Source organism: Metopolophium dirhodum, chromosome 1 (assembly GCF_019925205.1).
Source record: "Metopolophium dirhodum isolate CAU chromosome 1, ASM1992520v1, whole genome shotgun sequence".
Taxonomy (NCBI): domain Eukaryota; kingdom Metazoa; phylum Arthropoda; class Insecta; order Hemiptera; family Aphididae; genus Metopolophium; species Metopolophium dirhodum.
The window spans coordinates 97,486,229-97,558,317 of record NC_083560.1 but is presented as its reverse complement, the minus strand read 5'-3'; the positions used below and the strand labels follow the sequence as shown (position 1 = coordinate 97,558,317).

At 27.9% G+C, this 72,089-nt stretch overlaps 6 protein-coding genes across 7 annotated transcripts in view; 1 reads left to right on the top strand and 5 right to left on the bottom strand.

The window, feature by feature from the left end:
* LOC132947691 (protein FAM200A-like) overlaps nt 1-89 on the bottom strand; it is a 309-nt gene extending 220 nt beyond the window's left edge. Inside the window, exon 1 of the mRNA XM_061017952.1 lies at nt 1-89. This exon is cut by the window's left edge and continues 220 nt beyond it. Within this exon, the coding sequence (XP_060873935.1) occupies nt 1-89 (89 nt within the window).
* A 12,627-nt stretch (nt 90-12,716) lies between these two features.
* Nucleotides 12,717-32,849, top strand: LOC132936934 (serine palmitoyltransferase 1-like). Its single transcript, XM_061003747.1, has 6 exons — nt 12,717-12,778; nt 23,906-24,038; nt 24,120-24,240; nt 27,662-27,853; nt 29,270-29,381; nt 30,137-32,849. The coding sequence occupies exons 2-6, from the start codon at nt 23,944-23,946 to the stop codon at nt 30,427-30,429; spliced, it is 813 nt and encodes a 270-aa protein (XP_060859730.1). The 5' UTR covers nt 12,717-12,778; nt 23,906-23,943; the 3' UTR covers nt 30,430-32,849.
* LOC132947680 (zinc finger BED domain-containing protein 5-like) lies at nt 16,308-18,202 on the bottom strand. Its single transcript, XM_061017946.1, has 2 exons — nt 17,929-18,202; nt 16,308-17,794 (listed from the first exon to the last, which is right to left on the bottom strand). Exons 1-2 carry the CDS (start codon nt 18,200-18,202, stop codon nt 16,308-16,310), a joined length of 1,761 nt encoding a protein of 586 aa, XP_060873929.1.
* LOC132947514 (uncharacterized) lies at nt 18,480-19,434 on the bottom strand. Its single transcript, XM_061017824.1, has 2 exons — nt 18,671-19,434; nt 18,480-18,593 (listed from the first exon to the last, which is right to left on the bottom strand). Exon 1 carries the CDS (start codon nt 19,425-19,427, stop codon nt 18,672-18,674), a length of 756 nt encoding a protein of 251 aa, XP_060873807.1. The 5' UTR covers nt 19,428-19,434; the 3' UTR covers nt 18,480-18,593; nt 18,671.
* A 1,884-nt stretch (nt 32,850-34,733) lies between the features above and the next one.
* LOC132947669 (zinc finger MYM-type protein 1-like) lies at nt 34,734-36,437 on the bottom strand. Its single transcript, XM_061017941.1, has one exon. The coding sequence runs from the start codon at nt 36,435-36,437 to the stop codon at nt 34,734-34,736; it is 1,704 nt and encodes a 567-aa protein (XP_060873924.1).
* Nucleotides 36,438-38,880: 2,443 nt separating this feature from the next.
* Nucleotides 38,881-64,825, bottom strand: LOC132936041 (serine palmitoyltransferase 1). Of its 2 annotated transcripts, XM_061002703.1 has the most exons (10): nt 64,204-64,823; nt 55,332-55,445; nt 53,971-54,072; nt 53,431-53,593; nt 49,172-49,304; nt 48,970-49,090; nt 45,357-45,548; nt 43,829-43,940; nt 42,811-43,073; nt 38,881-39,292 (listed from the first exon to the last, which is right to left on the bottom strand). In XM_061002703.1, exons 1-10 carry the CDS (start codon nt 64,234-64,236, stop codon nt 39,125-39,127), a joined length of 1,401 nt encoding a protein of 466 aa, XP_060858686.1. In that variant the 5' UTR covers nt 64,237-64,823; the 3' UTR covers nt 38,881-39,124. The 2 variants fall into 2 exon arrangements, with proteins under 2 accessions (XP_060858686.1, XP_060858687.1); XM_061002704.1 differs by lacking the exon at nt 55,332-55,445 and having other exon boundaries at nt 64,204-64,825.
* Nucleotides 64,826-72,089: the final 7,264 nt, after the last annotated feature.

Here is a 72,089-nt window from a genome sequence, read left to right as displayed (position 1 = left end):
TCTTTAAGCTTGATCCAGGCAAGCTCGTAACCGACCTGCTTAAAAACAAGTTGTGCCTCACAGTCGTGTTTAAGATCGATAAATTCCATTTGTAAATGAGGTTCGAGATAATAGACTCTATGCCATTTTAAATTATTATTAATATTTCTTTAAAGTTTAAATGTTGTTGTATATTTTATTTTTTATACGTGTGTGTATCAAATTAGCACTAGGACCATTCCACACGGTAATGTTATCGGGTTTTCCGGTGACGACCGGATGCGTTTTACCCGAACCCGCATTTGTCGCGATGTTAATCAATTGAATAATCAAATGAAAAAATCAATGAATTCGGTGAGTTACATTTGAGTGGGTTAAAGCCATAGTGGTGTAAGTTACATTTTTCTTAATTAGAGAAACAAAAGGCTTAATTACGAACTCTAAAATAAATTCCCAAATTGAATTATAACATGGAGGCTCCTACCAAACAGTTGTTATGTGTATGAGGCTTGTTAAGAGAAAAAAAAATTGGGGTAGTTTCCCTCTGGGTAGGACTGTTGAGGGTTAAAATGACTTACACCACTATGCATTTCAACAATTATAATATTTCATGACTAATATTGATACTTAATCAATGACTTACCACTGAAATTATAGTTTAATAATCATGATAATATTATTTTAATGACGACTTGAGAATATGTAATGATAAGAAAATAAAAAACTTCATGTTAATTATATTTTATTTTTTATACTGTAAAAAGAAAAATGCAAATATTACAAAATAATTTTTTCTTATTTTTATTTTAATTTTATTAATCTTCAGTTTCAATGTATGGTAAAGGGCCAATGTCTTCATCGTTGCTTACAGAAAGATTTTGAAAAAAATCATGGTAAATCGGTGGAATGTAGGGAAGGAGATCAAACATATCTTTTTGTTTGGCGTGAGTAACTGGCCTAGGTCGTTGATACAGATTGGGTGTAGAAACAAGTCCAAGAGAAGGTGGTCTTCCTACTTTAGAAGGCTTCAAGTTCAGAGCTGAGAACGGAAAATCTTCTTGAAGTGTCTCTTTGTAATAAAGGATATATGGCTCTTCTTTAACTACCCTTATCCACTGCATTTTCAACCACGAAACTGGTTGATTATCTGTATTTTTTTTTCTTTTCGTAATCGTATTTTGTAAGTTTTTAGTTGATTTGAAATCCTGTTGACACATTTTTGAAACGTGAAATGGTTTGTTCCTTCTACATTTTAAAATTATTTTATACCAATCGTCAGGTACGTAAATGTGTTTATTTTTTGCGTAAATTTCAATTGAACCAAAATCTGAATCGTTTGGTAAAAACGAATGTCCACTTACCATAAACTTATGGTCGATAATGTTTATATTATTTGAATCACTCCCGACCAACTTCAAGAGCATTAATGCAAAATTCATGTTTCGATTTTGACCAGTACACGTATCACTATAGAGTACGACATGTCTTAACGTTAAAGCCCTTGTACCTAAGTGACGTATGACACAGGATGCAATCTCTTGTGAGCCACGAGAAGCTATAGTCTCATCCCAAACGTACATGAACCCAATTCCGCTGCTCATCTCATGACACCCAAGGTTGTAAACATACATGTTCCTTTTATAATACGCCACAGAAGTCGTAATTATAGGAAACGGTAATGCCTTCTCCAAATCAAATGTCATCACGTAATAAGTCTCATCTTGTTTAGATTTTTCCGTGTCATTTCTTAGGGAATTTCGTGCAGCCTCAGCTTTTCGAAGATGTAACTCATGTTGCACTGTCAGCTGCGATTTTTCATCCTCATTGCCTTGTAAGGCAGATATTTTTAATTTAAAACAATCACACTTAGCACAGGTATCAGACGAAGGAGAATGAAAATGTAAATTGAAATTGTTATTAAAAGTCCTTCGATATATGGGTTCATTAACAGGAGTCACGTCAATTTCCTGACAGTGTTCTGTGTACAATCTGTACATGAGACGAATATTTAAGTGAGAGGAAAGATATTTTCTGTTTGGGTTTTGTGATCTTGTGTAATGTGACTCATAAGAAGGAAAAGAAGAAATATGATCTCGCACTATGCTCATTCTTTCTTCTTCTATTTTATTCCCCGGTACGTGATGCCCCCTATTGTCAGACCCAGGTTGTTCTCCTGTTGCATTTTTTTTAGAGCTCTCATTAATCGCCCGTCAGAAATTTGTAAAGTTTTCAAAAAATAAGATTTACAAACTCTTACGCTATTGCCTTCAACTTGAAAACGATAATGGTTGGTTGTAGATTTTTTTTTCCTAGATGAATCTCTAGGGCGTCTTGTAACCGGGGTGGTTTGGGAAACTAATCCACAAATGTAAATGTTTTGGGAAGAAAATGATCCTAAATTCCAAAACGTCTCAAACAGCCGTTTTCTTGATGCTTCGGGTATTTTTTCAATGCATTTTTTATTACATTTACAGTCAACATTCTCAAACTTCTTTCCGTCTACTTTTTTATTTTTGGAAGTCGTATATGATTTACCTGAATTACGGCACCTTTTACGATTTTCCGCTTTACTGACATACTTCTGTCGTTTTTTTGGCGAACGACGTCCAACATCAGTTTCAGGTCCATCGTGGCTATCTGCAAAATTGTCGTTTTACTACAATTTTACTACTTAATGGTTTTATACAGAGCTACAAAACGTTATATATGTTAAAACGGAAAAAAAATAAATCAACTAAACCAAAAAACGAAAAAATTGAATTACATTATACATAATTATCATTAATTATAATAATTAATAATTAGAAATTATCAATAAACGTATACGTAATGTAAAAAAAAAGTTGCAAATAACGTTATTCAAAAAAAACTAATAGGATAAACTGCATTGCAATCATTTTAAATTTCTATAAAAATATATTATAATAAATCAAAACTTTTATTAATCAGGTATACTTCAATACTTGTAGAGACAAATTAATAACAAATAATAAAACCGAAATTATTTTATTAATATTATTAATATAGGCAATATCTATTCTCTTTATTTATTAAAACTATAATGTACATAACGAATTATGCGAGGGGTAAACACCTTGGGGGAAATCAGTGTACAAGGTGGTGGTAATCATGGGTAATCATAGGTAATCATAAGTAATCATAGGTAATCTTTGTAGTAAATCATGGGTAATCATAGGTATAATCATTGAAATCAGTAATCTGGTGTACAAAATTTCTGTCAGGTATTTACCCCTCGGAATTATGTATTCAAAATATTTAGGTGACTTACCTGAATTTTCTGAAAACGGCTCGTCATTGTCAGGAACATAATCGTCACTACTGTCACCATCAAAATCTACTGAATCACTAAGTTCAAAATCGTCAGAATTATTTGCCATCGCAATAATTATATTATATCACAATATTATACAAAACCGTGAAACTTAAACTTTTAAAGACACTAACAACTTCGAAAAAAAACAGTATCAAAATATTATCCTTGAAGCAGATATTTACCGAAACTGTATCATCACAGCCACAGCTTCAGTCTTCAGAAAATTTATTAAAATTTTGGAAATTAGTACCAAAAGAAGACTTTCCTGCAACGTGTGATCTTGCCTTGCAGATTTCAAGCAGATTTGGATCAACATATATTTGCGAAAGGCTTTTTCTACTCCAACCTATGTCAAAAATAGATATCGTAGATCGTTAACTGCGCCTCATATTTCAGATTTGATGTTATCAACATCAGATTTATCACCAGATATTGAAAAATTATTAGCTAATAAGTCTCTTCATAGGTCTCACTGATGTTTTTTTTTAAATATTATTAAAAATTAAAATTAAAACATGTGGAATTTAAAATGTTTAATTTAAATACCTATCTGTCCTATCTAATTAAGTATCAATTGAAAATAGAATTTTAGATGAATTATAAGTGTAAGAAAGTTTAGTTCATAACATGGCCCGCCAGCTAAATGTAATTGCAATTATAGCCCGCTTCCAAAATAAATTGGGCACCCTTGTATTATGGCATTGAAGTCCATTTTGTTTACTAGTTCAGTTACAACTGTAAATAAACTTAATGAATTTAGTTTATCCCCTTCCATACTTGCTCTCAAATAATTTTTTTTAACGTTGAAATTAATATAATAGCTTAGAAAAGGGTCAAATTTAGATATTAATTCTAAACACATCATAAAATTACCATTATTTTGGCTTCCAAATTTTTTCCACGGAACCTCTAAATAATAACGACTTCCCAGTTTTTTTATAACAGCAATAACCCGTTTTAACACCTTTTTCTAATAATCTATTTCATTATTTATTTGAACACAGAGATCATCTATTCTCCCAATATTATTATTACTCCTACGTAAAAATACTATTTGACAATTAGTATGTTCGTTAGAGACTTCATGTTGCTTTACAGCCTTAATAACATTTATCCAGTCTATTAAACCTTATGTAGTAAGTTTAGTAGAACCTCCAAACATTCGACAGTGCATATAAAATAATGCGTTTTTACTACAGGAATAAATTAAAATTTTTCGAAGCTGTTGTTCTCCATTTAAAAGTCCGAAAAAATACACTTTTTTTAAGTATCACGTTTTATCCCCAAACTAATTTTGTTGACAATAAATCATGGTCAATATTTTGTTTTATTTCTTTTAGTATTAAACGATCAACTGTCAAATTATTAATTGCCCATTCTGCAGGATCCTTGCTGATTAAATAGACTATTGGTACATCATCTTTTTCTATAGTATATTTGAACAACTTGCTGAGGATGTGACGTTTACGGACTCCGTAGTACTAGTACCAGAGTTTGAACAACTAGCGAGCGTTTTTTGTGTAGTTTCAACTTCATTTAAAATAATGGTTGGCAGTGGCGGCTCGTGTGTATGTGCACAAGTGCACGTGCACTACCTACCCAAACTCAAGAAAAATTGAAGGGGTCCGTGCAAGAACGAGATAACTCTATTTTTCAAAACTTTTCAGGAAACGATAATGTTATTTTAAAAATATTTAAATAAAGATAAATATAATTTGGAAATTAATTTAGATACATTAGACCACGATAAAAAAGATGCCGTAGTAATTGATTTGATTTTCTTAATTTCTTTGAGATGATAGCTAATATAAAGCTAACTTACATTTTTGGAGTTATCTTGTTTTTTGACCAGAACCATGTATTTATTATCTATTCATAATTTGTTTTAATACAAAAAAAATATTATTCATTCTATGTTTTAGAAATTTGTTTTATTCATTGAAGTATGATTTTATGAATCATTTTCAGACAAAAAAAAACAAATTCTACTTAAATATTTAACTATACATATCATTTTTGGAGTTATCTTGGTTTTTGAACAGAACTTTTTATTTATCCATTTTTCATCAATTTGTTTAAAACGAATAAAATAGTATTATTCATTCTAATTATATATAAAAATTTGTTTAATTTAGTTAAATATAATCGTATGTATCATTTTTCAGACAAAAAAATAACATTCATAATACAAAACAAAATAAATTGCACCCTGCAAAAAGTTAATAAAAGGAACATAGTTATATAACATCAGTCTATTAAAATATGTAATGGTATATAATGAAATCACGTTAGCTTATAAATTGGTAATATTACATATATAGGTAGTTATAATTTAATAGTATGATATAACAATAATAATAATTAACAAAACAAAATAAATTGCACCCTGCAAAACTTCAATAAAAGTAACATAGTTATATAACATCAGTCTATTAAAATAATATGTAATGGTATAGAATGAAATCATGTTAGTTTATCAATTGCTAATATTACATGTATAGGTAGTTAAAATTAAATAGCATGATATTATAATATTAATTAACAAAACAAAATAAATTACCTAATATAGTTATATAACCGTAAGTTCAGTTCATTAATAAAACAAAATTAATAACACAACATTAAAATATGTTTAAAAAAAATTAAAAGATTATAATATAAAAATGGATTAATCTTCATTGTCTGACCTATTACCAATCCCATTGGAAGATTCTTCTTCAACTAGTGTTCTATAAAACCATATATATTCAGGAGGAACATATTTTGATGCCAAGGTCTGGACATCTTGAAATTTTGCTGACTTAATGAATAACAGTCCATTATATAAATGTAGCATATTTTCTGGTAGCTTTACTTCCACCCCTTTCTTTTCGAGTAAGAATTTCTCTTTACCCGTAGAGTTTCCAGATATACTACAAAACAATCCTTCAGAGTTATACTCCATATACCTATAAGCCATTATACTACATTTTGATATTTTGTCAACTCCCACAACAGTCTTTTTATACATAGATCTCATACTTTCTGAAAAATTAAATAATATATCTTGTGTGACTTTTACGACTTGGAATTTTTTAGATGTTTTGGTAACAATTTCTTGGTAAGTTTCCGGTATATACACTCGTTCTATTTTTCTTCTTATTTTTTCTATACGTCCAAAGCCTCGGTCACAGGGTAAAAAACTGTGCCCTGGCTCTCGATATCTATGAATAATATTATTTATGCCATAACGTTTTGATTTTACTACACAATATAAATACTGAAACAATACATTATTTTGGTTTTATGCGCTGTAATTGTTAGAAAACAAGTATATTTTTTTAACAACTGATGTTAGGAAATTTTCCGGCCCTGTACATCAGTAGTAAATATAATAAGTAATAAGAATTCTTATTTGTATGCATTTATGTAAATATTGTTATAAGAATATAAATTTATTTTAATTTTCAATTATTATTATACATTTAAATTTTTAGGTAGTGTATCTTAAAGTTATTTGTTAAAAAAAATGATTTTGTCTATCTATATCTACATAAATTCATTTTCAGACATTGGTTTTATTCTCTAATTTAGTAACCTAAATTGCATTTATTTGTTTTTACATAGATATTTATTAGGGTGGTCCTTAGTAATAGAGGTATAATTTTTTTCTTAAAATTTTTGAAACGAGATCCCCAAAATCTGATCTTCTGCATATAAAAATAATATGTGTATAATTTGGTCAAGATTGATTGACTCTAAGACGTGCCCCAAGAGGGTTGATTATTTCGATTTAGGGTAGTTTTTCAGTTTTTCCTAATTATCTCAAAAACTATTCTACTTACTAAAAAAAATAATAGAACTTTTTTTATAAATAATCTTATTTTCTATAAAAATGTTTTAATGAATAATATTTCTGCTACATATTGATTTTACCGTATCTCCGTAGATCGATTAAAAATACGAATAAAAAGTCTGTTTTTGAATTGACGAATTAATGATATTTTTTGTTCGTTATCATTGTAATGTATACACTATACATAATATTATTCGTTGCATATTGATCATCAACTAATTTACGTCTAGGTTAAAAATAGAATTATCTCAAGAAAAAAAACATTCACAATAGTCTTATCGCGCTGTATCACAGTATTTATGAGATTAAAAATATTGTAGCTATTAGTTGTCGCAGTAATATTATCGCAGTTGACATTTTGATGATCAGTGACTTTTAATCGTTTATTCATATTAGAATTATTGGTTTAAAATGTTGCAAAAACAAGTGTTTTTGGTTGGGATTATGAAAAATAAAATAACCGGTGGAAAATTATCCTCAAAAAGAGACATTTTAAGTGTACTTTTTTATAATATGCATGTTGTTAATCTTAGTTTACAAGAAAGTGCGTCATTAGTTATTGACGAGTGTCTTATTTATTGGAAAAAAGCTCGCATACCAACACATCATCGTTCGGATTGTATTACTAAATGCAAAAAATTGTACAGTGATTTACGAAACCTTGAAAATCATAAAGCTCTTACCAGTGAACTAAATAAAAATAAACAAAAAGAATTTGAAGACAGCTTAAAAGATTTGTTCGACATAGCACACGCTGACGCTCTATCTATGATAAAAATTGACGAACAATTTTTAATTGCACAGCGAATAAAAGGACGCCAATGGTGTATGCTTGAAGTTGATACCAAACAAACAAAAATTGAAAAAAAAAATAGCTCAAAAACAAAAATTGAAATTGCTTAAAGAGAAACAACAGTCAATTCTTGACCAAGGTAGGTATGTGATTTATGAAATATTTAAATTTTTTTATAGTTAAGTATTAAGCCGTGAATATTTATATATATATATATATTGTTTCAGTACCAACATAACTGATTTCTATACATTTTATTTAAATTATATTAACAAGTTAATCAATTAAGTTAACAAGTTTTTTTTTTTTAATTTTTAGTACACTATTCCGAAACTGAATCATTTTTGTTTGATTCCTCAAACTCTATAGTTGTAGTATCAATATGCAAGAATCACCAAATCGTTTTATTCCTAGTACATCAGAAATCCAAGATAACATTTTACCTGAGTCTGGGCCAACAAAAACCAAAAGAGCTAGAAAATAAATAATATCTCCACGATTAGCAGCTGTTTTTGATAAGTGTAAGATAAGTGACAGAGATTGTGTCCATATATTAACTGCAGTTTTAGATGCAATATAAGTAGATCCAAATGAATATATTATTAACAGAACATAAATAAAATCTTGACAGCATATTTTTAAAGAAATGAAATATAGATTTGATAATTTTAATTTTAATTCATACGTACTACATTGGGATTCTTAATTATTACCAGATATAACTGGACATTTTAAAGTTGATCGACTCCCAGTAATTGTTACAGCACAGAATGTAGAGCAGTTGTTAGGAGTTCCAAAACTTGATTCGGGTACGGGATATGAAACAAGTTCTGCTATATATGACACTCTAGAGGAATGGTCTTTATTAGACAAAATACAGGCTTTTGTATTTGATACAACTGCTAGTAACACAGGTAGATTAAACGGCGCATGTCATTTATTAGAGCAAAAACTTGACAGTGATATTTTATACTTGTCATGTAGACATCATGTGTATGAAATAGTTCTACAAGGTGTATTTACTGAGGTAAAATTAGCAACAAGTACAGGGCCAGATATTTTATTATTCAAAAAATTCAGAAAAGAATGGAACACTATAAATACAAATTCATATTCAATATGGTCTACCGATGAGAATGTGTAAGATATTTTAAAAGACGTTGCTGATGAAATAATACAATTTTGTATAAATAAAATTAAAGAAGATTTGCCTAGAGATGACTATATAGAATTTCTTGAAATAATAATAATATTTTTAGGAGGTATACCACCAAGGGGGATACGTTTTAAAGCTCCAGGCGCTTATTATCTTGCACGATGGATGGCAAAAGCGTTGTATTGTCTAAAAATATTTTTATTTCGAACACAATTCAAAATTACGCAACGTGAAGAAAAAGTGTTAAAAAGATTATGTTGTTTTATTATCAAATGCTATGCAGTTTCATGGTTTTTAACTCCAAACGTCATTACAGCTGCATTGAATGATATAATGTTTCTAAAAAAATTGGAATTCTATAAAATAAGCAATAAAGAAGTAGCAGAAAAAGCAATAATGAAATTCATAAATCATTTGTGGTATTTGAGTGAAGAGTGTTCTGCTTTTTCAATATTTGATGAAAGATTAAGTATTGACACACGATTAAAAATGGCTGAAAAAATTTTGCAAGAACAACCTGAAAGAGAACCACAAAAAAAGTACATTATTAAGTTTGAAGATGTACAACACATTCTCGACAAAGATTTACCAATGGATTAATTAGGTGCAAATTACAAAAATGTATTCAAAAGATTACCAAGATTCCTGAAGATTTTTTAAAAGTACAACCAGAAAAATGGCATAATTTATAAGGGTACCAGAAAGGAAAAAGCATATTAAATTCAATAAAGATGGTCAATGATACGGCAGAACGAGGAGTCAAACTTATGTAGGAATATAACGACAAGTTTACTACAAATGAAGATCAAAAACAATTTGTTTTACAGGTAAAAAAAAATTATATATTTCAATATTAATAAATAAATAATATTATGTTAATATTTTTAGGTAGTTCAAGATTACAGAAAACAATATCCTATTTACTCGGGATAATCTTAAGAGGGTGGACTGTGTTTGCGCCTAAATGCCGTATTTGCGCCTATACGCAAAAACCTCGATTGCGCTTAAAATACGTTAAAACACTTGTTTGCGCCCATTACGTTACAAATAAATAAATTTGGCAACACCGTTTTCCCAACTATTTTCATTTTTGAACCACTGTGAAATATTGGGAAATTTAATTTCTATATCAGTCGTGACTCGATATACCTTCATAGGATACTTATCTTTAATGTTATCTAACTTTTTATCTTTGCTATAGATAATTTTTATTACCTACATAGTCGATACTCGATATACGGCGGTATTTCTAAAATCTCGATCGTAGATAGTCAGTCGTCGCTGTACTTCACTTAATTACACATTTCAGTTTGGTGTATTTTTGTTTCAAAAATGACAGAAAATAAAATTATATTAGCTAAAGGTGCGAGTAACAATTTTAAAGATTTACTTATAATCGACAGTTTTAAATTCAGAAAAGTTTATGAAAGTATATCTGGTAATGTAACTTGGCGTTGTACAATGAAATCGTGTTTAGCAGGACTAATTAAAAATGGAAATGTAACTGTAAGTAGCAATTTAAATCATAAAAATAATACTGATGAAAAAAAATTAAATCGTCAAATTATTCGAAGTGCGTGTAAAAAAAGAGCCAAAGACATGACTGATCGTCCAATTTAAATTTTACGTTCTGAAATTACAAAGAATAATTTTGACACGTTAGATTACGGTGACGTTAAATTAATTCGTGACAGAATGTACCCGTGTAGAAACACACAAACAAATATTCCAAAAAATATTGTTGAAGTTCAAGAATTTTTAGTATCAAATAATATGTTATTATCTAAAGGAGAATCAATGATTGCAGTAAATGACATAGAAAAAAATATTGTAATTTTTACGTGTACCACAAATTTGCAATTTTTAAGTTTGGTTAATACTATATACGTCGATGGTACATTTACTTATTGCACAAAATTTTTTTGTCAACTTTTCACAATCCACGGATTTTATAATAATCATTACATACCTCTAGTGTTTTGTTTGTTACCATTAAAATGTTGTGACGTCTATGAATATGTATTCGAAAATATTAAACGTTTATGTTCAAATTTGAACTTTGAATTTTGTCCTGTTGAAATATATTCTGACTTTGAAAAAAGCATTTTAAGCTCTGCATCTAATATTTGGCCGGATATAAAACTTTCCATCTGCAGATTTCACTTAGGGCAATGTTGGTACAGAAAAATTCAAAGTCTTGGATTAACTAATATGTATAAATCTAATAGTCCAGAAGGAAAATGGTTACAATATTGTTTCGGTCTTCCATTTTTACATCAACAAGAAGTATCAGATTGCTCTTTGGAACTAATGTCTGAAATTCCAGCAGAAAAAAAAATACAATCATTTGTTGATTATTTAGTTGAAAATTTCGTAAGCGAAGATAGTCTATTTCACCCTGAATTACGGGCAAAAGGTTGTAATAATCTAACACAGACAACAAACGCATGTGAATCATTTCATAAACATTTTAATTCATATTTTTTTAACGCTCATCCATCAATCATAAAATTTGTGGAAGTTCTAATAGAATTTCAAACAGATACATATTTAAAAATAAATCTTGCTAAAACAACACTAAAACAAATAAAAAATAAAACAGTTATAAAAAAACACCAGGTTATCAACGAATTAAGAGATACATCAACATCAACAATTATCTTCATAAAAAATATAAGTAACAAAGTCAAAGTAACGCGAAAAATTTAAATAATTAAATTTTATTTTATTAAAAATATAATAGGTGCCTACATAAGAAATAACAACGACGCAACAGAACAGTGAAGAAAAATTTAAATTTAAGTTTATTAAAAATATAATAGGTACAATAAAAAATAATAACTACACAACAGAACAGTTAAGACAAATTTTTAACAACACCAGAATATTTCAATAAATTTTATTCTGTCAGTTCGAAGTCTGAAAAAAGTGGGACGAGAAATTTAAGTTTTACTAAAATGTTGCCAAATTTATTTATTTGTAACCTAACTAGGCGCAAATAAGTATTTAACGTATTTTAATTTTATTAAGCGCAATCGAGGTTTTTGCATACAGGCGCATATACGGTATTTAGGCCCAAACACGGCCCTCCCTCTTAAGAAACCATATACTTAAGTAATTAATCAAATATTTTTTTATCTCCTAATAAAACTAATAATTATAACTATTACTTATTAGAATTAAATAAATTAATAAATGTTTATTCCATTTAAAATTCATAATATAACATTTGTATGAAAATTAAATTTTAAGTTGGGTTAATAAAATACTATTATTCGTATTATTCATTGATTTATAAATGTACGTTAAAAATCATCAATAGTGGAAATGGCGCACATAATATTCAATATTCATTATTGATTTTCTTGTAAATAAATAGATTTAAGCTAATTTTTTACGATAACATTTTTTAAAGGAAATAAAATTATTTATAATAAAAGTTCTATTATTTTTTATCAAAAGTAGAATAGCTTTTGAGATAGTTAGAAAAAACTGAAAAACTACCCTAAATCGAAATAATCAACCCTCTTGGGGCACGTCTTAGAGTCAATCAATCTTGACCAAATTTTACACACATTATTTGTATATGCATAAGATCAGATTTTGGGGGTCTTGTAGTGGATGCGGTGAATAAGTATGGCATTGGTTCTTGCGGACCCAGGGCATTTTACGGAACATTTGGTAAGTAAAACCGTTGCGTCGCATTATAGTTTTTAATTTGTCACCATGGACTCCAAATTTTTATTGGCAATAACTCTTTGCTCTCAATCATACTAATTTTTCTTTAAATATAAAAATAGACGAATATTGAATTATTAATTATATTAATTTACATATATAGTTCATGAGAAACAATTGTTAAAAAAAAATATTGCTATACATTCATGCAAATCGTTTTCATTGTACAAAGTACACACACAATCATATGTTTATTATTATCTCTGAGAATGTAACAATAGAACAATGTAATTTTTACATTTAAATAATATGTAAATGTACTTAATAGATAAGATAAAAAAAAATTATTATTAAGTATTTTAATGTACTATTTAATTTGTTAAATTTAAAACGATTTAAAAGATAAAAATTGTTTCAAAATATTAGTAATATAAGTAAGTATCTATATGTTTATTTATTTTCGTGCCTATCGTCATCTTTAAGAGCAGTATAAATTCTTTTTAAGCAAATTTGAGGGTGACCTGAGGTAGCCAATTAGATCTAGTTGGTAGATACTTTCACACCAAGATCTTACGAATAATTAATGACTGTAGGACTTGAAATGTCCATCAAATATTTAAATTAGCATTTCCTAGACATTTTCGATTTTCGATTTTTATTTATTCAAGGAAAAAAGCTTTGAAATATAATACAAAGATTTTCATAAGTTATTCGTATACTATAAACAATATCGAAAATGCAGTCACAAAATTTGTCAAAATCAAGAAAATGTAGATGTATATAAAATACTGTTGTTATAAATGTGTACGATTTTTAATTTTAATATCTATAATGTTAAAAAAATGTAATACAAGAATTTTTCATAAGTTTTATACTAATAATAAAAAAAAGGTGGACAAGTGGGTACCGCTCTGCTGTATAGTAGTTGTCGAGCATGTTGTTATGTGTGCGTCATATTTGAATTCAATGATAAATCATTGTATACGAAAAACGATTCTGAGCGGAAACGTTGTGTCATACTTGCAGTATAAATAATCAAATTTAGTATTGTTAAACATTTATTTTATAAAAACCTAAAATTTCTCATGGCTAGAAATCGCGTGACTTTCCGTTGATCTTTTTTTTTTTTGATAGAGATAGAAAAACTTTTATGAATTTCTAACTGAAAAATAGTTACAGAATTTGAAAAAATTATCGTGGCTATAAATTGCTCAAAAAATTCAATATAGTTCGAAAATTTTACCATGTATATTATATAAATATTTGGTGAACATTTCATGAGTATTTTTTGGAAATACAACAAAATATCAAAAATCGATCAATAATTTACCACTGAACAGGGACGGATTGGAATTTCGGATCAGCCCGGGAAAATACTTTTTTACCGGCCCACTATTTGTTGGGAGATTGGGGGCGACTGGCAAGTGTACCATACTGAAGATCCTCTTCCTTTACTACCACTTTCGTGGGCTTTACGGCTCTTCTTTATTGATGTTTCCACGTGATCTTTCTTTGAAAATCATATTTTGCTAAAAACAATATGATTTCTAAAAAATTTCCGTGGTCAAAAAATGGATAGGCTAATGTGTATGCTGCTTCAAATTGATTTCCCCTATAACTCAATCCACGTTTTCCTATAAGTTTAACAGCTTCAATCACTCTTGTAACAATTTCGCAGTTTTTTTTATCTCTTTCTTAGTTTCACAGAAAAGAAGTGAACCAATATCATGTTTATTTGAATGGAGAGAAAAAAAGCTGTTACACAATTTTTATATACTGTGCTTTTATCATGTTCATCAGTTCGAATATAAGTATGACTCCATACATCTAAACCTTTAGTAAAATTATTACTTTCTGAAGAAAATGCAAGACACAGATAGCAGAATAATTGTTTTGGATTTTTATTGTAGGTTAACCATTTTCGTTCAGAGCCATTACTTCTAAAGAAAGCTTTTTGAAAATTAAATGGAATTTCTTCATTTAATTTTGGTTTTTGAGGATAATATTTAAAAAATTGATTAAGCTGTGTAATTTTAGGTTTCTTGAATATATCTACAGGGCCAAAATTAAAAAAATTACACATTGATCAGTTTGATAATTTACAAACTGCAATAGACACAAAGACACATAGGTTATAGGTATCTAATAAGTAATAATGAGCCAAATGCTAAAATTATTAAATGGTAATATAATATTTCAACAAATATTTTTAATTGAAAATATTATTAATTCCTTTATTGTCGAAAATTGCAAAATGTGAGATTGACCCTTTTAGACCCGAGCCACAGAATTTTAATTAATATTATTTTGGTCTTTGTGCCTTTGTATGTTAACTAAAATTGTTTCCAAAATTAATAAAAAACTTATTAGGTATAACTTCATTTTTAACACTTTTTTGATGATCGATAGATTCAATTACATTCAAGCCAATATTTGCATTATTTTTATTTCCAATACCAAAAGTTTCATTCTCCAAACTAATATTATTAATGCAACTATCAGTCACCTATTTAATTACAATTTAAAAAAAATATTATACATTCAGTTTTAGTATTTGTAATAGTATAAGATATATCAATTATGTTACTATGATTATAAGTTATAATAATATTATTTACTTTTATAAGAAAAACAATAAATTACAAGACTTACTTCATCTAAAGTAGATATTATGCTATCAATATTATGCTATTTATTGCAAATACAATTTTTTTTTATTTCCACTAACAACAACTTATGTTAAACCTTGTATTAGATTTTTAAGGTTTTTGACCAAGCGAAAATTTTTTTATGGACAATAGTTTAAAAAGAACTAATAAAAATCGAAATTTTCTTCTTTTTGTAAATACCTAACTTAAGAATTAAAATATTTTGAAAATGTTATTGTGTATAGAAAATGGTAATATAAACATTTGGTTAAAATGTACGGTACGGTAATTTTTTTTTTTTTAATTTTACATCAAATAACAAAAACGACTGTAAAAAACTAGTTTTGCGTAAAAATCTCTGTATTCGCCTTGATTTTTTTTTTTTTGTTTTTTCCGACATTTGAAAACTAATGAGAATTTTTCACTCTTGCCATACATTTTTCAAGACTAGATTCATTTTTCAATCAGAAAATATGCTGAAGTAGAAAATCGTCGCATTTTTTTGCCCCAAAAGGTAGTAAAATCAATACAATTATCGCTCCGCTCACGGATGTCGTTATATGATAATAATAAAAATGCGTATATGATACACGACGCAGTCTCTTGGTTCGCATGTGTATAGTGCAGTGGTTCTCAACCTTTTTTGTACGACGACACCTTAATTTAGATCCATAAAAATGGCGACACACTTAAAATTTTTTTTATGGATTTTTGAAAAAGTAAAAATTACAAATCTATGTAAATTAATACATTTAAGTTCATGTTAGCATTTTATTTGAAAAAAAAAAACAAATCTTTTAAATTTACATTATTAAAATATAAACAATTTAAATTAGGTATTAAAAAAATATTATTATAAAAACAGCGTTAGCTTATAATGGAAATCAGTGCGATACTTGTGATTGGCGAATTGAACATAGGTCTTCAATTCGTGGGCGAATTGTTGACAAACTTACGCGTAATTCACTTTCAATATCTTTAAGCGTTGACCTTTTTTTGGTTTTTGTTACTTTTAATATCGAAAATGCTGATTCACACATATATGATGTTGAAAAAGGAAGCAAAATTTGCAACGCTTTTTTGCTCACTTCGGGGTATTCGTTTTGCAAAGAAATCCAAAATGAATCATTTTCAGACATATAAAATTTAGATTTTAACGTGGTATCTGATGATATTTCTAGTAATTGTTCTTTTTCCGTAGAAGATAAGTTTGCATTTTTTATATTTTCTTCTCCACATGGACCATATAATGAAACTACCCACTGTATTTCAGTTGTTAGAAGTGATGGAAAATAACTCTTTAAATTTCGAGAAAGTGTCAATAAATGTTCGTACATTATATTTTTTAATTCCGTTTTTTGATTTATGCTTAAATGGATTTTTGATTCTTCAACTGAAGAAAAGCATGAAAAATCATCATTTTTTATGCATGATAACCATAAATTAATTTTTTTTTTGAAACTTTCCATTTTATCACTTGTTGAAATTATGTTTTCTTTACGACCTTGCATACTCGAATTTAAAACATTTAGTTTTTGAAAAATATCAGCAAGGTAAGCTAATTTAGCACACCACATTTGATCATCAATTTTATTTGCATAATTATTTATGTTTTCAGCTTCAAAAAAAATTTGTAATTGATCTTGAAGTTCCAATACACGATTTAATATTTTACCCCTAGAAAGCCAATGTATTTCAGTATGATACAACAAAGTAGTGTGTTCTGTACCGATATTTTTACATAATTCTTCAAATATTCTACATTTTACTGGTCGTTTTTTATTATAGTTAATCATTTCAATGACAGTTTTGAGAACATCACTTAATTCTCCTCCATCCGAACTTTTTACCATAAGAGCTTCACGGTGTAAAAAACAGTGAATTGTTATTAAATTAGGTTTTTTATTTTTCGCGAGAGTCAGAAATCCTTTAAATCGGCCAGTCATCGCCGCTGCACCATCTGTGCAAATTGAAATGCAGTTCGACCATACCATATTATTTTCTTCGAAATAATTATCAACAGCATTGAAAACATCAACTCCAGTTGTTGTAGTTTGCAATTCACGGCAAAATAAAAATTGTTTAATTATTTTTTCCTCATTGACAAATCGTATGAAAGAAATTAATTGAGATTTACCAGAAACATCGGTACTTTCATCAAGTTGTAATGCGAATTCTTTATCTTTTTGTAATATCTCATTTACATTTTTTACAATATCCTCCGACATTGTTATTATTCTTCGACGAACAGTATCATTTGACAGTGGTATGTTTGAAATTTGTTCAGCTGCTTCTTTACCAAACATGACATCAACAATTTCTTTACAAGCTGGTAAAATCAATTCTTCTCCAATGGTATGTGGTTTTTTTTCTTTGCAATTAACTCAGAAATTTTAAAAGAACATAAAAGAGATTTATCAGATATTTTTAAACGTTTTTCCATGAACGTTTAATTTTTTTTTTGTGATGACAATAAACGCGTAAAATAGTCAGAACTTTTTTTACTAATATGACTATGATTTTGATCTAAATGTCTTTTTAATTTATTTGGTACCATAGACTCGTTTGATAAAGTTACGCCACATACAATACACTGAGGTATTTGATTATTATCATCACCAATAAACGTAAATCCGAAATTTAAATAGTTGTCTTTATACTTACGACGCTTTACTGTTTTATCATTAATTGTTGATGAAGACGGTAACGACAAATCAGTGGAGCCATCAGTGCTCGTGTTAACCGAAGTTGAAACTTTTTTAATTATAAATTTGTCCATACTTAATGTACCTTTTTTAATACGGTATGTATAAGAAAATATGAAAATATAACGAAATTACACAGACACAACGCGCACAACACGGTGATCACTAGGGCTCGGATGTTGTTGCACTAAAAATGTTATAAAATTGATTGCATTATTGCTGTGAAAAAAACCCAAAATTGCACTTAAAAATTGCAATAAAAAAATATTTTGTACCAAAAAAATTTAAAAAATATATTAAAAAATTATTTTATGAAATGGATTAAGTCATTTTATTAAGTAATATTAAAAAGTTTTATTAGGTAGGTTTTAAACGAGTAGATAATAAAAAGATTCAAATTCAAATTCTCGTCAGTTGTCATTAAAAATCTGGTAAATTGTCCGGTCTTCTTATTTTTTCAGAGACCTATAAATAATTTTATCAAAATTTAAAACTTTTTATTTAAACTATTTTTATTTTTTTTTTTTAAAACTTTACCTTACCTTAAAAATTATTGCACTGTACTATAAACGACTTTTTCAGGTTCTCAAACTCGAAAGACCTTCGATTAGAAGACAACAAATTCTTGTAGATTGAAAAACTGCGCTCGACGTCGACCGAGGTTATTGGTGCATATTTAAAATAAATGAAGTCTTGAATAGATAATTCTTCTGGTAATCCTTCTATTACAGTTGTTTCATCGATCAATATATTAGATATTTGTTGAATAAATTCAAAACCTTTATTTTTCGCCAGGACGTTTTTAAACTTTTCATTAATTAACATGCCGGTGTTTCCTGATACTGAATTTAATTTTTCACTAACATTTCTGACTATTTCAATGCTTGTTGCTAATGGAAGTCCTTGATTTTCCAATTTTTCTATTGTGTCAGGTAAATATCCAAAGTTTGTATGAATATATACTAAATCCGTTTCCAACGACGGATTATTCAATATTTTTTTAGCTTCTTTAATTGAAATAGCATCGTTTTGATTGAGCTCTAGTACGATATTTTTTATTTCTTGAAAATAGGTACAGTAATAAGAGGCAGCTCTTAGCCATGTACCCCAACGAGTAATAATAGGCTCAGGAGGTAATGGTACATTCGGGGCTCTATTTTTAAAAAAAAATACACGAGCCGGGCATTTCAAAAATATTTGTTTTACCTTAGAAATTAATTTGTCAACTTTGGTAAATCGTCCTCTTATTTCTTCAGCAACTCTATGTACACCATGTGCTAGGCATGTAACATGGACCATTTTAGAATAAAGCGCGCCAATTGTTTTTCCTGCTTTGACCATGTACGGCGCCGCATCACTAAGGAATAACAATACATCATCATGGCGTATACCATCAGGCCAAAGAAGAAACATGGATTGATCAAAGACTTTTGTGATTGTCGAATAATTTGTCTTCTCGAGCATTTCTGAGTTTGAAAGATAAACTTGACCAGGTTTGTTGACTTCCAATGTACCTATAATGACGTTGGCTATGTATCTACCTTGAACGTCGGTTGTTTCATCCACTGAAACCCATATTTTGTGTCCGACAATATTAGATCTGATTTTGTTCATAGTTTCTACATAAATATCATTCACGTAATTTTTACGCAAAGTGCTTTCATCGGGAATTTCTTTGTTGGTATATTTTTCCATAAACAAACGGAAATCCTTGTTGTTAACTTTATTTAAAGGAATATTTGCAGATAACAATGCCTTGCAAAGATCTTTCGAAAATGTACATTTTTTTGAGTATAACGTTACTTGTTGCTGTATTTTTGAGGTTGTTGCGTTTTGATGACGATTTACGGAACGGGTGTGTTTATCGGTTTTTAAGTGTTGTGTAACTATGTATCTTCTTTCAGCAGATACTCGAGTTTCACATAACTTGCAAAATAAAACTGAACCGTCACTCGAAAATATGTTTTCCCCAAACTCATCGACATATTTGTTAAATACGTTCTTCATCGATGGCTTACTTTTCGGCATTTTGACGAACAAATTAGAAAAAAAAATACAAAATAGTGTGTACTGTGCGGTGTTAGCGAAATACAGTGCGATACTGAACTATTATAAATTTAAACATGCATTTGTCCCAACATTTTATCATTGTATAACAGTCAAGTCGTTATTCTTATCTTGTTATTGACTGCAAGCCTAAAAATACTTCCCGTAATCATGTTATAGCGTAAGACCGCGCTATCTACTAATTAAATGGTTTTTCCAGTTACCGCCGACGACGACGGTCAAATAAGCCGTCACGAGTCACAACCAACAAAGCCCGACATAACCATAGATTAAACCTGTATAATCTAACAAAAAAAAGTGAAAACACAAAAAAATACATAAAATTGTATTGAAAATGTATTGAAAATGACGACAATCAACAAAATTGCAATAAAATTGAAAAAATATCAAAAATTGCAAAAAGTTGCACTTAAATTTTTAGATTCTGAGCGAAGCGATGAATGTATTGATTCTACAATGATGTGTGTTTTTTTTTTTATTTTTTTTTTTATTTTTTTTTTTATTTTTGTGTCTGTCATCACCTTTTAGGACAGTAAAAGTGCTTGGATTTTCTTCAATAGTAACTTTTCTGAGAGGAAAGTGAATCTAGTTGGTACTTTGGGGGGTCAAAAGTAAAAATTTCCCAGTAGTTTTCACAAGCGACGTGAAAAACAAAAGAAAAATTAAGGAAAAACAGGAATTTTTACGCAAAATCTGTTTTCGAGAAAATCGATTTTGGTTTTTGGTGTAACTCTAAAACAAATGACCGTAGGGACATGAAATTTTGACTGAATGTTTATATTAGCATTTTCTATACACCATAAAATTTACAAAATATTTTGACTCTTTTTGAGCTGTTTACGGCCATTGTCAGTTTTCAATTTTTTTAGTTTTTTTTTCTATAAATATCAATAAAATTTTATCTGTTGAGTAAAAAAGCTTGAAAATTTAATAGAAGGCTCCTAGGTTATTGTTTCAAATGCAGATCAAAAAAATTAAAAATCCTTAGTCACAGTTTTTAATTATAAGCATTTAAAGTTCAAATTTTGACAAAATACGGAAAAATCACGAAAAATAGCAAATTATTTTGATGAGAATTCATAAAAATTTTTCTTTTTAAATCTAAGATTTGAAAATATAATATAAGATTACTCATAAGTTTGTCTACCTTTATCAAAAAAAAATGTCTAGAAGAAACTTAAATTAATTTTTTATGAGCGTCTGAAATTTATATTTTTACAACATTTGATATTTACTCGATTTCTCATGTAACAATTTTCTTATTTTATTGTAATTAAAAAACGAATGACTGTAGATACTTGAAAATTTCACTGAATGTTTATATTAGCATTTTCTATACACCATAACATGTTGAAAATATTTTGACTCTTTTTGAGCTGTTTACGGACATTGTCAGTTTTCAATTTTTTTAGTTTTTTTTCTATAAATATCAATAAATTTTTAATAGCAGTTGAAAAATATTAAAAATACATAGGCACAATTTTTTTTTATAAGCATTTAAAATTCAAATTTTGACAACATTTATCAAATTTATAATTTATTAATTATTTTGTAGTTAAAAATTAATAAATTTTTAACTTTTATGGCTAAGGATTGAAAATTTAAAACAAGGCTCCACGTAAATAGGTTATATATAAATTACTTTATTCACAATAATATCATTAAATATACTTGGTAAAATCATAGGCTGACTGACCGTTTTCGCTCAGAATCGTTTTTCTTATACAATGATATTATAATTCAAATTTAACACCATCCATTACAGTGACCCACTTGTAACCTACCGTACAGCAGAGCGACATCCACTTATCCACCTTTTTATATATTAATTGGTACTCGTTTGAAACAAATTTATAACCTACTTAGCAACGAATCCGAACATTAGAAAAAAAGTTGCAAATGCAACAACATCCGAGCCCTAGTGATCACGAATGAGAATAGTGAGAACGTGCTTATTTACGTACCTACCTATAAAACACATAATCCCAATTTACTATTTATCAGTTATGATTACGTCGAAATCATTACGAGGTAAGAATATCTTCATAATTGTTTTTCTTATCTCTGGGTTTTACTATTTCATCATAATGCTGAAATAATATCATACATGTCAAATGAAACTATATTATGTAATATATTAATATATAAATAATATACTTTGGCGACACACCAGTTGAGAACCACGAGTATAGTGTACACGGTATGCAGTATATACAAATGGTATACGGTAAACGGTAAATGTGTATAATATCATTGCGCATATATTATTATTTATTAATATTATGTACGCATGCGGTGGCACCTACCTATATAATATTATCAAGTCCACCGCGGGAGAATCTATCTGCCATCTTGCTCTGCTACTTATAGATATATAAATTATATAAATTATTGTATTTTGTCGTCAAGACAGGCTACATCACTGCTAGCGGAATGAACGGACGGACGCTCAATCTTTACGATCACGTGATAAAATTTTTTTCTCGCTGCCTTGCGTAAAGAAGTGTAACTTCAAAAAATGTAGGAACTGGTAATCAAATTAATTTTTGTACGAGTGCAAGTTCAAATTTTTACGACATCTATCACGCTGTTCAGTCCTGTATACTTGTATCCCCCCCCCACCATATTACCTATTGTATACATTTTTACAGATTGTATATTATATTCTTGTTTACTAAAAAAAGGCATTTAACTTCAAAACCACAAAAATTTGCATATTATTTTGTAGTTAAAAATGTAAAACATTTTCAATTCTTATAGGTAAGGTATATTTATTATATAGTTCATACTGTAGCCAAACAGTCTAATAAATATATAATATACACAAATAATTGATTTTTAAAATGTTTATTTTACAATTATTTATGGCTTCGTAGTCTTTGATAGGAATTTCATCATTTTTGTGGTGTTGTTTTCATTAAGAATTGTTGTTTTTCCATGTTTAGTGGTAAGTATAGGGAAATTTGTCCAAATTAAGGTTTATAATATTGTAAATATATTAATACTTGATACATGGACGATTATCCAAATATATATATTATAGGTAGACCTGTTGTAAAGTTCACAACGTGTGGCTACTTTTGATATTGGGTATAGCGTGACCACTGGAAGTTTAATAATTGTTGAATATTTTCAAAATTGACTGCCTTGGGTCTTATACACTATTGCACTGTCAGGTAATATTGTCTATGATATGTTGACAATATTCTATAACTAGTTTTCATCATTCACTGTAGGTATAACATATACCATAAACATGGATCACGGTCACTGTTGCTTATATTATATAATATCTAAATTAAAATGATTTAAATTAAATTATTAAACTAATCCATATGAATACACCCAGAAAATATACCCAAAGTCGCCCAAGAAGATTTGATATGAAATTTTCAAAATATTTTGACACTGAGCAAGGTTTATATAGGTATATAAGAAATTGTCGATTTATTTTAGTTTTTTTCTAGTTTTTTCTAATTATTACAAGGTTCCGTATAAGTTGTTATAATAGCAGTGCAATTTTTTTATAACGATTATCTTTGACGAATTTAAATAATTTAAAATTATTAACCAACGTAACAATTATTGTTATATTGGTTGATGAGCTAAGGAACGAGAACATGACGTAGATAATTCCTAGAATATATGTATATAAATTGCAATAATGAGAATTCTAATAATAATCAGGAACTTTCCGTTAATTTTTTTAGATATACACATTGAATTAGAAGAGAAAATCGCTAAATTTATGGAAATGGAAGAAGCCGTTATATACTCTTATGGGTTCTCTACGGTGACTAGCGCCATCCAAGCATACATTAAGTCTAGAGACATTGTATACGTGTGCGTAGTAACTAGATATCCAATTTGCGTCACCTTGTAGTCATTGCTTTCGTTTTGTTAATAATATTGGAACATTTTTAGGGACGAAGAAGTGAACTTCGCCATACAAAAAGGTCTGCAATCTTCTAAAGCTGAACTGGTGTACTTCAAACACAACTGCCCAGAAGACTTGGAACGGTTGATCTTAGAGAAAAATGCAACAGTAAGTAATCTGTCACAGCAGTAAAAAATGATGAGAAAATTCCTTCGTAATTACAAAAAATAATTCTTCACCTAATTCTTGTAACGCTATTTTAATTCTATCTACTCCTAACTCTTCGCGTATTTTAGAAATTAACTTCCTAAAATCCGACAAAATTCGTAAAACGGTTGTTCCAACTCTCCCAAATATTGAGCATGTGAATGATCCGTGATTAACCGAGAGTTAGTGAAACCTACAATATTTATAATTTTTTATTGTAATTTACCTTTTTAAGTGATTAAAATACCCGGACACTTATTAGATAATCTTTGAGAGCATTTTCAGCGGATGCTTGTTGACAGATTATAATTAACCGTGTAAGCAAAACAATTACAAATAATTTTTTTCCCCGATTTCAAAATTACTGCTTCTTCCAATTCGATGCTAATAACTACGAGAGTGGACAATGACTGGATTTCTTATGCGTCATCGTAACATCAATTCTATGTTTAATACGTTGGGTATTTCATATTTCATCTTACAATACAGATTAATTGTGCTATCTTTATTACCTTACCTTCTATTTCTGTATATTGTATAAACGGACTTTTTTTCCGTATAATAATTTATAATAATTTTCTGGTCGGACTTTTTTCCGTGTGCTTTTTTTCCGGGTTTCCTACAAATATAGTATCCGAATTGCATAGGATTTTAAATTGCTTAATGTAGAGAAACCTACTATATTAATTGTTGCTTTACTATCAACCTACAAAAAATTTAATTTTAATTTTTATTTGTTTTAAATACCTTGTAGTCAAAAATGTTGGGTAAATCCAAAAAAGTGGCTGGTCATTTAGGTAGAATAAAAGCTAGAGCATTGTGTAAATTTCGTTTAATCAACTTTACGTCTTGAATAGTTAAAAATTCGACATCAGCATTTTTTAATTCCAAATGAATAATTTTAGATTAATGAATTGTTCCGAAATTTTAAATTTACTGTGATCTTTAAAACTATCTATACACTTAATAATATTATCATTAAATTTAAAAAAAAAAACGTTTTAACTGTGCTACACCCAACGTTGAATATAATTTTTTAGCAATTTATGAAAACGAAATTTGAAACCAACTTTCAACGTTTTATCCCTTTCACTTTTCATAACGTCCATTTTTAATAATTTGAAAAAAAAATGTAAACTGTAGAGCAACGTAGAACATCGTGCGTAAGATATTCGATCAATGCACACTGGCTGCTAGTATATTATATTAGTAAACATATTATTATTATCTACATCGATCAATCAAAGATTAATACTTATCTTAAAATTGACTGGAAATGGGAATATCCCAGGTAGCAATTTACGTACAAGTCAAATATACACGGGACGCAATTTACGTATGTTTTAAAAGTACATGGGCCAAGTAATGCGACCTTTTTTGGAGGGTGCAATTAACTACTCCGGAGAAATTAGATTATAATTGGTGCTGCTTACTTGAAGTACTTACATTTTAATGTTTAATAAATTATTAATTCATTTAAAACTAAAAATAATTTAGATAATTTAAATATTATAAAATTACGGGCAAATGTAAGCTGGGGCACTGTGCTCTCTATTACCTTTTTAGTTGTAAACTCAGCCCGGTAATTTCAGGTTATAAAAAAGTCAATTGTAAACTCGACCAGATAATTTTCACAGATAAAATATATTAAGCACAACATAATTTCATCTGAAAATAATAAATAGGTTACGTATTTAACGTATAAACATAATATGTCATATATTATTTACATTTATAAAATTTAATTTTGGTATAACGAATTTGCATAAATCTATAATTTTTATGAAACAATTGAGGAGAGATTTTAAAGTATTTTTTATATATATTTTAAAATAAATTATGCTATATTTAAGTATTAGATTGTTTTTATTTTTTAATGCATTACTAGTTTTAACTTGATCAGTTCTTGGGACGTTCTAACTAACCAGTGCTAATCAGCAGTCTTGTAAAATATATTTTTTATAAGTATTCAATTACTGATACGGATGTACTTATTTGTAAAAGTATTTAAAATACTCAGTAAAAAGATATTAAAGATATTTTTATTAAAAAAAAATGGTATAAAAGTCATTTACACAGTTTTTATTATAAAGTATATTTGAATAAATTATGTTGGTTATTTTATTATTAATTGTAAAATATCAAATAAAATATAAATAATTAAAGATAATACTATAAATTGTTCAAACACTGGGTCCAAAGTGTTCAATCACTAAGTTATTTAGGTTATTGTGTTTTGTAAACATTCTAACTTATCTATATAGGTTTAATTAAGTATTGTTTTATTCATGTTTATTTTAAAATAGACAAGATTAGCAATATATTTGTTACTTAACAATTTTTGGGATTTATGGGATCTACACATATACAGATTATCATCATTGATACTGAGGTTGCTACATTACAGATTTAAAATATTAAAATGTGTTATAAATGTCAATTTATGAGAACTATTTATTTCGCTATAACTCAATCTATCTCCTCCTATGGAATTGCGATATGGGGTGGCACTTATGAAAAACATTTGACTCCGCTCTGATTACCACTTTAAATAATCTATTGAGATTAATCCTTGACAAGCCAACGTTATACCCTATTAAACTTTTATTTTATGTATTTAATATAAGTACCCACAGTTTCTAATCTTTATTACAAAAATATTTTATTACTTATGTATAAATATAAACATAGGTATATATTATGCAAATCTGAATCCAGATATAATACATTTTATTTTAATTTCGGGATTTCCGGTAGATCGCATACGACGTCGTACCTTAGCTAGTATGTACATCACTACCAACATTTTTAGGCATTTTTAAAATCATTGAATGGAATACTGTTTTAAATTATTTGGTATACCATGTTTTCAAAATGCGTTCAATATATTTGGAGTACATATTTGTAAATCAAACATTTTCAAAACATTGAATGGAACACTATTTTAAAATATTTGGTGTATCATGTTTTCGAAATGCGTTCATCATATTTGGGTAAAAATATTTGTAGATCAAATATTTAAAAAATATTGGTACAATATTTTGAAACAAATATTGGTTGTAAAACCTTTTTCAAATATTGTTATAAATTTATATATTTTCAAATTGCTATGTGGGTATCTTTGTTTTCAAATCTTATAGAAATGTAATAAATTGCGGAAACAGTCAAATATAAATCTTAAACCAAGAATAATATGTATAATAAATACCTATAAAAAATAAGATACACATCTACATTCTACACATTATGTTAAGTAGGTTTATACCTTCATCGAATTAAGTCCTGATAACTTAATTGTACAAATTAAACTTAAATACACTTGTAACTTCTTTTGTAACTTTTCTCTTTTATATAAACCTCATATGCCCGATATAATTTACAGAAGAGAAGAAAAAACAGAAGAGCGTTCCTAATTGTCGAAGGAATTTATATGAATACCGGAAATATTTGCAACTTGCCAAAGATGATTGACATTCGAATAAAACATAAGATCCGGATATTCATTGACGAAACCATATCATTTGGCATTCTTGGCGAAAAAGGTCGCGGAATTACTGAACACTTTAATATACCGGTAACTGCAGTCTTGTAAAAGATACTTACATTTTAAAAGTATTCAAGTACAGATACAGATACTTATTTTAAAAAGTATTTGAGTACGAATACAAATACTTAAATGTATTATTTTAATATTTTATAGATACTTTAAAATACCTACTATATATTTGTTTTACCTTATTAACCAACGTAATCAATTTTCGTGTTTTTACGTAAATTGTATTGATTATTTTTACAATGTGCATTATGTGTAACTATACTCTTCTGTAGAGTATAATATTTACAGTAAAAAATATATTATGCCCGATTTATTTTATTATTTTACGTTTTTAAAATACAAATTAAAATTATTTAAACCAAAAAGAATACGTAGATTTTACTATTTCAAGTAAATATTTAAAATACATTGTCCAACTGTCCAAGTACATATTTAAACTTATTTAAAATACGTATTTGAATACTTTTACTCAAGTACTTTACAAGACTGCCGCTAAGGATAATAACAATAATTTTATTTAGCATTCAAAAGGAAATGGATTTTTTCAACAAAGAAATAAAATTGAGAACTAACAAGCAAGAGTTTATAATATTATATTCTAAATTTAAGATAAATTAATTAGTAGACAAATAAAAAAAACGCCGCATGCCACTAGATATTTTTTCACTGCAAGTAAAATTCAGAAATCATAGTTGTTTTTTTATTGGTGATTTGCATTTCTAAGGCAATAAACAAAGCGTTACCCAAAATCGGTATAAGAAAACAAAAAGCTTTATCCTGCCTGCCAAAAACATATTATTATCTAATATCTATGTTAAAAAAGCGGCTGAGTGGATGTCGCTCTGCTGTACAGTAGGTTACAAGTGGGTCACTGTATAATGGATTGTATTAAACTTGAATTCAATGATATAATATCATTGTATAAGAAAAACGATTCTGAGCGGAGACAATTTATCAGTCTGGATTTTTTTAATTTTTATTATTTATTATTATAGCCTTTAAGTTGAATTAATATTATAATATTATAATTTTTTATTCGTTGCTACGGTGATAGTTGATTAACAAAGCGTTAGAAATTAAAATCCCATTTTAAGCGGTTTTTCGTAATTTGTCAGTAGTTTTTCTCGTGACATTAAATAACTATTGAGAAAATCGAAAAATTACCTCTCTAAAGTACCATCTTGATCCAATTTGCTAATAGATAAGGTACTATATGTTGAAATCGAAGCACTCCTTCTGGTAAAAATTTTGTATACAGGATATAAAAAAAAAAAAAAAAACACCATTGTAAAACCACTAGCTTCCTCGCTTCGCTCAGTATCTAAAGACTATTAAGGTTTAGGGTACTATGAAACGATACATTTATATATATATATAAAATATTTATCCTAACGATAAAGTACCTATATTATTATTAATAATTTTTTATTGTAGAAAGACGAAGTTGACCTGATCATTGGAAGTCTAGAGACAGCTTTGTCGTCAGTTGGTGGTTTTTGCGTAGGATCAACATTTGTTGTCGAACATCAGAGGCTGTCTGGTCTTGGTAACGAAAAAATTTGCAATTATTAATTATATAAATTGATTTTTATAATACAAATATTAAGGTGACATTGGTGATTAGAAATACAAATAAAATGTAAAATGATTTAATAACGCCAGTAATGTAGAACAATTTTTCCTTAAGTAGTATGAAATCAAAATGTTTACAGAATTTTGTGTAGACATATGCATATACCTAACCTATGTATTAATTACATTTTTTTATTTTCATTTTGTAAATTTCTTTCAACAAATATTTAAGAATCACTACAAAGTACAATTGCTATTACCTATTCTATTTGTTGTATTATTCTTCTTCAAGCATATTATACATTTTTATATTTGTTTTTTTTTATCAAAGCCTTGTTTTGTCAATTTGATAAACATAAAAATAAATCCATTCTGACTGAAAACCGAATAACGTAAAACGCTTAGTATATTACATTAAACAAAATGTATAGATCATATATGGTCATACAGTTAAAAACTTAAGACATACTAATTTAATTTTTAACTTTTGAGTGATAATATTATAATTAAAATAATTTCAACTGGCCTACCTATACAATTTTTTGGGTTCTGTTGTTTTATTTTTTTTATTTATTTGTGATGTATGTACTAGCTAGGTGGTACTATAAAATAAAGTTGCATAAGTGTTGGATATTTTAATAATTGCCTGAAGTAGGTACTTAATTAGTTCATTTTACATTTGAAGGTAGTTTAAAATAGAGTATGATGTTTTACGTATTCAATTTCCAGGCTACTGTTTTTCTGCATCGTTACCGCCACTACTATCAGCAGCCGCCATTAAAGCTTTGGATGAGATTGAAAAACATCCAGAAATGTTGGCAAAACTGCGAGAAAGGAGCACAAGTCTACATAAAAGTCTTCGTAATAGCCAATTGATCAAACACTTTACTCTTGGGTCTGATGAATCAAGTCCACTAAAACATTTGTATCTAATAGATAATTCTCTATTACACTCTGAACAACAGAAAATATTGAAAAAAATTGTTGATTACGTAAGTCATAAATTTAGGAGGTACTCATAATTTAATTATTTATCGTTCCTCGGGGTCCGTATGCTCAGAAGAGGAGTTAGGCTTAGGTAATGTCAGGTGTTGCCAAGTGTAAAATACGACAAAGGATGGTTCACGTTTACAACGTTGCTACTCTGTACGTAAAGTTCCAGGTCAAAATGTCTCCGCAAAAATAACTCTGTTCAAAATATTGGTGTGAAATATCTCCAATAAAATATGTATCCAAAAAAATATTTATTACAAAATATCTTTTAAAAAATCCCTCAGAAGTAAGAAATAATTTAGTTATAAAATCAATAAAAATAATCGTTTAAGTTGCAACTAATCTGTTCAGAGTTGTATAAGAAATATCCAATAATTATCTAATAAAGAAAACAATTTGAACTACTAAATAAATAAATTTTGAAGCCGGTAAAATATTAAATAAAAATAAATAAATACGTTTAATTTGCAACTAACCTGTTTTCATAAGGGGGTATACAGGAAAAAGTTTCACACCCTGTAAAATAGTCGGATTTCGTTAATTTTTTTTTTATTTTTTTAAAGTAAAGAACATTTTGTAGGTCGGATCAAAGCCCGATTTTGAAAACTATAATTATAGAAGCTTAAATATGCATTTGAATAATGCACAATATTTGTTCTTTTTCAAACATATTTTTCTACTACTATTTAAAATAAAATAAAAATTCGAGCTTTGATCCGACCTGCAAAAACTTCTCATCTTTCAGATAAAAAAAATATTACCAAAATCCGACACATCAACGAGGCGTGAGAGTTTTTCCTGTAAAAGCATTTTTGTTCGTCAAAATAGTGCTTCGATAATAGTCATCGAAGTCAATCGCTGACTTGTGCATGCGCGTTCGTAAATATCTTTATCGGCTCGTGTAATTATAGCTCACTCACAATAATATCGATTTACATACTCACACACATGCACGTTCCACGCGAGGCCGATACAACATGTAAAATGAATTGCCTACATTTTACTCCTTAATAAATGACCGGCACCGACACCCATAATATTATATAGAAAAAATATCTATTAGTTTAAAATTTTAGATTGTGTGCTATTGGTCTTAAATACTTCAAGGCGTTTTTATTGTCATACTGATTAACTATTGTTAATTCATCGTGGGGCATTATATTTTTTTCTTCTTTTTGAATTGCTTTCACCTGACTGTTTCATTCTAACCTACAAATAATAAGTAATTTAACTATGAATTATAATATTATATTATGTAATTATATCTAATATGTAGTATTTTTTAAATAGGTATATTGTACTTCTTGTAACGACCGTTCCTTTTTAAAAATGTTATTTATTTCTATAATATGGAAACATGAATAGCTCCCAGTTTACCGTTGAATGCATAATGCCAACCCTCAGAGCATAATTTTTTCGTGGTTGATTTTCGAGTGACGAATTGTAATAGTTAATCAAACTGCGGTGAGAGTCTCCAATTTGTACGATTTGGTCGGCCAATCCCGGTATCTTTGAAGTAGTTTACAATTGGAGATAAAAGCTCTTCATTTTCAAAAAATATGTCGAATTTACAAGTTCTTCAAATATCTGAACAACATCGACTATTAGAATATATGAATCCACTGGTTTGTACTTACAAACATTGTTGAAAATAAAAAAACTATCTTTAATGTCAATTGTTAGAAATTCATCTTTAAATACCGATAAAATATACCATTTAAAAGTCTATCATAATTCGCTCGGGAGTTAAATCCAAAATTAATAATTTTAATATTTTAAGAACTTCAATATATGAATCTTTAATGCGATTTACCATTAAAATATAAACAAAAGGAAAACTTTTTTTATTTCTTACGCCATGTAGAGTATAAAGTTGAGAGAATAATGTTGGTACTGAACAAAATGTGCCATTTCCCACCCAATTTGAACATTCTTTAAGTATATTTAAATTTTCTAACGTTTTTGCACTTTATTATCATAAAGTAAAAACTTGTTACCTTTTGATGTCACCGTATACTCACCAGAAATTACTAAACCAATAATATTTATTGGATTAGCTGGTGGTTTTTGTTCAATAGTCCTTATTCTTCGAATGATTTCAGAAATTAAATCCATGTTAGGTAACTGGCCACTTATAGATGTAGCCATGTAGGGAGTGTTTCCACGGCTTGACTTATCAAATTTCTTGTAGATAATTCAGTCGTTTTTTGCTTTTGATTTTATACTTGTTATGACCTCTTTAACTGAGACTGTGCACATATCTGGGGCGTGTGAATAATGGACCACTTCTTTTATTATTTCTCCTTAAATAATAATGTTAAACATAATTTAAATAAAATATCGATAAAAAATAAAACCTTATAATATACCTGTCTCATATTGACCGGTTGTATAACATGATGTGCATTTGTATTTTTGGTACTCAGTACAACGCCAAATGAATTTATTCACACCTTTTTATAAAAAAAAATGAAGGTACGTAGTGGAATGCCATATACGCCGGCCGTGCTCGTTCCTACGGCGGAAAACAAATGACTGTAGATAATTGAAAATTTCACTGAATGTTTATTTTAGCATTTTCTATACACGATAATTTTTTTTTACATTGACAGTTTTCAATTTTTTTAGTTTTTTTCTATAAATATCAATAAAATTTGTTGGGTAAAAAAGCGTGAAAATGTTATGCAAGGCTCCTGTTATAATGTTACAATAGCAGTTGAAAAATATTAAAAATACATAGGCACAATTTTTTTTTATAAGCATTTAAAGTTCGAATTTTGACAAAATTTAATAATTGTTTTTTAGTTAAAAATGTATAAATTGTTCAACTTTTACAGCTAAGGATTGAAAATTTAAAACAAGATTCCATGTAAATAGGTTATATATAAATTACACTATTCACAATAATATCATCGAATATACTTGGTAATATCAATATATCATAGGCTGACTGACTGTTTTCGCTCAGAATCGTTTTTCTAATACAATGATATTATATCATTGAATTCAAATTTAACACCATCCATTAGAGTGACCCACTTGTAACCTACTGTACAGCAGAGCGACATCCAGTTACTCCACTAATAATAATAATATTTTAATTTTTTTTATGTAATGTTTAGTATACATCCCAAGGCTTTTATCGGTTATTTGTTTATTAAAAGAAGATAGGTATCGTCTATGCATACAATAATATAAACCTTGTTGTTTTTGTTGTTTATGAATTTTAGTCTTATGAGTAGGGCTCGGATTTATATGTAAATACATATTTTCTTTGCGACATGATAAACTAATTTCGGCAAGTGATAAATTTGTTTCACAAGATTTTTGATAAAACGATCTATATTTTGAGTTAAACATTCATAAAAATTTTACTTTTTAAATCTAAGATTTGAAAATGTAATACAAGATTATCCATAAGTATGTGTACCTTTATCGAAAAAAAAATGTCAACAAGAAAGTCAAATTGAATTTTTATGGGCGTCTGAAATTCATATTTTTACAACATTTGATATTCACTCGACTTCTTATGTAACGATTTTCTTATTTTGTTGTAATTAAAAAACGAATGACTGTAGATACTTGAAAATTTCACTGAATGTTTATATTAGCATTTTCTATAGACGATAAAAATTTGAAAATAATTTGACCCTTTTTGAGCTGTTTACGCACATTGTCAGTTTTCAATTTTTTTAGTTTTTTTTTCTATAAATATCAATTAAATTTTATTTGTTGGGTAAAAAAGCGTGAAAATTTAATATAAGGCTCCTGATATATTGTTACAATAGCAGTTGAAAAATATTGAAAATACATATGCACAATTTTTTTTTATATGCATTAAAAGTTCAAATGTTTATCAAATTTAAAATGTAATAACTATTAATTTGTAGTTAAAAATTTATAAAATGTTTAATTTTTGTAGCTAAGGATTGAAAATTTAAAACAAGGTTCCAAGTAAATAAGTAAATATATAAATTACTTTATTCACAATAATATCATCAAATATACCTGGTAATATCATAGGCTGACTGACCGTTTTCGCTCAGAATCGTTTTTCTTATACAATGATATTATATCATTGAATTCAAATTTAACACCATCCATTACAGCAGTGGCGTAGCGTGCGTTTCAGCTTAGTGTATGCATTGAAGTTGTAAGTTGATAAATTCGTGGGGGGCATAGCCCCCCACACCCCCTACACTTATCTTAAAATATTACTTGAAACATACAAAGTTTTACGTAATTTTTAATATATATTACATAACACAATATTATATTTAATAAACAAAAAATAAATCACTTTTTAAAAATAATAAACTTATTAACTACAAAATTACTTATATATTAAATCAATTCTTCTATTTTTAGTAAGGAAAGCTTTGATTACTTCATCATGAAACGTAGATTTTTTTTTCAACCCTACCAATAATTTTTTTTCTATTGACAGCATTGATAATGATGAAAGACGATTTTGTTCTTGGGAATTTCTTGATGAATTCTTAATCCTTTTAAGGGCCGAGAATGAACGTTCTGCTGATGCACTAGTAGCTGGAATAGTTAGTATCAATGAAATCAATTTTGTTGCTTGTGGTAAGTTTTCGTCTAAATTTGTGGTTTTTAAATAAATTAAAAGATCGTGAACATTAGGTTTTTGAAATTCTTCGGTCGAGTAGACAACCGAAAGTTCACTTCTCAATTTGGGTAAATCAAAATATTTACCGTACAATTGTTTCAACGAATTGAATAAGTTTATAGGAAAATCATTAGCATATAGACTAAATTTTTTAAAGTCTAATAATGCGAAAAATTGTAATTGATTAAGATTTGAAAACCGTTCTTTTGTCTTATTAATTATAACGTCAATTATTTCAAAAAATAGTCGTCTGTAATTAGTTTTTGGATCTCCAGAAACTTGATTAAATCTTTGCCTTTTTGAACGGTGAATTTGAGGCTGTATTTCATTGTTTATAATTTCTAACTGTGACCAAATATCATCAAAACTTGACCTGACAGTATTTAAATAAACAATGAAATCGTCAATCTTTTTTGAGCAATAAGAAATATCAAAAATTTTTTTTTGTAAAATTTCAAAAATAATCGTTGCTTGTGGTAAAATGATTGAAAATAATTTTAGAAAAAAATTGAAATCAAAACTTTGAAGAATTTCCACATACCCTTTAGCAGAAGACAATGTTTCCGAATCCCAATTTTGGGCATTCTCTATGATTGATTCCATTAGATTTATAACATCTAGTTTATGTTCAACCATCATTTCAATAAGACGACTATTGTAATTCCATCTTGTTGGAGCTACTGATGGAAAACGTTTTTTAACTACATTATCAAGTGCATGTACTCGTTTGGTAGATTTTGAAAAAAAAGACGATAAACCAGAAAGGGTTGAAAAAAATATTTTACAATCTTTAATATACTCAACTGACTGTTTTATGACAAGATTTAATTTATGTGCATAGCAATGTACAAAAATAGCATTTTCATACTTCGAACGCACTAGCGATTGTAAACCATTATGTTGCCCGGACATAACAGCTGCCCCATCATACGTTTGGGCTATTAATTTTTCTTCACATGCATACTTTGAAATAAAACTAAATACATGCTCTGATAATGCTTTCGCTGATCGATCTTCACTAACATCAGTAAATCCCAAAAATCTTTCGACAACTTCGTATCCATCTATGGTATTAATATAACGCAACACTGTTGATAACTGTGACTTTGAAACAATATCAGTTGTCTCGTCCATAATTATTGCAACAAACGGAGTATCGCGTATTTCATTTTCAATTTGATTAAGAAGAACATTTGAAATTGATTGAATCAAGTCATTTTGAATGTCCCCAGATAAACCAGTAAATATAGTGGACGTTGCAAGATGTGTTTTTAACAACTCATCACGCTGGGCCATTAAGTAAATAAGTTCAACATAATTACCTTTATTAACAGATGAATCTGACTCGTCGTGGCCTCTAAATGCCAATTCCTGCTGAGCTAAAAAACACGTTGAATCTATCATACTGCTTAATATGTATCTATTATTTTTAACTGTAATATTATGTTTTTCGATATTTTTTCTAAAAGCTTCACTCAAACAAGTATCTATTCTTATTTTACCAAATTTAGTTAAATCTATTAAGCATTGTATGTGATTTTTAGCGGCTTCGTGACGACTTTTTAAATGATGAAAATTATTAAGATCGTTGAAACCATATTTGGTCCAAACATTTTCTTCGCGAGAAAAAATAACACAAGGCCAACAATATAGCTTATTTATTTTTTTACAACCCGATAACCACTTATATGTACTGTAATACTCATATTTAAATGTTCGAACATATTTTTTTGATTTTGTCGTTAAATCGGGTAATTTTGGTGTGGGTCTTCCTAACTCAATTATACTTTTTTTTTCATCAAAATTGAGTGAACTGAAAGGTTTTAAAAATAATTTTTCAATTGCACACTCACATATTGTATTATTTATATTCATTATTGTTTATTGAGTTTAAATAGTTTTAATTTAAAACGATATGTCACACTGTCTTATAATATACGATTAATAATACGCACTTATAGCCGGCAAAATATACGACAAACAGTTCTATGCGATAGCGTATGCAATACTGATCCTGCATAAACGAGTGACGAAAACACGACCGCCATAATTCTATGTTTGTTTATTAATATTATCGATAAGAAATATAAATAGCTGTCACCAAATGTCTGTACCCGTATGCAATCGCCAACGTGCATACTGCGTACGTAATGAACGTCATGTACTATATTATAGCTATTAGATATAAATATAACGGACAAAAGCGCGAGGCGGCCGTAGTGTTGCGGATTAATCCTAATGAACTTAGAAGAAAATATACAAAATATAATAATATTATAAAATATTAAATTAATACAATCAAACATTTTTTTATAAACATATTAAATTATTACTATAAAAAAAAAATATTTTTTCAATTTGTGAAGTGTATGCTGTGCATACACAGCATACGCACACGCTACGCCACTGCATTACAGTGACCCACTTCTAACCTACTGTACAGCAGAGCGACATCCACACTTTTTAAATGTAAATTTGATCCAAATAAGTTAATTATTCAAGTATGGAAATGTTTTTTTTTTGTATTTTTAAATAAATAACTATTGCAGTAGTTAAAATAAAATAATTTTCTATGTATCTACTGCAGTTGATATCTCCATTTTGATAAGGAAAATTTTTTTTTTTAAATTTTTAAACAATTATTACTTTATATGTATACTATAGCTGTCCATATAAGTATATAAGGAATTTTTTTTTTTTAATTTTTGAATAAATTACTATATAATAATGTATACTTTAGTTGTCTGTACAAGTACAAAAGGAATTTTTTTTTAAAATTTTTAAATTGAGGAGTTGACATGGAAAAGGTACTAAGTCATAAAAACCAAATTTTACAAGAGAAGGAAAAAACTTTTTAACATATTGTGATGACTCACGACGTGCCATTTTGTGTTCAACGCAATTTCTAATAATTAAAGAAATTTGAGTTAGTTCTTTTCCCAGGCCATTGACATATGTATTTACTACTTTTTCAACGAAAAAGATTTTTTTTGACTTAGTACCTTTTCCATATCAACGCCTCAACTATTTTCTATTTATGGATACTAGCTGTCTATATAAGTACAAAAGGAAAATTATATATTGAGTATAATTTAATCATTATCTGTTAATTTGTCTAGTTATTATATTCACCATTGTAAAAATATTAGATATCAGTATATCACACTACTAGTATTTAACAGTTTTCATCACTAATCAAATTATGTTTATTTTGTTTATCACTATACCTATTATTCAGTAAAAGATAAATCACCTAATTATTTTACTGTTACTATTAGTATAAGTACAAGGTGATTCTTTTATTATGAAAAACTCATTATTTTAAAAAGTATTAATGTTTTTGATAATATTTTTTTTACATAGTTTCAAGTTGTTAAAAAACAATGAAATAATGAATGTTTCATGAATAATCACCCTGTATATATTTATATATTGACTAATTTAGGAACCTCTCACCTCCAACGCAAGCTTTTGCTTATAGGAGGCGAGCTAACTTTTAATGTTATATTATGTTAATGAAATTATGTTGTCGTTAGTCTGCAAATATACATATAAAGATTATTATTATAGATTTTTAGTAATTTGCATTTGTTTTTTTCAAAGTTTACAACCACTATTTAAATTATGATAACCGATTTTTCTTAGTCAATATTTTATATTAGCATTTTACCAATGGTATTGACCATATTGGTATTATATGATATTATATGGACCATTTGGTATTGATCATAAAGAAAAATAATAATAAATTAATAATTAGGCAGACACCTAGTATAACTTCCACCAACGTCTTGCATCTATGTAGGACGTAGGTATATAATAATAATGTATGTATTGAAAAAAAAAATAATATTACAGTTTGTTGCTTTTATTTCCATTGTTGTAATAAGCAAAAGTTTATTTTTAATCGATTTCACATCGTCCATTTAGGTGTATTGACATCAGGAAAATTTATAAACATTAACTACAATTTACAGCTCACATTTTGTAACATAGGTAGGTATCATTTTACGATATTTAAGTAGATAGCAACTAACAGATATTATGTATTTGACTGACAAGAAACAAACAGCACCGTTTAGATATACAATTTAAGTGTTCGAAACAGTGACCGCTTGCAACAGTGTATCTATAAGGGAGTCGATTTCTTCATCTGTTATTTTAATACTTGAGAGAAGTCTGATGCTGGGAGTGGGAATCTTGTATTCACGATCATTCAAATACGCAGCCGTTGTTATCGCTACTCCTTTTGATATACACTAAAACAAAATGTATAATATTATAAACTAATGTTAAATATGTTTTAAACTGTGTTACTATAAATAACTATTTGGATGGTTACCTACCATGGACTGGCTTTAATATTGTTGGTTAATATCTGGTAGCTTTTAGCTGGTGAACAAGCTATTTTTGGCCCAGTGTGCAAAATTAATTAGGGGCATGTATTTATGTATATTTTTTTGAAAACTACTAAAATTAAAAACTAAAACCAGGAAAGAGTACAGGCATACGCTGGGGGATTTAAAATAAATAATTACAATTTTATTTTTATTTTGCCCAGTCTAATCATTTCAGACTAAGGATATAAGCATTGTTATAAGCATTTAAAGTTATTATTTTAACAAAACCACATATAATTTGTGATTAAAAATGTATAAAGGTAATGTTAAATTGCTATAGCTAAGTCTTAAAATGTAATACAAGGTCCCTCATAGAAGTACCTTGTTGATACTGTTACCGAAAAATGACTGATCATTTTAGGAAAATAGGTATACAAATACAATGTTTTTCGCAAAAATAAATTCAACCTAACTATATTATAACTTATAAAGCTATATTAAGATAAAATAAAATAAAACACTGTTTCCCACAGTTTCAAATTGCGTAACACTAAGGTGACTGGTCAAAATATCTCCTATATACCTTAAATATACCTAAATATCTTCTATACAAAATATCTATTTAATTATAATAATAATAATATATTATTTCGTCATTAGAAAATATTTTTAAAATATTCAGGCGGCGAGCTGTCGTATTGTTGGCGTATCGGTTCCTTATCATTAAATAACCCGGCGATTAAGAAAACGCATACCTACGCCTAGCTATGTTTAAATGGTGTTTAATCTTTATTACACATAGGTTCACAACGACAAACCATAGTAACAAATTATAAGAAAAGTTATGAACGGTGGCTGCAGTGTGTAAAAAGCAGAAGTGTGACCTACATCAATAATGCTCCTACAATTTATTTTCAGTCAAGAAAACAAAAAATTATTGTCAAGTAACGGTACGGGACCTTCATTTTTTTTTTATAAAAAGGTGTGAATAAATTCATTTGGCGTTGTACTGAGTACCAAAAATACAAATGCACATCATGTTATACAACCGGTCAATATGAGACAGGTATATTATAAGGTTTTATTTTTTATCGATATTTTATTTAAATTATGTTTAACATTATTATTTAAGGAGAAATAATAAAAGAAGTGGTCCATTATTCACACGCCCCAGATATGTGCACAGTCTCAGTTAAAGAGGTCATAACAAGTATAAAATCAAAAGCAAAAAACGACTGAATTATCTACAAGAAATTTGATAAGTCAAGCCGTGGAAACACTCCCTACATGGCTACATCTATAAGTGGCCAGTTACCTAACATGGATTTAATTTCTGAAATCATTCGAAGAATAAGGACTATTGAACAAAAACCACCAGCTAATCCAATAAATATTATTGGTTTAGTAATTTCTGGTGAGTATACGGTGACATCAAAAGGTAACAAGTTTTTACTTTATGATAATAAAGTGCAAAAACGTTAGAAAATTTAAATATACTTAAAGAATGTTCAAATTGGGTGGGAAATGGCACATTTTGTTCAGTACCAACATTATTCTCTCAACTTTATACTCTACATGGCGTAAGAAATAAAAAAAGTTTTCCTTTTGTTTATATTTTAATGGTAAATCGCATTAAAGATTCATATATTGAAGTTCTTAAAATATTAAAATTATTAATTTTGGATTTAACTCCCGAGCGAATTATGATAGACTTTTAAATGGTATATTTTATCGGTATTTAAAGATGAATTTCTAACAATTGACATTAAAGATAGTTTTTTTATTTTCAACAATGTTTGTAAGTACAAACCAGTGGATTCATATATTCTAATAGTCGATGTTGTTCAGATATTTGAAGAACTTGTAAATTCGACATATTTTTTGAAAATGAAGAGCTTTTATCTCCAATTGTAAACTACTTCAAAGATACCGGGATTGGCCGACCAAATCGTACAAATTGGAGACTCTCACCGCAGTTTGATTAACTATTACAATTCGTCACTCGAAAATCAACCACGAAAAAATTATGCTCTGAGGGTTGGCATTATGCATTCAACGGTAAACTGGGAGCTATTCATGTTTCCATATTATAGAAATAAATAACATTTTTAAAAAGGAACGGTCGTTACAAGAAGTACAATATACCTATTTAAAAAATACTACATATTAGATATAATTACATAATATAATATTATAATTCATAGTTAAATTACTTATTATTTGTAGGTTAGAATGAAACAGTCAGGTGAAAGCAATTCAAAAAGAAGAAAAAAATATAATGCCCCACGATGAATTAACAATAGTTAATCAGTATGACAATAAAAACGCCTTGAAGTATTTAAGACCAATAGCACACAATCTAAAATTTTAAACTAATAGATATTTTTTCTATATAATATTATGGGTGTCGGTGCCGGTCATTTATTAAGGAGTAAAATGTAGGCAATTCATTTTACATGTTGTATCGGCCTCGCGTGGAACGTGCATGTGTGTGAGTATGTAAATCGATATTATTGTGAGTGAGCTATAATTACACGAGCCGATAAAGATATTTACGAACGCGCATGCACAAGTCAGCGATTGACTTCGATGACTATTATCGAAGCACTATTTTGACGAACAAAAATGCTTTTACAGGAAAAACTCTCACGCCTCGTTGATGTGTCGGATTTTGGTAATATTTTTTTTATCTGAAAGATGAGAAGTTTTTGCAGGTCGGATCAAAGCTCGAATTTTTATTTTATTTTAAATAGTAGTAGAAAAATATGTTTGAAAAAGAACAAATATTGTGCATTATTCAAATGCATATTTAAGCTTCTATAATTATAGTTTTCAAAATCGGGCTTTGATCCGACCTACAAAATGTTCTTTACTTTAAAAAAATAAAAAAAAAAATTAACGAAATCCGACTATTTTACAGGGTGTGAAACTTTTTCCTGTATACCCCCTTATGAAAACAGGTTAGTTGCAAATTAAACGTATTTATTTATTTTTATTTAATATTTTACCGGCTTCAAAATTTATTTATTTAGTAGTTCAAATTGTTTTCTTTATTAGATAATTATTGGATATTTCTTATACAACTCTGAACAGATTAGTTGCAACTTAAACGATTATTTTTATTGATTTTATAACTAAATTATTTCTTACTTCTGAGGGATTTTTTAAAAGATATTTTGTAATAAATATTTTTTTGGATACATATTTTATTGGAGATATTTCACACCAATATTTTGAACAGAGTTATTTTTGCGGAGACATTTTGACCTGGAACTTTACGTACAGAGTAGCAACGTTGTAAACGTGAACCATCCTTTGTCGTATTTTACACTTGGCAACACCTGACATTACCTAAGCCTAACTCCTCTTCTGAGCATACGGACCCCGAGGAACGATAAATAATTAAATTATGAGTACCTCCTAAATTTATGACTTACGTAATCAACAATTTTTTTCAATATTTTCTGTTGTTCAGAGTGTAATAGAGAATTATCTATTAGATACAAATGTTTTAGTGGACTTGATTCATCAGACCCAAGAGTAAAGTGTTTGATCAATTGGCTATTACGAAGACTTTTATGTAGACTTGTGCTCCTTTCTCGCAGTTTTGCCAACATTTCTGGATGTTTTTCAATCTCATCCAAAGCTTTAATGGCGGCTGCTGATAGTAGTGGCGGTAACGATGCAGAAAAACAGTAGCCTGGAAATTGAATACGTAAAACATCATACTCTATTTTAAACTACCTTCAAATGTAAAATGAACTAATTAAGTACCTACTTCAGGCAATTATTAAAATATCCAACACTTATGCAACTTTATTTTATAGTACCACCTAGCTAGTACATACATCACAAATAAATAAAAAAAATAAAACAACAGAACCCAAAAAATTGTATAGGTAGGCCAGTTGAAATTATTTTAATTATAATATTATCACTCAAAAGTTAAAAATTAAATTAGTATGTCTTAAGTTTTTAACTGTATGACCATATATGATCTATACATTTTGTTTAATGTAATATACTAAGCGTTTTACGTTATTCGGTTTTCAGTCAGAATGGATTTATTTTTATGTTTATCAAATTGACAAAACAAGGCTTTGATAAAAAAAAACAAATATAAAAATGTATAATATGCTTGAAGAAGAATAATACAACAAATAGAATAGGTAATAGCAATTGTACTTTGTAGTGATTCTTAAATATTTGTTGAAAGAAATTTACAAAATGAAAATAAAAAAATGTAATTAATACATAGGTTAGGTATATGCATATGTCTACACAAAATTCTGTAAACATTTTGATTTCATACTACTTAAGGAAAAATTGTTCTACATTACTGGCGTTATTAAATCATTTTACATTTTATTTGTATTTCTAATCACCAATGTCACCTTAATATTTGTATTATAAAAATCAATTTATATAATTAATAATTGCAAATTTTTTCGTTACCAAGACCAGACAGCCTCTGATGTTCGACAACAAATGTTGATCCTACGCAAAAACCACCAACTGACGACAAAGCTGTCTCTAGACTTCCAATGATCAGGTCAACTTCGTCTTTCTACAATAAAAAATTATTAATAATAATATAGGTACTTTATCGTTAGGATAAATATTTTATATATATATATAAATGTATCGTTTCATAGTACCCTAAACCTTAATAGTCTTTAGATACTGAGCGAAGCGAGGAAGCTAGTGGTTTTACAATGGTGTTTTTTTTTTTTTTTTTATATCCTGTATACAAAATTTTTACCAGAAGGAGTGCTTCGATTTCAACATATAGTACCTTATCTATTAGCAAATTGGATCAAGATGGTACTTTAGAGAGGTAATTTTTCGATTTTCTCAATAGTTATTTAATGTCACGAGAAAAACTACTGACAAATTACGAAAAACCGCTTAAAATGGGATTTTAATTTCTAACGCTTTGTTAATCAACTATCACCGTAGCAACGAATAAAAAATTATAATATTATAATATTAATTCAACTTAAAGGCTATAATAATAAATAATAAAAATTAAAAAAATCCAGACTGATAAATTGTCTCCGCTCAGAATCGTTTTTCTTATACAATGATATTATATCATTGAATTCAAGTTTAATACAATCCATTATACAGTGACCCACTTGTAACCTACTGTACAGCAGAGCGACATCCACTCAGCCGCTTTTTTAACATAGATATTAGATAATAATATGTTTTTGGCAGGCAGGATAAAGCTTTTTGTTTTCTTATACCGATTTTGGGTAACGCTTTGTTTATTGCCTTAGAAATGCAAATCACCAATAAAAAAACAACTATGATTTCTGAATTTTACTTGCAGTGAAAAAATATCTAGTGGCATGCGGCGTTTTTTTTATTTGTCTACTAATTAATTTATCTTAAATTTAGAATATAATATTATAAACTCTTGCTTGTTAGTTCTCAATTTTATTTCTTTGTTGAAAAAATCCATTTCCTTTTGAATGCTAAATAAAATTATTGTTATTATCCTTAGCGGCAGTCTTGTAAAGTACTTGAGTAAAAGTATTCAAATACGTATTTTAAATAAGTTTAAATATGTACTTGGACAGTTGGACAATGTATTTTAAATATTTACTTGAAATAGTAAAATCTACGTATTCTTTTTGGTTTAAATAATTTTAATTTGTATTTTAAAAACGTAAAATAATAAAATAAATCGGGCATAATATATTTTTTACTGTAAATATTATACTCTACAGAAGAGTATAGTTACACATAATGCACATTGTAAAAATAATCAATACAATTTACGTAAAAACACGAAAATTGATTACGTTGGTTAATAAGGTAAAACAAATATATAGTAGGTATTTTAAAGTATCTATAAAATATTAAAATAATACATTTAAGTATTTGTATTCGTACTCAAATACTTTTTAAAATAAGTATCTGTATCTGTACTTGAATACTTTTAAAATGTAAGTATCTTTTACAAGACTGCAGTTACCGGTATATTAAAGTGTTCAGTAATTCCGCGACCTTTTTCGCCAAGAATGCCAAATGATATGGTTTCGTCAATGAATATCCGGATCTTATGTTTTATTCGAATGTCAATCATCTTTGGCAAGTTGCAAATATTTCCGGTATTCATATAAATTCCTTCGACAATTAGGAACGCTCTTCTGTTTTTTCTTCTCTTCTGTAAATTATATCGGGCATATGAGGTTTATATAAAAGAGAAAAGTTACAAAAGAAGTTACAAGTGTATTTAAGTTTAATTTGTACAATTAAGTTATCAGGACTTAATTCGATGAAGGTATAAACCTACTTAACATAATGTGTAGAATGTAGATGTGTATCTTATTTTTTATAGGTATTTATTATACATATTATTCTTGGTTTAAGATTTATATTTGACTGTTTCCGCAATTTATTACATTTCTATAAGATTTGAAAACAAAGATACCCACATAGCAATTTGAAAATATATAAATTTATAACAATATTTGAAAAAGGTTTTACAACCAATATTTGTTTCAAAATATTGTACCAATATTTTTTAAATATTTGATCTACAAATATTTTTACCCAAATATGATGAACGCATTTCGAAAACATGATACACCAAATATTTTAAAATAGTGTTCCATTCAATGTTTTGAAAATGTTTGATTTACAAATATGTACTCCAAATATATTGAACGCATTTTGAAAACATGGTATACCAAATAATTTAAAACAGTATTCCATTCAATGATTTTAAAAATGCCTAAAAATGTTGGTAGTGATGTACATACTAGCTAAGGTACGACGTCGTATGCGATCTACCGGAAATCCCGAAATTAAAATAAAATGTATTATATCTGGATTCAGATTTGCATAATATATACCTATGTTTATATTTATACATAAGTAATAAAATATTTTTGTAATAAAGATTAGAAACTGTGGGTACTTATATTAAATACATAAAATAAAAGTTTAATAGGGTATAACGTTGGCTTGTCAAGGATTAATCTCAATAGATTATTTAAAGTGGTAATCAGAGCGGAGTCAAATGTTTTTCATAAGTGCCACCTCATATCGCAATTCCATAGGAGGAGATAGATTGAGTTATAGCGAAATAAATAGTTCTCATAAATTGACATTTATAACACATTTTAATATTTTAAATCTGTAATGTAGCAACCTCAGTATCAATGATGATAATCTGTATATGTGTAGATCCCATAAATCCCAAAAATTGTTAAGTAACAAATATATTGCTAATCTTGTCTATTTTAAAATAAACATGAATAAAACAATACTTAATTAAACCTATATAGATAAGTTAGAATGTTTACAAAACACAATAACCTAAATAACTTAGTGATTGAACACTTTGGACCCAGTGTTTGAACAATTTATAGTATTATCTTTAATTATTTATATTTTATTTGATATTTTACAATTAATAATAAAATAACCAACATAATTTATTCAAATATACTTTATAATAAAAACTGTGTAAATGACTTTTATACCATTTTTTTTTAATAAAAATATCTTTAATATCTTTTTACTGAGTATTTTAAATACTTTTACAAATAAGTACATCCGTATCAGTAATTGAATACTTATAAAAAATATATTTTACAAGACTGCTGATTAGCACTGGTTAGTTAGAACGTCCCAAGAACTGATCAAGTTAAAACTAGTAATGCATTAAAAAATAAAAACAATCTAATACTTAAATATAGCATAATTTATTTTAAAATATATATAAAAAATACTTTAAAATCTCTCCTCAATTGTTTCATAAAAATTATAGATTTATGCAAATTCGTTATACCAAAATTAAATTTTATAAATGTAAATAATATATGACATATTATGTTTATACGTTAAATACGTAACCTATTTATTATTTTCAGATGAAATTATGTTGTGCTTAATATATTTTATCTGTGAAAATTATCTGGTCGAGTTTACAATTGACTTTTTTATAACCTGAAATTACCGGGCTGAGTTTACAACTAAAAAGGTAATAGAGAGCACAGTGCCCCAGCTTACATTTGCCCGTAATTTTATAATATTTAAATTATCTAAATTATTTTTAGTTTTAAATGAATTAATAATTTATTAAACATTAAAATGTAAGTACTTCAAGTAAGCAGCACCAATTATAATCTAATTTCTCCGGAGTAGTTAATTGCACCCTCCAAAAAAGGTCGCATTACTTGGCCCATGTACTTTTAAAACATACGTAAATTGCGTCCCGTGTATATTTGACTTGTACGTAAATTGCTACCTGGGATATTCCCATTTCCAGTCAATTTTAAGATAAGTATTAATCTTTGATTGATCGATGTAGATAATAATAATATGTTTACTAATATAATATACTAGCAGCCAGTGTGCATTGATCGAATATCTTACGCACGATGTTCTACGTTGCTCTACAGTTTACATTTTTTTTTCAAATTATTAAAAATGGACGTTATGAAAAGTGAAAGGGATAAAACGTTGAAAGTTGGTTTCAAATTTCGTTTTCATAAATTGCTAAAAAATTATATTCAACGTTGGGTGTAGCACAGTTAAAACGTTTTTTTTTTTAAATTTAATGATAATATTATTAAGTGTATAGATAGTTTTAAAGATCACAGTAAATTTAAAATTTCGGAACAATTCATTAATCTAAAATTATTCATTTGGAATTAAAAAATGCTGATGTCGAATTTTTAACTATTCAAGACGTAAAGTTGATTAAACGAAATTTACACAATGCTCTAGCTTTTATTCTACCTAAATGACCAGCCACTTTTTTGGATTTACCCAACATTTTTGACTACAAGGTATTTAAAACAAATAAAAATTAAAATTAAATTTTTTGTAGGTTGATAGTAAAGCAACAATTAATATAGTAGGTTTCTCTACATTAAGCAATTTAAAATCCTATGCAATTCGGATACTATATTTGTAGGAAACCCGGAAAAAAAGCACACGGAAAAAAGTCCGACCAGAAAATTATTATAAATTATTATACGGAAAAAAAGTCCGTTTATACAATATACAGAAATAGAAGGTAAGGTAATAAAGATAGCACAATTAATCTGTATTGTAAGATGAAATATGAAATACCCAACGTATTAAACATAGAATTGATGTTACGATGACGCATAAGAAATCCAGTCATTGTCCACTCTCGTAGTTATTAGCATCGAATTGGAAGAAGCAGTAATTTTGAAATCGGGGAAAAAAATTATTTGTAATTGTTTTGCTTACACGGTTAATTATAATCTGTCAACAAGCATCCGCTGAAAATGCTCTCAAAGATTATCTAATAAGTGTCCGGGTATTTTAATCACTTAAAAAGGTAAATTACAATAAAAAATTATAAATATTGTAGGTTTCACTAACTCTCGGTTAATCACGGATCATTCACATGCTCAATATTTGGGAGAGTTGGAACAACCGTTTTACGAATTTTGTCGGATTTTAGGAAGTTAATTTCTAAAATACGCGAAGAGTTAGGAGTAGATAGAATTAAAATAGCGTTACAAGAATTAGGTGAAGAATTATTTTTTGTAATTACGAAGGAATTTTCTCATCATTTTTTACTGCTGTGACAGATTACTTACTGTTGCATTTTTCTCTAAGATCAACCGTTCCAAGTCTTCTGGGCAGTTGTGTTTGAAGTACACCAGTTCAGCTTTAGAAGATTGCAGACCTTTTTGTATGGCGAAGTTCACTTCTTCGTCCCTAAAAATGTTCCAATATTATTAACAAAACGAAAGCAATGACTACAAGGTGACGCAAATTGGATATCTAGTTACTACGCACACGTATACAATGTCTCTAGACTTAATGTATGCTTGGATGGCGCTAGTCACCGTAGAGAACCCATAAGAGTATATAACGGCTTCTTCCATTTCCATAAATTTAGCGATTTTCTCTTCTAATTCAATGTGTATATCTAAAAAAATTAACGGAAAGTTCCTGATTATTATTAGAATTCTCATTATTGCAATTTATATACATATATTCTAGGAATTATCTACGTCATGTTCTCGTTCCTTAGCTCATCAACCAATATAACAATAATTGTTACGTTGGTTAATAATTTTAAATTATTTAAATTCGTCAAAGATAATCGTTATAAAAAAATTGCACTGCTATTATAACAACTTATACGGAACCTTGTAATAATTAGAAAAAACTAGAAAAAAACTAAAATAAATCGACAATTTCTTATATACCTATATAAACCTTGCTCAGTGTCAAAATATTTTGAAAATTTCATATCAAATCTTCTTGGGCGACTTTGGGTATATTTTCTGGGTGTATTCATATGGATTAGTTTAATAATTTAATTTAAATCATTTTAATTTAGATATTATATTATATAAGCAACAGTGACCGTGATCCATGTTTATGGTATATGTTATACCTACAGTGAATGATGAAAACTAGTTATAGAATATTGTCAACATATCATAGACAATATTACCTGACAGTGCAATAGTGTATAAGACCCAAGGCAGTCAATTTTGAAAATATTCAACAATTATTAAACTTCCAGTGGTCACGCTATACCCAATATCAAAAGTAGCCACACGTTGTGAACTTTACAACAGGTCTACCTATAATATATATATTTGGATAATCGTCCATGTATCAAGTATTAATATATTTACAATATTATAAACCTTAATTTGGACAAATTTCCCTATACTTACCACTAAACATGGAAAAACAACAATTCTTAATGAAAACAACACCACAAAAATGATGAAATTCCTATCAAAGACTACGAAGCCATAAATAATTGTAAAATAAACATTTTAAAAATCAATTATTTGTGTATATTATATATTTATTAGACTGTTTGGCTACAGTATGAACTATATAATAAATATACCTTACCTATAAGAATTGAAAATGTTTTACATTTTTAACTACAAAATAATATGCAAATTTTTGTGGTTTTGAAGTTAAATGCCTTTTTTTAGTAAACAAGAATATAATATACAATCTGTAAAAATGTATACAATAGGTAATATGGTGGGGGGGGGATACAAGTATACAGGACTGAACAGCGTGATAGATGTCGTAAAAATTTGAACTTGCACTCGTACAAAAATTAATTTGATTACCAGTTCCTACATTTTTTGAAGTTACACTTCTTTACGCAAGGCAGCGAGAAAAAAATTTTATCACGTGATCGTAAAGATTGAGCGTCCGTCCGTTCATTCCGCTAGCAGTGATGTAGCCTGTCTTGACGACAAAATACAATAATTTATATAATTTATATATCTATAAGTAGCAGAGCAAGATGGCAGATAGATTCTCCCGCGGTGGACTTGATAATATTATATAGGTAGGTGCCACCGCATGCGTACATAATATTAATAAATAATAATATATGCGCAATGATATTATACACATTTACCGTTTACCGTATACCATTTGTATATACTGCATACCGTGTACACTATACACATGCGAACCAAGAGACTGCGTCGTGTATCATATACGCATTTTTATTATTATCATATAACGACATCCGTGAGCGGAGCGATAATTGTATTGATTTTACTACCTTTTGGGGCAAAAAAATGCGACGATTTTCTACTTCAGCATATTTTCTGATTGAAAAATGAATCTAGTCTTGAAAAATGTATGGCAAGAGTGAAAAATTCTCATTAGTTTTCAAATGTCGGAAAAAACAAAAAAAAAAAATCAAGGCGAATACAGAGATTTTTACGCAAAACTAGTTTTTTACAGTCGTTTTTGTTATTTGATGTAAAATTAAAAAAAAAAAAAATTACCGTACCGTACATTTTAACCAAATGTTTATATTACCATTTTCTATACACAATAACATTTTCAAAATATTTTAATTCTTAAGTTAGGTATTTACAAAAAGAAGAAAATTTCGATTTTTATTAGTTCTTTTTAAACTATTGTCCATAAAAAAATTTTCGCTTGGTCAAAAACCTTAAAAATCTAATACAAGGTTTAACATAAGTTGTTGTTAGTGGAAATAAAAAAAAATTGTATTTGCAATAAATAGCATAATATTGACATCTCTGTTGTTAATTTTGTTAATTATATGGAATACCAATGATCATATCATTTATTTTTTTTTAATAAATTACATTCAAACGGTGTATAGATAAATAATTGAGAACAATACGTATATAATTAATAATTATTGATGGAAAAAATGGTATACGCACACCGAATACGTACAAATATGCGATTTAAGGTTTAATTATTACACACAATTCATACAATCAACTGCGAACGATGTTTAACTTCCCCGGCGCGTACTAATAACCGAAGACCCTTGACATTTCCACCAAATATTTATAATAGCGTTGTCTATGAATTATAACATTTTCAAAGGATGTTGACTCTTTTTGAGCTAGTTATAGTCTTGAGAAATATTTAGAATTTTGTAAATTTTTTTTAATTATTCTCGATCATTTTTTACTCAGTAAAAAATCTTGAAAATGTAATGCAAGGTTCCTTATAAGTTACATTAATGTAAGTTCAAAAATATGTTTATTTTTTATATACATTTAAAATTCAAATTTTGATAAAATTCTTTAAAATTTCGAAAATATTCAAACTATTTTTAAGTTAGAAATTCATAAAAGTTTTTTTTTCATACCTAAGATTAAAAATGTTAATATAAGATTTCACATAAGTTTTTCTACCTATAACAAAAAAAATGTACTTATAATTTTACGTTATTTGATATTCAGTGGTAAATTATTGATCGATTTTTGATATTTTGTTGTATTTCCAAAAAATACTCATGAAATGTTCACCAAATATTTATATAATATACATGGTAAAATTTTCGAACTATATTGAATTTTTTGAGCAATTTATAGCCACGATAATTTTTTCAAATTCTGTAACTATTTTTCAGTTAGAAATTCATAAAAGTTTTTCTATCTCTATCAAAAAAAAAAAAGATCAACGGAAAGTCACGCGATTTCTAGCCATGAGAAATTTTAGGTTTTTATAAAATAAATGTTTAACAATACTAAATTTGATTATTTATACTGCAAGTATGACACAACGTTTCCGCTCAGAATCGTTTTTCGTATACAATGATTTATCATTGAATTCAAATATGACGCACACATAACAACATGCTCGACAACTACTATACAGCAGAGCGGTACCCACTTGTCCACCTTTTTTTTATTATTAGTATAAAACTTATGAAAAATTCTTGTATTACATTTTTTTAACATTATAGATATTAAAATTAAAAATCGTACACATTTATAACAACAGTATTTTATATACATCTACATTTTCTTGATTTTGACAAATTTTGTGACTGCATTTTCGATATTGTTTATAGTATACGAATAACTTATGAAAATCTTTGTATTATATTTCAAAGCTTTTTTCCTTGAATAAATAAAAATCGAAAATCGAAAATGTCTAGGAAATGCTAATTTAAATATTTGATGGACATTTCAAGTCCTACAGTCATTAATTATTCGTAAGATCTTGGTGTGAAAGTATCTACCAACTAGATCTAATTGGCTACCTCAGGTCACCCTCAAATTTGCTTAAAAAGAATTTATACTGCTCTTAAAGATGACGATAGGCACGAAAATAAATAAACATATAGATACTTACTTATATTACTAATATTTTGAAACAATTTTTATCTTTTAAATCGTTTTAAATTTAACAAATTAAATAGTACATTAAAATACTTAATAATAATTTTTTTTTATCTTATCTATTAGGTACATTTACATATTATTTAAATGTAAAAATTACATTGTTCTATTGTTACATTCTCAGAGATAATAATAAACATATGATTGTGTGTGTACTTTGTACAATGAAAACGATTTGCATGAATGTATAGCAATATTTTTTTTTAACAATTGTTTCTCATGAACTATATATGTAAATTAATATAATTAATAATTCAATATTCGTCTATTTTTATATTTAAAGAAAAATTAGTATGATTGAGAGCAAAGAGTTATTGCCAATAAAAATTTGGAGTCCATGGTGACAAATTAAAAACTATAATGCGACGCAACGGTTTTACTTACCAAATGTTCCGTAAAATGCCCTGGGTCCGCAAGAACCAATGCCATACTTATTCACCGCATCCACTACATTGTTTTCAATACACTTATTGCTGATAAAATTAAAATAATTGTGGGTGGCGAAATTTATACACGACCGGCCATTAATTGTAATACAATGTTCAGTCTAATACCAGCAATCGAAAACAAAAAAAACAAATAATAGATAACGTCATTATTCATACATGCATACATACATACATACATTTATACAAATATTATAGTAATGGTAATATATTATGTTGGACTACACACTAGCATATGTTGTCCCCTTCTTACAAACGTACAACCTAGCAAATTTCCATATTAGAAAATTTTACTTACCTATACACAATAATACTCGATTAAAAATCAAAATATCGTAAAAAAAGAGTGTACAAATACCTACGCTTATATATAATGTACCTTTACCTTTAAGTTTAATTATAATAGGTACTCAATTTGCCATATTATGTAAGACGGTGACAACACATGTGATTGTAGCATCTTTTTAATTTTATTTACCTTGCCATCAATGATATAGTTTTCCATTGGCAACGCAGATGGGGAAGTTGTATTTACCAAAGGTTTTGGAGTCCACAATTTTATCTTTTGTTCGATGTCCGGCTTGAAAAAAAAATCACGTTTCACAATATTAGACACCAGGGAATAATGATCGGTTTAAATATAAAATCCTAAAATCAAGTATTAAGATGTGGTTGCCAAATTTAATTTTACTTAAACTGTGACAAAAATTTTTTCATTTTTATAGGAAAAATCTTATTACACCGGTCAACCAGGTCAATTTTAACATAAAATAAGGTTTTTTTCCTTAAAAAAAAAGAAAGTAAGTAACTAGTAATAAGATTTTTACGTCAGTACCTATTTTTTTATTATTATTCGTATTATATATAGTTTGGTGGATCAACTCATCAACGTCGTATTTACCGCTACCTATTACTTTATCAGTAACCGGAGTAACACTACCAATTTCTATAAAAATTAAATCAAAAAACAGATGGCTGGAAGCCTGGGAGGTGCTTAGTTAATATTATATAATATTAATAAATTCAAATATGCAAATAATATTTCCCTACCAGCGTGGCTGCGCTTTTTAAATTGGCAAAGGCAGCACATATGGCCTCTGCTGCCATCGTTATCACGCGTATGGAATACCTTAATATACAAATACACGATTGCCAACACTTTACAGTTTACAACATATAAGTTTGTAATTTATACAATTAAGTAAAAACCAGCCCAATGTTACAAATCGGAATGAGTAACTGACAAAGTTATATCGATTACTGATAAGTAATAACAAAAATTCGTTAATAATAGTCGCCACCAAGCGTTACCACAAGTCGCTACCAATATAATACTTTAACTGATAATGCAGTCCTGGCCAAACCAGGACGTATGGTAATCCTAAATTATTAAGGTGAGAACCAAACGAGTGACTTATACTTTATAGTATTGGTATACAGTTTATTATAAGTCCAAAAAATATTAACAGTTAACCCTATACTTATACCTACAATTTAAGTAATACAAACATTACAAGTGTTGAGAAAGAATGAAAACAATTAGAACCGACATTGGACAGACTATTTCAGAATAAAAGTTTTTTTTTTTTTTATTATTGATCTTAAAGCCCGACGACTATGGTCATTAGCTGATTGTGGGGTTTTTATGATTGTAGGTAGTAGAGTTTTTAATGGTAGGGTTTTTGCACGTGTGTATTGTGTTTGGCAGAATTTCTATGGGGCACGCGTAGGTTTCTGCCATGCCCCGGTCGGAGGATTCTTTGTGAACAATAAAAATTAAATGTTTGGATTTTGATGTGTGTGTAATATACTAATATATAGGTATGTATAATAACTCACGTTTTCTGATTGTTCAACCTTTTTTGGATTTGAAGAACTTGCCGTTTTTTTAAATAATATCCACAGAAGTACAAGGAGTATACTGCCCTCCACGTAAATGTGGTTGAACTGAACCTAAAAAATTCCATGAATAAGTTTTATATTATTAATATTTAGTGTCTTCAAATTAGTGAAAAAAAATATTAAAAGCTACAATGATTTCTATTTTTTTACTTAGAAAGTTCTGGGTATGAAAATGTTGAATTAATGAGTTGAATATCAACGGTATACCTGATTAACCGATATTCGGTATAATGAGATTTCAGGTCAGTAAATATTTTTCGGAGAATTAATTTACATTTTAAATCAATCGAATTGTACAATCACACTTTTTTCAAAGGAATAACGGTGAATGTAAACAATTTCATCTATGTAATTTTTATACTTTTCAGCTTAACTATAAACGTATATTAAATTCAACGACATAAAATTATGAGCATAATTTAATAAAATATTTGTATTTATGGAAATTTTGTGTAAAAAAAATAATGCATTTTTTTAAACTTTTTAAACGCATAAGTGCAGAGCCCTACTAATAAACAATACAAACCTATATCCTTCTGAAAGTACCATTTTAAAGGAAAATTACTATACCTACCTAGTTTTAATGAAAGACGGGCATGATTTCGAGCCTATAAAGTGTACCTATTCATAAAAATGTGAATATTTCTTTAATTGAAACATGAAAATTGTTCTTAATTAATACTATGCCAAAGATAATGTAATTTATCACATTTTTACTTAAATTAATGATATTTTATCTACCATTTATGTAAAACAAATAATACATTTAAGTAAAACATGAATCACCGACAAAATATCGCCGGTAAAATATCGCGTGACCAAAATATCGCAACCAAAATATCGCATGGAATAAATATCGTCAGTATGGCAGTATATATACCGCCAGCATGAAATATAGCAGTAATTTCATTATAGATAAATAATATATTTCAAGCATATAATATTGTAATATAATTATATAGTAGAAATGATAAAAATGATAAAAATATGTATAATTTAATAAAATTGATATAAGTATTAAAAAAAAATTAAATATGTATATTAATTAATGGAAGTATATTATATTCAATGAAATACCTTGAAGATAATCTTCAAACTCTCGATTATGATAATCTGCTACTATTTTCTTTACTCGTTCAGCCCAACTGACTGTCTTGTTTTTTTTTATTTGGCGTATTTGGATTTCCTACTATACTTTGACTTATTTTAATTTCCTTTAATTATTTATCTTATCTTGGAATCAGCACCATCTTTTTCTTTTGTAAAAGTATATCCGTTATAAACTAATAAATTTTTACCTTTTGCAGTTTTTAAAAAATTTAACTCCATTTAAAATTAAAATAAATAAAAAAAAAACTGTAAAACTGTATAAAAGTGTGAAACTGTAAAAGCGTCAGTCACAGTGTCACAGTGACAGTACAAAGTATTACTAAATAGAAATTATAAAATGAAAAACCAGTACCTATACTTGAATGCATTGCTAGCTAAAAGGTGAATACGATTAGATAAGTTTAAGTCAAATGCAATATACAGACGCGATAATAATGTACGGCAGTATTATTTCTTTACGATATAATGGTTTCGCGATATTTTAGTTGCGATATTTTGGTCACACTATATTTTACCGGCGATATTTTGTCGGGGTACCGTAAAACATTGTTAAATTAAAGATTAATACTTCTTATTCAATAAGAAAATTTACTTAAATTGATATTATTTTATCTACCATTTAATTACGTGAAAAGCTTTTAAAAAATAAATAAATATATAAACCCAGTTTTTTTACAGATAGGTATTTTAAGTTCAAATTTGGACGAAATTATATATTTAAACGAAGTTATTTTGTTGTAATTTAATATTATTCGTGGGTACTTGAACTCGAAACTTTTAAAGTATTTAAAGTATATTTTATATACACATCACAATTCATTCTTAAAACTAATGTTGTTGGTAAAAATTATACCTAATTCAACCTACTAAAATTAATTAATATCATAAAATATATCTCCCCCGTCAATAAGTTAAAAATAATACAAAAAAAAAACATCTACCTACTGTATTATCTACCGTGAACGGCCCTACATATTATTATACGTACCTAAGCTCCAAGACATATTTTTAAATTTTTTTATTTTGAATTCTTTGTTTCTTTTAGCTGTTTAAAAATGGTATACTGTCAGTCATCAAACTGTTTACCAGTAAAATTATCCGACGGCTACAACGCTACGTGTTCTGTATATAGGTTGACTTTTAATCTTTATTCAACAATACACTTAAATACTACAACTAACAAACTTTTGAATTTTTGGAAAATTTATCGATTTATTGAATATATGACTCATCGGACCTTTGTCATTAAAAAATATTTAAATAGTCAACTTTGATAATAATTCATAGGAATTAACTGGCACTAATTACTATCGTATTTGCTATAGTAATAAATTAATTTTATCAAAGTAATTTAAAATAAAAACTTATTAAACAGTAAATACCAAATAAGTGATACAGTTGAGTGTTGACCAACAAATGATAAATCACGACTGTACAGTGCCTTGGCTAATGACATATTGCAAATTATATTCATTCCAAACACAAATAAGGATTTATCAGACATATAGGTACAATGTACACATTAAAAATATACGTGTGTTTAAAAATTAATCAACACTGTTGTATTTTAACAAATTAAAATTTATATTTCAATCAAACTGGAAGCATCTATATATTGTATACGTAACTTGTATTGTGTTTATGTGCTACATAACATTGTATTATAAATTATAATTAATGTACGGGCGGATATATGAGTGATATATCACGTTCAATCTCTGTATCGTATTCTATTTGAATAATTTCCATGTAACAATATTCATCTAGCTAGAATAACAATACAAATTTAATAATAAAAACGAAACAACATATTATCATGTAATAACTAATCGGTATATTTTTATTTCTACATGCCCGGAAATAGTACATTGTGAATGTCCTCGGGCTGAAACTAGTTTTCTGTTAAAATCGTTGAATACAGTTAGTCAATAGAAATAGGCAATCATTTTATTATAGGTTAATACAGAGGCGTGACGAAGAACTTTATTTGAGGCACGTGCCTCAGCTTTAAGGGTGGTGGGTATCTTGGAAACTAGGAGCATTTCAAATATAGTAAATAATTTATTAAGTACACACTAAGACAGTAAGACCGAGCCAATCATTCTCAGTTACCATTTACGTAAATAAGTAATTATTTATATATAAGTATTTATAGTTACTAATATAAATTATTGTGCCTCATAAGTTAATGAAGTTCGCCACGGCCATGGGTTAATAATTTATCTTGAATACTTATTGTTTTTATATTTTTTTCCCCACAAAACGAATAATACCTAAAGTAACCTTAGTTGAATTTTGGTTTGTGGAACATTCATATATTTTAACTTTTACTACCTACTTCTAAAATAGTTTGAAACTGTTGCTATTTCTCTTTAAATTACTTTTACCCACATTAAATGCATTATTATAACTTTCAAAAATTTCGAATTCAAATGATTGGATTTTTGATACGTCTATATTATTATAATCTATTACAATAACATACAATTATTATAATACAAGTACATTATGAAATATACATTGAAATTCGAGATAATCGAGGCTACGAAATATGAATTTAATTTTTGCATAATTTCGACGAATTTCATTCTGAATTCAAATTAAATGTGATACAAATAAAAAAATTTCATTATCAAAATATTGGTAAAAATAATATATTTTATTTATTATTATGAGTGATAATAATATAGCACATCACGAAAATTTCCACTACAATAATTTAGTAATATGTAACATAATATATTCAGAAAAATATCTAAAAATAGATATATGTAACCAATATATTTTATATTTCTATATGTTTAAGTATAAGGAAGTTAATATCATAGCCTGATCATTATAGTCTACAAAGTTTGGTTTCGTTTTAAGTATAAAAACTGCTTAAGAATGGTTTAACTTTCAAGACACATTATTCATATACATATTATATTTATATACCTATATATTATTATTGTCATATAATATTTATATGAAGCAATCAATTCTGACATTGTTGATATGTTTACTATTCGTGTTTAACTTTGGCATAACAATGTTGGAGTTGGACAGTATGAAATTGTACCTATAGTTGTGTGTGTAATGCGTATTGGTCTCGTCACCTTTAGTACAGGTTTTTTTTTTATTTTTGTATGTGAATCAACATTATTTATTCAAACAATTTTGATTCTAAGGTTTGGTCAATGGTCAAATCTGTTGAAAATATTCGTGTATTTTATTGTTATTAAACTTGTTTAATCTTAAAGGATTGTTTACACTTCGTGCACACATACAACTATCAACATTATTGACAGTCGGTCAATAGGTTTGAATAAAAATTGCAAAATATAATTTAGCGAATAAAAAAGAGCAGAGCGCAGGTGTTTTTACTACCTATTGTTTCCAAACAGTATTCATAAAATATTGAATTTTACAATTGTATAAAGTTATAATGTAGGTATTTGTAATTCATATTGCAAAACGTGAAATATTATTTGAGTAGCGTAAATTACGTTTGTATAATATATAATATATACACTACCTAATTTTTTTTTAAAAATAACAATTTTCTTGAAAGTTGTACGTATTATTTTTAATCTATAACCCAATCGGGTTGAACATTTTATGTTAAAGATCGTAAATGTACTTACTTATCAAGGTTATTTTTTGGTCGAGTTCTTAAAAAAATAAACTTTTATAGGTTATCTATAGATGAAATAAAAATAATAAGTAAAACTAACTATAACATTGTGTACAACTTTTTAATCCCTTCTTGCTTATCACTAATACATTTTAAAATCAATAATTTGTAACAATATTTTATTTTAGATACTACCTAATTGTTATTTTAATGTCTTGTGGCATATATGATGTATCTAACACCAAAATATGCTAGCATTAAAAATAATATTTGCTTCGGAAGATAATGAAAATAACTGTGTTTTAATAAAGTATAGTAGTTAGAATGTTACTGATTGATAACTTTTGAGTCATCCAGCGCGAAGCTTAGTTGCCACTAACGTATATTTTAACAGTAGCCAGAGTTGTACCCAAAGGCGGAGATTTGATCGAATTTTAGGGGGGTCTTAAATATTTCTTTGCATATTTTGTCAACATTTCGGGAAACAAAATATTTTGTTAAGTTCCAAGATTTTGTCAATCGTTGTAAAATTACCTATTTTAATATTTTATACTATGAAAAATGTTTAATAATTTTGGGGTGGCTTTCGATCTTTTTTGGGGGGCTAAGCCCCCCCCCCCAATCTCCGCCAATGGTTGTACCATTGAAAAATGGTTAATTTATGCTAATCCATCGGCCCGCTCTATGCCTCTACAGGACAAACGGCTGAACATATAGCCATATAGGTCATAAACAACATTGTAAAACCAGTAGATCTCGCTCCGCTCAGAAACATTATAATAACGTTATATATTTTACAAAAAAAAAAACGATTGAAATTTGGAAAAACGTATAACGGAAAGCGATAATCAAAAATAATTAAATTCCGCAAAACAAAACATAACGATTAAAAATATATATTATGTATCATTAAACAAAACATAACGCAAAAAGTAATTTATAAAATATTATTAAACGAAAAATATCGAAAAACGTAATTTATAGAATTTCATCGAACAAAAAATAACGCAAAACGAAATAATTTAAAATCCATTTATTTAAAAGTTATATTGGTTTCGTAGAAATATTTTTTTCATGCATACGGACATTATAATTTATTGTATTATATTCCGTATCCGGGCCATTACCTACCCGCATTAGTTATTACTTATCACTTATTAGTAATCAATTTAATACGTATTAACACTATTCTAAATAACGATAAACGCAAGACTTGTAAACGTTTTAATTCTAAATAACAATAAAAGCAAAACTTGTCAAACGTTTTAATTCTAAATAACGATAAACGCAAAAATTGTGTTACGTTTTAATCGTAAGTAACATAAATTTTTTTTTCGGATACAAGCCTTGCTATAAGCTATTAACTGCAGTGACAAAACTAATTTCGTTTATCGTATTATGTTACAATTTATTTTAGAAATAGTTAATACATTATAACAACATTATGCTGTTATAAGATTTTGTGATTTTTTTGCAGAAATGTAATAAAAAATAATTTATTGACTCATATGATGTAATGTTACGAAGGGAATTTTATTTATAATTTGATAAATTGCATAATTAATAACTAATGAGTAACGAAAGGACTCTACTCTTGTATGACTTACGAGAGGATTATAATCTCTCTAGAGAGATATAATAGTATATCTAATACTATGGTTTTGTACATAATAATATAATTCATAAATAAACTTCTCAACTTCAAATTATAGGTAATTAATATAATATGCATAATTTGATAAAGCATAATTGACTGATAGCATTAATATATTTTTATTAGTGAAGAAATGTAGTTATTGGTTAATACTTATGAGTCACCCGATTTAATTCAAGTTACCTACTTTGAAAATAAAATTATGTTGAGTCTATTTTTCAAACTATAAACACATGATACACAATTATATTTGCACATAGTAACATATTTTTATAGGTAACACAAAAGATACGTGTATTACGTTTATTTGTTTGCGTTAGTTTTTTGAAAGTAAAATGAAAAAAAGGAAATTTGTGTGAAACAAAAATATATTAAAAAAAAATTACTGAAGCTTATTTGTGAATGTATTGCTATTTTCTTTTATAGGTATATAATAATATCAAAACATTTAAAGATACATACTCACACGCATTTTTAATCAATTAATTGTGTATTTGAAAATACAAAATTAGATCAATATTTAAATTGTTCAATAATACAAAATTGTAATTAATTTTACAGCCACAAAATAGCCGTTTTACCGAGGTTATACTATACTTAGACTAGATATTTTTTCATAGTATGAAAATATTTAATTCAAAAAAATATCTGAGTTACTTAAAATGGGAATTGTAAAATAATTAATATTCTGTATAGCTCGGACTAATCAGATAATAAATAAATCTTATTGGATTTATATAATGTACCTACATATACATAAGCCAATTGTAAATAATACAGATATATAATACTATAATCATAGGATTATTTGTTTTAAATTATTATTTTTTAATTGATCCTTATGTACCAAATATTAATAATTATCAAAACATTTAGCTTTAAATTATACACTAAGGTCAATAATTTAATCACTTATATCATACTAGGTTTATTATAATAATATAGACATTGTACATTTCTTTGATCTTATCTATTGAGGTAGGTTAGAAAATCAGTAATATATACATAATAATATTGCCGTATTAACTAAGGGACTCTGTGCGCCTGTGCATCAAATATTCAGATAAATAAATTTTTCCGGAAAAAAAATTGAATACCTACCCGCTTATAAAATATAATACTCAAGGAGTGTACTTATAGGTATTGAATAACATTTTTCTAAGAAAAGCTGAACAAACCAACTGCGTTTATGCGTAAACGGAAAACGCGGCGTCACTCGACTACTCGAATACTGAAATTGGCATTATCGCGGGAATTACATTAGTTACCTAGGTACTTATAATTAAGTTGTAATTGGTGTTGTACGTTTGAGGATTGTGAATACCTACAAAAATCAGTGACGCGGATCGATTATAGTCGGAAACATCATACCTATAGCAGAGCCCAGATAGCTGTGATTATATATTTTACGGACAATATCATAATATATAATATGTTCTAACAGTAAAGGTATATAAATATGGGTTCACAGACACACCAATAACATTGAATAAATATATAATAAATACACACTAATAAATAGTAGGTATTAATGTTTAATCTACTGTACATAAAAGTTATACTATCCATGTATAATAAATTAATGCTAATAATAACAAATAATAATTATCACAAAACAAATTGAGATTTCCTCTGTGTGCTAAGTTTACTATTTGCGTTACGTTTTTATTTAGGTAGGTATTTAGATTTTAGGTATAGGTAAAGCCATGTAGAGAGCATTGCCGCAGCTTTCGTTTGCGCGTAACACGAACACATTATGGCGAGAGTAGTGGTGACAGTGGTGAAAATTCCATTTGCGAGGAGGGTGTAGGTGGATCAACTGACAATGCAGAGTCGCGGCGGCGCGCAGATGGTTTTTTATGATGGTATAAAATGATAAAAAAATTATATATATTGTTGGACGGGCCAGAATCAAGCGGGACGATCCAGTGGTGCCAAATCATATTTAGTCGGGTTATGATCTTAAACCCAAAACGTATACAACTCAAAATATCAACAAAAATATTAATGACGCGTTTAAAGGCTGGTTAATATTTTATACAAACAAAATTTGCGTATTTGACGTACAGGTGGGGGTGAATATACATTTCAATAGATAAAAAAAAAATTGTTTCTCAGGCGCCACTGTACCGATCACTCTATACGGGGGCTTATAATGACTGAACCATGGCTAAATATATAGGTATGATCGCAACTGTGTGATACGCAGGTGTCATGGCCGCCACTGGCAGTGAATATTAACACTTCGATTTATTTGCTAACAAAACCATACAAATTATTAATTTCTTGGCTAAACAAATCCAAAAAGCTGAGATTCCTTTCCATGCTAAAACATGCAATAATTGTACGTGCGCAGCCATAACGAAAATGCGTCTCAATGCGATCATACCTATATATTTAGCCATGGACTGAACGACTACGTCGCTTACCTGACTGAATAGCGTGTTGATTTGCGAATACATGGCTGCAAAAATCGATACCAATAGTAATTGAAGTAGTAGTAAAGTAGATGTGGTAGTAGCGGTGGCGGCGACGATGACGACGGCGGACAACAAGTTGATTTTACGACGATCGCAGAGCACAATGATGTGCCGCCGACACAACAATGAACAATGTCATGACAGCACGACGGAAAATGAGAAAAAAAACGGCGGGAAGCGCGCACGCAACGGAAACGATCAAGTGTCAAGGACTCAGAGTGCAAATGACCCGAGGGCAACGGTCATTAATGTGTATCGATAATTATTTTTTTTTACGTATATTCCCGAATGTATAACGTGATTAGACGGGCGGTGGAGAAATAATTAAAAATTCGAAACTAACTTCAATGAAAAAAATGTATGACCGTAAGATTATTTTCTTTTTAGAATTCTACAACAGGTAACAATAGTGATATTATGCACGCGCACGCTAAACTCCTATCGCTCGTTATGACGTACCGAAAAAAAACGGCGAGCACTCGTCCCCGACTACGCAATGGCTGCCGAGTTTATTTTCTTTTGCAAAACGCGTTCCTACACATAGCGTCCGATGTAGCGGCGGCCGTTACATACCTATTATATGGCGTGTCGTGTACGCGCATCTCCCTCCAGCGGCATTCGATTATAAAGGGAGGGACCCTACCGGGTATACAGATATACGAACGGGCAACAATGCGACACTATACTACCACCTCCACCATAGTCGTGTGTGCCATTGTACCACGGCTTTGTATAGAGTATACCCTCCCAACAACCGCCACCCAACATCGTCCATAAATATTTCGTGTGATGCAGTATGCTATACATATGTATATGTATATAATATATTATAATGTTATATATTATGAGCAGGGCTGTGAATTGAATGCACTAAAAAATCTTAGAAAGTGTATGATAAACAGTGGCGGACTGGACGACCGGGATACCGGGAAATTTCCCGGTGGGCCGCTGCTCGTATGAAATATAATATATTTATTAATATTATTATTGTGAAATTATAAATTAAAATATTATCTAAATCTTATAAGTAACAAGTATGTAATATTAAACATAAAAACCCAGATGTTCTTTTAAAATATCATTTAAATAGTAGGCAATGCATATATTTGCTTGACCGTGGCCTATCAATACTTATTGACATTACCATGTACTTAAGTAAGTACACAGTTAGAATGTTCCAATAATTTGTATGTATTTTATTTTAAAGATCTAACCTGAATTTCTATTGAAATTATTAATATAGGTAGCATGCGAAAGATCATTTTTCTATATTAAAAATAATTAAAACTCGTCTGAGAAATTCAATGGGTGAAGAAAAATTGGACGCATTTATAATGATGGCATGGCAGTCGAAAAAAATGTTTTTATTTAGTATTGATAATGGTGATATTATTAATATGTTAAAAACTAAAAGTGATTTTTTAAATGATAAACTTTCTTATTAAAATCAAATTGATTGTAGTTTAAATTACATACGTCATAACATAACAAATTTACAATAGTTATTTTATTTAGTCTTATATCAATTAATTAAAATATTTATTAAAATTTAAAAGTTTAATTGTGTTGACAAAAAAAAATATATACATATTATAAAAAAGGTCGTATACTGAGGGCCTCTAAAATTATGATTTTTCCGGACTGTTTTTTTCTCCCAGTCCGCCACTGATGATAAATGTCGAAAAAATGCAATAACATATGCACTTAAGGGATATACCGATTTCTTGCGATTGTTCGACACTTGTATCCAAGCGATTATTTCTGTGTAAATACCGTGACTTAAGTATAGCTGTTTAATTTTGAGCGAACATTCACTTCGTGTAAAACCACATTAATGTAAAAAATGCAATATAAAATGCCAAAAATTATAATATAAAATGCACTTAAAATGGTTTTTAATTAAATTTTTATATTTATATTGATATTATATATTAGTAAATTACATTTTATATGCATAAAAGTGTGTTTATTTGATAAAATAAAAATAAAAATGACCTACTAAAATTATTAATCAACCAACTTTATCTGGAAATTTGTGACTGATATACGATATGTCACAAATAACTTATCTATAGTTATCTAGCAATTGCCTTATTTTATCGACGTATAAGCAGCCAGTGTACAAAAACAAAAAAATGTTTTCAAACATGTCAATTGACGGAATTTGATTAAAAATTACCGGAAAAAGTAAAGTATGACAAAAAAATTGATTTAAAAAAATGTAAAATGTCAAAAAATGCAAAGTAAAAGTTTCATAAATGGATTTGTAGTTACATAATTCAAATTATGTACCTACTTCAAAAGCTACGTTTCACAATCACCAAAAAAAAAATACACTTTCCTACAAATTCACAGCCATAATTATGAGGAAAACATTGTGGCCTATCCAAACCTAACCTATAATACCGTGAGCGATTTTCTTATTTTGTTGTAGGTAATACAAAAATGAATGACCGTAGATACTGTAGATACTGAAAATGTTCATCCAATGTTTATTTAATCATTTCCTACATATACTTTCTAAACATTTTTACTTAATACCTATTGTAAAGCAGTTTTCTGGTTAAGTAATTATGAATACGGGGGACGGAGTGGCCGAGCGGACTAAGGTGTCGGCTGCGGCGCAGCCAACCCGAGTTCGGTACCTCGGTCGCGGGCGGCATTTTTCTTCGGGCAAGTCACGGTGTCCGGAGAACAAGTGAAGAAAAATGATATTATATTATTTTATATTACATATTTTTGCTATTAACGTAAATTATTTTACTAGTACCACAGTAGGTTGAATACATTTTTGCCGAAAACATTGCATTTGAAAATGTTGTTGTGTGTAACAATATAGATTGATGCCATTTTGTATTTTTAAATCACAACAAAATAACTAAAATTGTTAGGTAGGTATTCTTCTTTTAAATAACTAATTTCCTACAAATTTGAACTTAAAATATCAATTAAAAAAACTGTGTTTATATATATTTTAGATTTCTTGATAGAAGTTTGAAATACTTATAAGAAACTTAATTTTACATATTTAAAATCTTAGCTAATAATTGAACATTTTATATATTTTTAAATACCTACTAAACGCTTAATATGCTAATAGACAAAATCCACTCATATGTATTAGAAAGCTTATATTGTAACAATGTGTGAGGCGCCTTGAATTAAATTTTCACGATTTTTACCAAACAAATAAAATACAATTTACATTTAAAGAAAAAAAACAAAACTAATTGAAAATATCCATAAACAACTCGAAACATATTAAAATATTTAAAACATTGTATAGTATAGAAAATGATAAAATAAACATATAAACATATAAACATATGGTGTAAATTTCAATTGTCTATGGTTACTCGTTTATGAATTACAACAAAATAAGAAAATCGTTACACGAGAAATCGAGTAAATATCCAATGTTATAAAAATTTGATCTTCAAACGCTTAATTTGACTTTCACGTAGAAATTTTTTAGTTAGGTTAACAAACTTATGAGGAATCTTGCATTACATTTACAAATCTTAGATTTAAAAAAAAATTATTATGAATATCTAATGCAAAATAATTTGCACATTTTTTTGACTTTTACTTATTTTGTCAAAATTCAAACTTCAAAAAAAGGTGGGTAAGTCGATGCCGCTCTGCTGTACAGTAGGTTTCAAGTGGGACACTATATAATGGATGGTATTAAGGGTGTTGGGGCCGTTCATTTATTAAGGAGTAAAATTTAGGCAATTCAATTTACATGTTGTATAGGCCACGCACGGAACGTACATGTGTGTAAGTATGTTCAATCGATATTAGCATGAGTGAGCTATATGAGTGAGCAGATAGAGATATTTACAAACGCGAATGCACAAATCAGCGATTGACTTCGATGACTATTATCGAAGCACTATTTTGACGAACAAAATGCTTTTACAGGAAAAACTCTCACGCCTCGTTGATATGTCGGATTTTGGTAATATTTTTTTTATCTGAAAGATGAGAAGTTTTTGCAGGTCGGATCAAAGCTCGAATTTTTATTTTATTTTAACAGTAGTAGAAAAATACGTTTGAAAAAGAACACATATTGTGCATTATTCAAATGCATATTTCAGCTTCTATAATTATAATTTTCAAAATCAGGCTTTCATCTGACCTAAAAAATGTTTTCTACTTTTAAATAAAAAAAAAAAAAAATGAACGAAATCCGATTATTCTAGGTACAGGGCGTAGGAGTTCTTCCTGTAAGACATTTTTTTTTGTACCAAAAAACCGGCTGCAACACTTTAATATTTGAATTCATGATATCATATCGTTGTATACGAAAAATGATTCTGATCGGTGACGGTTTGTCAGAGTGGTTATTTTATATTATATTTATATTGTTATTACTAATAACTTATTACCTACTTATTATTATTAATACGGTAGCCGGTAAGTTGAATAATTATTATAAAATTACAGCAACTAAAATAGTTATTCTTGGTTATTAAATATGTAATTTCCTCCAAATTTGAACATATAATAACTATAAAAAAAACTGGGTTTTTATATTTTTGAGATTTTTTGGTTTATAGAATAACGTACTGACGTAGAACCTTGTTGTAAGTTTTCAATCCTTTTATAGGTAATAAAAGTAGATCATTTTATACATTTTTAAATTTTAAATTTGATACATTTTGCCAAAAATCAAACTTTAAATAATTATAAAAAAAATTGTGCCTTTGTATTTTTAATATTTTTTCAACTGCTATTTAAGTAATATATCAGGAGCCTTGTATTAATTTTGTCACTTTTTGGTATAAATAAATAAAATTTTATTGATATTTACAGAAATAAAAACCTAAAAAAATTAAAATTTTAAATTATCAGTAAAAAGCTGAAAACAAGTCAAAATATTTTGAAAATGTTGTAAAGTATAGGAATTAATAAAATAAACATATGATATAAATCTCAAGTGTCTATGGTTATTCGTTTTTTAATTACAATAATTACATGCATGTTTTAAAACGGTCGAAGACATAAGCGCCAAAATTAAATAAGAAAAACAAAGTTGTATTGTATAAAAGTGCCAAAATCTCATGACACCCGTGTGCCACGATTAATAGATATTAAATTTAGAACTATATAATTTATTTAACAATTTATCATTGAACATTTTTATAAGATCGAAAAAAACAAACGATTTATTAAAATTATAATTAATTTCTATTATATATATTGACAATCTTTTATAAGATCGACATTTTTAATTAATTACTTATATAAAATATGAGTTTTGGCGCAAATGATATGTAATTTTTGCATCTTTGGCGCTTCTGTCATATGTTGGATATAAAAATATAATTATAATACAAGAAATAATAAATATATTTAATAGATTAGAAATAAAACTTAATTTAAACTGATCGTATTTTAACGGTGTAGTATTAAACTACAACAAAATTCCCACCATATGATTGGAAATTAATAATTTCAAATTTCAAAATAAATACTCCACTATGTACTGACGTCAAAACTTCTCACACACAAATAGTAATGTTCAAATGGCCACACCTAAATTTCCCAAAGAAGTACCAAGGTTTATTTATTAATAACCTTAATTCTCAACTACTTTTTATGACACTTTAATCCTCTTAGTTAATGTAAATGTTATTGTATTTCTTTCACACATGACAGTATGACAGGAGTGTTACCTTGGCACCCCAAGGTCAAAATGTTGACTTGAAAACCGATTGGTATTATGTAATCTTTTATGTTACAATTTGCAATCACAAAAAAAAATTTTCTAACCAAACCGGTGCCCCGGAAAACTGCGATCCAAATTTCGGGTGCCAGGGTAACACACCTCAGTATCATAGCCGCAACTAGACCTATATTTTTGAGGATGCACAAATTATAAAGAATTTTCAGACCCACACTCTATATATAGGCTATAACAAGATGATCTTACAAAAAAAAAAATTACGCTACTTAAACGTATGACAAAAATTGTGAAAAAAATATTTTGAAAAAAGTTATTACATTCTAAATTAATTTACTTAAAAAAATATTGATATTTTAAAATATTCTAAAAAATTAACTATTTGACTTAGATAAATGTTTTTACCATTAAAATTATTCTTATAATAAGATTTAAAAATTGGCTATTTTAAATTTTTCCAATAAATTTTAATTAAATTTATTTTTTTTTTATTTTCAGTATTTTTTTATATTTTACGTGTAGCGCAAAAGACTGTAAATTATACCTTTATATAAAAAAAATTAAAAATATTGATTTGAACAAAAGTTATTGTGTCCGTCTTTCAAATGTAAAACATAACAAAACTGTTTTGCGCGGGACAACTTTTCTCTCACCATATTTGTGGTAGAACTACTAAATTTTCACAACACGTAAAAAGAAGAACTTTATCTGTGCAACGTGCTTTTTTTTATAATAGCACTATCCAATCATTTTTTAAAAGCAAATGAAAAAATAACAAAAATACAAAATGTTTAGAAGCAAGTAACTATTATTGTATTTATGTTATCTAAAATATAGACTTGTTTTATAAATTATAACAATTAATTATAAACAAGGAAACAATATAAACGCGCTCATATTCGTGGGCAGTCTTTTATCCTGCCAAAGATAAAGATAAATATCATTATCCTGTTTTCTAAGTTATTTTGTTGAAATATTATTAGTTACACAAATAAGTAATAACGACGTAACTGTGACCTGTTCTATACAACATTAAATACTTACCTAAGCTAAAAATGATTTCATAATAATATAATGTTTTACTGTTATAACTGGGAATGTTGGAACATAATAGTGAAGTACCCATTTATTATACTCCTCAATATACACTATGGTACAACATTTTTGTATTTATTGATAATCTTTACTTCAAAATAATCAAAAAATTATAGATTAAGTCCTTTATATTTTAGGGGTGCACAAGTCCCCTATGCACACCCCCCTATTTGCGCCAATGCTCAGTATGACACATTTTATGATTGTATAGGTAGTGATTAAATTATATTTAAGTGGTAAAAATACATTTTTACATTGTAACTTAGTCTAAGGAGTAAAAAAATCTTCGATCCTCACATAATGTTACACACCAGTAGGTTAATATGCTTAATTAATTAATTAATTTAAATTAACTCATCACTCATCACTCATCAAATAATTAAATTATTATTTTGGCCAAATACTGAAGGTACCTAACTACATATTAGTATATTACATATTCACACAATGACACATTAATAATGCATCAATTGTACCTTTTTGTAATTCATACTATACCAATGCATTACATATTAGTATATACCTATTTTTTTAGTGGTCCTTTCGTTCTGACAAAATATGTCACTCTCAAATGAATTATTGGTAATAATAAACCATGTAATTTATTTAAATTATTCAGATCATGAATATTAAATAATTATTCAATTTTATATACGAAAATGTTTTCTAAAGTAACAATGTTTGTTTTTGATGTCTTTATAACTATTTTACTAGGTAGGTAGATATCTATTTTTTTTGTTTTGTGTATAAGAATTTCTAGATATGAATGTCACAACTCACATATTAATATTAATTAGGTACCTGTACAAAAATAATAATGCCATTACACAAATGTCTAATCACTATGCTACACATGATTATACATGATTATTAGCATCGGGCACGGATTAAAGGTGACAAGCGAGGAATTTCCCCGGAGCCAACGTATGTAGAGCCAATTGTGTTGTCAGCTTTAAAATTTTATAAATTGGTAATTTATACTTTTAAAAGTAAAAAGGTGGACAAGTGGGTACCCCTTTGCTATAGAGTAGTCATAGAGTATGTCTTTTTA

Coding starts and splice junctions, on each gene's coding strand:
- LOC132947680 (XM_061017946.1), bottom strand. CDS start 18,202: ATGGACAAATTTATAATTAAAAAAGTTTCAACTTCGGTTAACACGAGC. Junction 17,795..17,928: donor TCAAAATCATAGTCATATTA/GTAAAAAAAGTT, acceptor TTAATTGCAAAG/AAAAAAAACCACATACCATT.
- LOC132947514 (XM_061017824.1), bottom strand. CDS start 19,427: ATGGTCCATGTTACATGCCTAGCACATGGTGTACATAGAGTTGCTGAA.
- LOC132936934 (XM_061003747.1), top strand. CDS start 23,944: ATGGAAATGGAAGAAGCCGTTATATACTCTTATGGGTTCTCTACGGTG. Junction 24,241..27,661: donor TCTTAGAGAAAAATGCAACA/GTAAGTAATCTG, acceptor TATAATTTACAG/AAGAGAAGAAAAAACAGAAG. Junction 29,382..30,136: donor TCAGAGGCTGTCTGGTCTTG/GTAACGAAAAAA, acceptor TTCAATTTCCAG/GCTACTGTTTTTCTGCATCG.
- LOC132947669 (XM_061017941.1), bottom strand. CDS start 36,437: ATGATAGATTCAACGTGTTTTTTAGCTCAGCAGGAATTGGCATTTAGA.
- LOC132936041 (XM_061002703.1), bottom strand. CDS start 64,236: ATGTATTCGCAAATCAACACGCTATTCAGTCAG. Junction 49,305..53,430: donor GGCATTTTACGGAACATTTG/GTAAGTAAAACC, acceptor TAATTTTTTTAG/ATATACACATTGAATTAGAA. Junction 45,549..48,969: donor TCTTAGAGAAAAATGCAACA/GTAAGTAATCTG, acceptor TATAATTTACAG/AAGAGAAGAAAAAACAGAAG.